The sequence below is a fragment of the Coregonus clupeaformis genome, chromosome 9 (assembly GCF_020615455.1).
Source record: "Coregonus clupeaformis isolate EN_2021a chromosome 9, ASM2061545v1, whole genome shotgun sequence".
Lineage (NCBI taxonomy): Eukaryota > Metazoa > Chordata > Actinopteri > Salmoniformes > Salmonidae > Coregonus > Coregonus clupeaformis.
This window is the reverse complement of record NC_059200.1, coordinates 4,491,914-4,564,002: the sequence shown is the minus strand read 5'-3', so window position 1 is coordinate 4,564,002 and position 72,089 is coordinate 4,491,914. Positions and strand designations below refer to the sequence as shown.

Genomic DNA, 72,089 nt, shown 5'->3' with positions numbered 1-72,089 from the left:
CAGTTCTTTTCACACTCAAACCGGTGCGCCTGGCACCTAGTACCAGACCCTGTTCAAAGGCACTTCAATATTTTGTCTTGCCCATTCACCCGCTGAAATGGCATACATACACAATCCATGTCTCAATTGTCTCAAGGCTTAAAAATCCTTATTTAGCCTGTCTCCTCCCCTTCATCTATGCTGATTGAAGTGGATTTAACAGGTGACATCAATAAGGGATCATAGTTTTCTCCTGGATTCACCTGGTCAGGAAAGAGCATGTTTCTAATGTTTTGTACACTCAGTGTTATTTTCTTGATTTTAGCTGCCTCTTGGGCCCGCAACGGGCCTAGGCCATCATGGGCTTCAGCCTCGGTAAAATCCTGCATTAATCTGGCCCTGATTAGGACTATGATCCTTGTAGGGAACCTATGGAAAAAATCTTTGACAATTGAGTTATTGAGTCATTATTGGAAGATGTCTTTTACAGTGTGCACTTTTATTTACCTATCCAACGTGTGGGCCTGATTCAATTAATCATACCGCCCGATCATACCGCCCGATGCTCATTGTGTCACTAGTTTCTAACGCCCTCTACTCTGAACCAGTGCAGTGCATCGGCTCCACCGCAGCTCCACCCATACTGTGTCGAACGGATTAAGGTTCTCTTCTGTTCTGCGAAGTGTGTAAAGCGCCGGTGAGTCACAGTCCTGTGAGTAATTTTCTTGGAATTTAAGGAAAAATTACTTCGGACATTGTCACTTGGAAATATAATTATCGGTGCGCTGCGACTGTAGTTTAGTTAAATTAATGTGATGTTGTGTCATTAGATGGTTTGCCAATATAACCAGAAACCAGAAACTGGCGAATTATTTGAAGTCGGACGAATCTGCATTAACTTCAAAGAGGGGACAATAATTGGTGTAGCCTAATATCACAGGAATATAGCTGTGACAGATAGGGACCTGTTTTATAACTTTTGCTTTGGAGAAGATACGGCGTCGTGGAGGGAAGGTGAGTGTTGACATTGTGCGCAGGTTAACGGATTAAGTTTCATGTAATCCGATCACTATCGCATAGTCTATTGACCTGTGTGGCTTGCCTTGTTTACCTGCTATCAATAAGACCATGACGACCAGAAAGGTGTATTTATGTTGGCTAACTGGGTAGATAAAATACACATCTGTATAGTTTATTTAAAACATGTTAATTGGCACAGGTAAGGTAGCCCACAGTGGCTGACCAGACCTGGACAGTTTAAAGATTATTTTTGTTCTCTATCACATCATCACCATCATCATACCTTACTGTATTATTTCTCACTGTAGCCTAAAACTCTTGGTCAACCCTTACAATAATTTGCACTAATACCTAGTTAAATAGAAATTGAATTCACTTGCATAATTACCAAATAACTACACAGTAACTGTACTAGTAACCAATGCAAAAATAACTGGATCAGTTGCTTCAATTCTAGTTTAATTAGTTGTTTTATGCACTGTGTCTGCAATTACAGTGTAGGCCTAGCTGAGTAATTACACAATGGTTACTATATAGTTACAGATTGCAGAAGGGCAACTTTATGCAAAGTGTTTCCCAACTCATATCTCCTATAACCAGAGTTAAATTCAAGGCCAAATTAAGAAATGGCTCATAGTTACATTTGGGTCCTCTGCCATATAGGATTGTGCCAGCGAAGACATCATGACATGAAACATCTCTGGGCTGCTATTATCTGTCTGTCTAGCTTGGTCCTGTCTGGAGATTATGATTTCTGAGAGAATATCAACATTTATGAATGCACCCACCAATCTATTTTAATACAATTCATATTGAGTCCTTTTTTGAAATGTTTACATTCTAATAAGTTATAGACTGCCTGAAATCTTTTCAGCAGGTGTTGGCCAACCAGGTTGTGATGTGGATCTCTTCCTATCTTTGTCCTGTACCAGATCCATCAGTTGGCTACTTTATTCAGGTTTAGAGAGAAGGTTGTGAATCGCTCTAGTAATCGCAGCAGCCAAACGCACCAGGGCAGTTGTAACATCTCAGCAATGGGCAACTCTAGGTTCTCCATTTTAATTAATTGGGTCAATTAAGTTGTCAGTCTTTTTGCCTTTGAGAATCTGGTCAAGAGACTATACACTCTTAGAAAAAAGGGTTCCAACAGGGTTCTTCGGTTGTCCCCATAGGAGAACCCTTTTTGGTTCCATGAAGAACCCTTTTTGGTTCCAGGTTGAAACCTTTTGGGTTCCATGTAAAACCCTCTGTGGAAAATGTTCTACATGGAACTCCAAAAGGTTCTAATTGGAACCAAAAGGGTTCTACCTGGAACCAAAAATAGTTATTCAAAGGGTTCTCCTATGGGGACAGCCAAAGCACCCTTTTAGGTTCTAGATAGCACTTTTTTTTTTTTTATGTAGAGACACTGCTTTTGTAACAACACTTTCCAGTCTGTATCTTACACTGCCTTTCCCAACCTACGTCATCATGAGGTTATTATCTGTCAGGTCTGAATCATCATTAATGAATTAATGATTAGGCCTCTACGTGGCAGACTGCGTGGATGATCAAATGCAGGCCAAGAGGTTAAACAGCGTTGCTACTAAGGGACATCTCAATATGCTATAAGTAACATCCTCCCACTACCTGATAAAGTCAGGTACATAACACAGCGTCAGCAAAGGCTATTTCTGGCACCAGCCACCTCAGCGATGATTGATTTCACATGTAGTATGAGTCATATCTGAACCCATGGTTTGAATGATGAGGACAGTGCTAGTAAATGTTCAATGTCTTCCCACCCCTTTGATGAGTAGCTATAATGAGAACATTGCTCTAATGAAAACCCTAATGTGGGGCGGTGAATACACTGAATGAGAGATCCAGGAATGAATAACTTATGTAATATATTTTTAATGAGGGAATTAATTAATGATGAGGGAGCCTGTAAATAAGTGACACTGAGCGATATAAAGGGCTAATTTGAAACATATCCATGGCAGAGACTCAGTGGATTATTCTATGAATAACCATGGGCTGATGATTCTAATGACACCGGCAACTTTGACATGTGCTGTCATCTGAGAGGCCAATTCTAGAACACTGCTATCGTCTGAGAGGATGGTCTGATTATCAAGCATTTCCTTTCTGTCAAGGCGTCAGTGTAATGCGGTAGGCGAAGTCAGGCGCAGGACACAGAGCTAATCAAAAGGCGTACTTTACTCGTAGGTAAAAGAATGAACAACAACCTCCACGCAGGGAGGGAACAAACCCGCACACTAACGACAACCAAAACATGAACAAACACGCACAACACACAGTGTGAGACAGAGGGTTAAATAGGGAAGACATAACTACATAATGGGAAAAAGGTGTGACCAATTAAGACAAAACAAGTCGAACATAGATACATGGATCGGTAGCAGCTAGTACTCCGGTGATGACGAACGCCGAAGCCTGCCCGAGCAAGGAGGAGGGGCAGTCCGTGACACTTTCTCTGTCTTAACCTTGTTATATGGATTAAGGTCACCAGTGATTTACTAACAATATGTCCCCCATTAGTCCCCCGAGAGAGGTGGAATATGGTACATGGCCTGGGATAGAGATAGCACTTCTAAAGAGGACATGATAGTATAGGGGATGCATGATGCTTGTACTCATCAACATCGAGCATATTATCATTTCTGTGCTTGTAATGACACATGGATCACTGCTTCCTGGTGAACCATAGCAAAGAAAGTAATTTAGCTACACCTTATATGATTGGCTACTCCTTAGGCTGGTATAATTGCCTTGGAAAGGAAAAGGTTTATATCAGTGGAGGTCGGTGACGTTTAAGATGAGGGAGGACAATAAAAATAAAAAAAACATTATGAGCATGGCCTTATTTCTATTACATCATATTGGATGAATGTCATTCATATTCCATTCACCCAGCTCAATGTATATCGATAGGTTTAGGCTACTACATGATACTCAAATTTTCCATTTACCCGTCATGAGGTTGCTACAACCTAGCCTATGAATGAAAGTTTACAACGTACTGTAGGTGCACAGGTTGAGAGAAAAATTGGAGTAATCAAGGTGACAGACAGTGACACATTCAATACCGCCTTGCACACTCTTCCCTGCATCTAGCTGATCTAGGGACCTATGGCAGTCTCTATGGGGGTGCCATTTCTCCGTGTATATCAATGATGTCGCTCTTGCTGCTGGTGACTCTCAGATCCACCTCTACGCAGACGACACCATTTTGTATACATCTGGCCCTTCATTGGACACTGTGTTAACAAACCTCCAAATGAGCTTCAATGCCATACAACACTACTTCAGTAGCCTCCAACTGCTCTTAAACACTAGTAAAACTAAATGCATGCTCTTCAATCGAACGCTGCTGGCACCCGCCCACGCAACTAGAATCACTACTCTCGACGGGTCTGACCTAGAGTATGTGGACAACTACAAATACCTAGCTGTCTGGTTAGACTGTAAACTCTCCTTCCAGACTCACATTAAGAATCTCCAATCCAAAGTTAAATCTAGAATTGGCTTCCTATTTCGCAACAAAGCCTCCTTCACTCATGCTGCCAAACATGCCCTCGTAAAACTGACTATCCTACCGATCCTTGACTTCGGCGATGTCATTTACAAAATAGCCTCCAACACTCTACTCAGCAAATTGGATGTAGTCTATCACAGTGCCATCCGTTTTGTCTCCAAAGCCCCATACACTACCCACCTCTGTGACCTGTACGCTCTTGTTGGCTGGTCCTCACTACATGTTCGTGCCGTCAAACCCACTGGCTCCAGGCCATCTATAAATCACTGCTAGGCAAATCCCCGCCTTATCTTAGCTCATTGGCCACCATAGCAGCACCCACCCGTAGTCTGCGCTCCAGCAGGTATATCTCACTGGTCATCCCCAAAGCCAACACCTCCTTTGGCCGCCATTCCTTCCAGTTCTCTGCTGCCAATGACTGGAACGAATTGCAAAAATCTCTGAAGCTGGAGACTCTTATCTCCCTCACTAACTTTAAGCATCAGTTGTCAGAGCACCTTACCGATCACTGCACCTGTACACAGCCCATCTGAAATTATCCCACCCAACTACCTCATCCCTATATTGTTATTTATTTTGCTCTTTTGCACCCCAGTATCTCTATTTGTACATAATCTCTTGCACATCTAGCATTCCAGTGTTAATACTAATTGTAATTATTTTGCACTATAGCCTATTTATTGCCTTACCTCCATAACTTGCTACATTTGCACACACTGTATATATATTTTCTGTTGTATTTTTTGACTTTATGTTTTTTTTACCACATATGTAACTCTGTGTTGTTGTTTTTATCGCACTGCTTTGCTTTATCTTGGCCAGGTCGCAGTTGTAAATGAGAACTTGTTCTCAACTGGCTTACTTGGTTAAATAAAGGTAAAAAAAAAAAAAAAAAAGGGTTGCAAACGAGAGTTTCTATTGGACAAATTCAGTGCATTCGAAAAGTATTCAGACCCCTTTACTTTTTCCACATTTTGTTACGTTACAGCGTTATTCTAAAATTGATTAAATTGTTACACACAATACCCCATAATGACAAAGCAAAAACTGTTTTTTAGAAATGTTTGCAAATGTATAAAAAATAAAAAATAAAAAAATTACATTTACATAAGTATTCAGACACTTTAATCAGTACTTTGTTGAAGCACCTTTGGCAGCGATTACAGCCTCAAGGCTTCTTGGGTATGACGCTACAAGCGTCGCACACCTGTATTTGGGGAGTTTCTCCCATTCTTCTCTGCAGATCCTCTCAAGCTATGTCAGGTTGGATGGGGAGCGTCGCTACACAGCTATTTTCAGGTCTCTCCAGAGATATTCCATTGGGTTCAAGTCTGGGTTCTGGCTGGGCCACTCAAGGACATTCAGAGACTTGTCCCGAAGCCACTCCTGCATTGTCTTGGCTGTGTGCTTAGGGTCGTTGTCCTGTTGGAAGGTGAACCTTCGCCCCAGTCTGAGGTCCTGAGTGCTCTGGAGCAGGTTTTCATCAAGGAACTCTCTGCACTTTGCTCCATTAATCTTTCCCTCGATCCTGACTAGTCTTCCAGTCCCTGCTGCTGAAAAACATCCCACAGCATGATGCTGCCACTACAATGCTTCACCGTAGAGATGGTGCAAGGTTTCCTCCAGACGTAACGCTTGGCATTCAGGCCAAAGAGTTCAATCTTGGTTTCATCAGACCAGAGAATCTTGTTTCTCATGGTCTGAGAGTCCTTTAGGTACCTTTTGGCAAACTTCAAGCTGGCTGTCACGTGCCTTTTACTGAGGAGTGGCTTCCGTCTGGCCACTCTACCATAAAGGCCTGATTTGGTGGAGTGCTGCAGAGATGGTTGTCCTTCTCCCATGTCCACAGAGGAACTCTGGAGCTCTGTCAGAGTGACCATCGGGTTCTTGGTCACCTCTCTGACCAAGGCCCTTCTCCCCCGATTGCTCAGATTGGCCAGGCGGCCAGCTCTAGGAAGAGTCTTGTTGGTTCCAAACTTCTTTAATTTAAGAATGATGGAGACCACTGTGTTCCTGGAGATATTCAATGTTGCAGAATTTTCATGTTACCCTTCCCCAGATCTGTGCTACGACACCATCCTGTCTTGGAGCTCTACGGACAATTCCTTCAACCTCATGGCTTGGTTTTTGCTCTGACATGCACTGTTAACTGTGGGACCTTATATAGACAGGTGTGTGCCTTTCCAAATAATGTCAAATTAATTGAATTTACCACAGGTGGACTCCAATCAAGTTGTAGAAACATCTCAAAGATGATCAATGGAAACAGGATGCACCTGAGCTCAATTTTGAGTCTCATAGCAAAGGGTATGAATACTTATGTAAATAAGGTATTTCTGTATTTTATTTTTAATGAATGTGCAAAAATGTAAAAAAAACTGTTTTCACTTTGTCATTATGGGGTATTGTGTGTAGATCAGTGGTGGAAAAAGTGACAATTGTCATACTTGAGTAAAAGTATAATAATTTCAAATTCTCTATATTAAGCAAAACAGACAGCGCCATTTTCTTGTTTTTTTATTTACGGATAGCCAGGGGCACACTCCAACACTCAGACATAATTTACAAACGAAGCGTTTGTGTTTATTGAGTCCGCCAGATCAGAGGCAATAGGGATGACCAGGGATGTTCTCTTGACAAGTGAGTGAATTTAACAATTTTCCTGTCCTGCTAGCCATTCAAAATATAACGAGTACTTTTGGGTGTCAGGTTATAATGTATGGAGTACATTATTTTCATTAGGAATGTAGTGAAATAAAAGTAAAAGTTGTCAAAAATATAAATAGTAAAGTAAAGTAAAGTAAAGTACAGATACCCCCAAAAACTACTTAAGTAGTACTTTAGAGTATTTTTACACCACTGGTGTAGATTGATGAGGATTTAAAAAAATGTAATCCATTTTAGAATAAGTCTGTAACATAACAAAAAGTGAAGGGGTCTGAATACTTTCCGAATGCACTGTATATACAAAAGTATGTGGACACCCCTTCAAATTAGTGGATTCGGCTATTTCAGCGACAGCCATTGCTGACAGGTGAATAAGAGGAGAATGCTACCTGCCCAAATGCATAGTGCCAACTGTAAAGATGGTGGAAGAGGAAGAAAGGTCTGGTGCTGTTTTTCATGGTTCGGGCTAGGCCCCTTAGTTTCAGTAAAGGGAAATCTTAACGTTACAGCATACAATGACATTATAGACGATTCTGTGCTTCCAATTTTGTAGCAACAGTTTGTGGAAGAACCTTTCCTGTTTCAGCATGACATTGCCCTAATGCACAAAGCGAGGTCCATACAGAAATAGTTTGTTGAGATCGGTGTGGAAGAACTTGACTGGCCTGCACAGAGCCCTGACTTTAACCCCATCGAACACCATTGGGATTAATTTTAATGCCAACTGTGAGCCAGGCCTAATCGCCCAACATCATTGACCAACCTCACTAATGCTCTTGTGGCTGAACGGAAGCAAGTCCCCGCAGCAATGTTCCAACATCTAGTGGAAAGCCTTCCCAGAAGAGTGGAGGCCGTTATAGCAGCAAAGGGGGGGACCAACTCCATATTAATGCCCATGATTTTGGAATGAGATGTTCGACGAGAAGGTGTCCACATACCTTTGGTCATGTACAGTTGAAGTCGGAAGTTTACATACACCTTAGCCAAATACATTTAAACATTTTTCACAATTCCTGACATTTAATCCTAGTAAACATTCCCTGTTTTAGGTCAGTTAGGATCACCACTTTATTTTAAGAATGTGAAATGTCAGAATAATAGTAGAGTGATTTATTTCAGCTTTTATTTCTTTCATCACATTCCCAGTGGGTCAGAAGTTTACATACACTCAATTAGTATTTGGTAGCATTGCCTTTAAATTGTTTAACTTGGGTCAAACGTTTTGGGTAGCCTTCTACAAGCTTCCCACAGTAAGTTGGGTGAATTTTGGCCCATTCCTCCTCACAGAGTTGGTGTAACTGAGTCAGGTTTGTAGGCCTCCTTGCTCGCACACGCTTTTTCAGTTCTGCCCATAGATTTTCTATAGGATTGAGGTCAGGGCTTTGTGATGGCGACTCCAATACCTTGACTTTGTTGTCCTTAAGACACTTTGCCACAACTTTGGAAGTATGCTTGGGGTCATTGTCCATTTGGAAGACCCGTTTGCGACCAAGCTTTAACTTCCTGACTGATGTCTTGAGATGTTGCTTCAATATATCCACATAAGTTTCCTTCCTCATGATGCCATCTATTTTGTGTAGTGCACCAGTCCCTCCTGCAGCAAAGCACCCCCACAGCATGATGCTGCCACCCCCGTGCTTCACGGTTGGGATGGTGTTCTTCGGCTTGCAAGCACCCCCTTTTTCCTCCAAACATAATGATTGCCATTATGGCCAAACAGTTCTATTTTTGTTTCATCAGACCAGAGGAAATTTCTCCAAAAAGTACGATCTTTGTCCCCATGTGCAGTTGCAAACCGTGGTCTGGCTTTTTTATGGCGGTTTTGGAGCAGTGGCTTCTTCCTTGCTGAGCGGCCTTTCAGGTTATGTCGATATAGGACTCGTTTTACTGTGGATATAGATACTTTTGTACCTGTTTCCTCCAGCATTGGTCCTTTGCTGTTGTTCTGGGATTGATTTGCACTTTTTGCACCAAAGTACGTTCATCTCTAGGAGACAGAACGCGTCTCTTTCCTGAGCGGTATGACGGCTGCATGGTCCCATGGTGTTTATACTTGCGTACTATTGTTTGTACAGATGAATGTGGTACCTTCAGGCATTTGGAAATTGTTCCCCAGGATGAACCAGACTTGTGGAGGTATACCATTTTTTTTCTGAGTTCTTGGCTGATTTATTTTGATTTTCCCATGATGTCAAGCAAAGAGGCACTGAGTTTGAAGGTAGGCCTTGAAATACATCCACAGGTACACCTCCAATTGACTCAAATGATGTCAATTAGCCTATCAGAAGCTTCTAAAGCCATGACATCATTTTCTGGAATTTTCCAAGCTGTTTAAAGGCACAGTCAACTTAGTGTATGTAAACTTCTGACCCACTGGAATTGTGATACAGTGAATTATAAGTGAAATAATCTGTCTGTAAACAATTGTTGGAAAAATTACTTGTATCATGCACAAAGTAGATGTCCTAACCGACTTGCCAAAACTATAGTTTGTTAACAAGAAATGTGTGGAGTGGTTGAAAAACGAGTTTAATGACTCCAACCTAAGTGTATGTAAACTTCTGACTTCAACTGTATACTGTACAAAAATATAAACGCAACATGTGAAGTGTTGGTCCCATGTTTCGTTTGCTGAAATAAAATACCCCAGAAATGTTCCATACGCAAAAAAAGCTTATTTCTCTCAAATGTTGTGCACAAATTTGTTTACTTACCTGTTAGTGAGCATTTCTCCTTTGCCAAGATAATCAATCCACCTGACAGGTGTGGCATATCAAGAAGCTGATTAAACATCATGATAATTACACAGGTGCACCTTGTGCTGGGGACAATAAAAGGCCACTCTAAAATATGCATTTTTGTCACACAACACAATGTCACAGATGTCTCAAGTTTTGTGGGAGCATGCAATTGGCATGATGACTGCAAGAATGTCCACCAGAGCTGTTGGCAGATAATTGATTGTTAATTTTTCTAACATAAGCCGCCTCCAACATCGTTTTAGAGAATTTCGCAGTACGTCCAACTGGCCTCACAACCTCAGACCATGTGTATGGCATCGTGTGGGCAAGCGGTTTGCTGTTGTCAACATTGTGAACAGAGTGCCCCATGGTTGCGGTGGGGTTATGGTATGGGCAGGCATAAGCTTCGGACAACGAACACAATTGCATTTTATCGATTGCCAATGAATGGACAAAAATCTTGAGGCCCATTGTGAGGCCCATTTTTTTAAAGGTACAGTGGGGAGAACAAGTATTTTATACACTGCCGATTTTGCAGGTTTTCCTACTTACAAAGCATGTAGAGGTCTGTAATTTTTATCATAGGTACACTTCAACTGTGAGAGACGGAATCGAAAACAAAAATCCAGAAAATCACATTGTATGATTTTAAAGTAATTAATTTGCATTTTATTGCATGACATAAGTATTTGATACATCAGAAAAGCAGAACTTAATATTTGGTACAGAAACCTTTGTTTGCAATTACAGAGATCATACGTTTCCTGTAGGTCTTGACCATGTTTGCACACACTGCAGCAGGGATTTTGGCCCACTCCTCCATACAGACCTTCTCCAGATCCTTCAGGTTTCGGGGCTGTCGCTGGGCAATACGGACTTTCAGCTCCCTCCAAAGATTTTCTATTGGGTTCAGGTCTGGAGACTGGCTAGGCCACTCCAGGACCTTGATATGCTTCTTACGGAGCCACTCCTTAGTTGCCCTGGCTGTGTGTTTCGGGTCATTGTCATGCTGGAAGACCCAGCCACGACCCATCTTCAATGCTCTTACTGAGGGAAGGAAGTTGTTGGCCAAGATCTCGCGATACATGGCCCCATCCATCCTCCCCTCAATACGGTGCAGTCGTCCTGTCCCCTTTGCAGAAAAGCATCCCCAAAGAATGATGTTTCCACCTCCATGCTTCATGGTTGGGATGGTGCTCTTGGGGTGGTACTCATCCTTCTTCTTCCTCCAAACACGGCGAGTGGAGTTTAGACCAAAAAGCTCTATTTTTGTCTCATCAGACCACATTACTTTCTCCCATTCCTCCTCTGGATCATCCAGAAGGTCATTGGCAAACTTCAGATGGGCCTGGACATGCGCTGGCTTGAGCAGGGGGACCTTGCGTGCGCTGCAGGATTTTAATCCATGACGGCGTAGTGTGTTACTAATGGTTTTCTTTGAGACTGTGGTCCCAGCTCTCTTCAGGTCATTGACCAGGTCCTGCCGTGTAGTTCTGGGCTGATCCCTCACCTTCTTCATGATCATTGATGCCCCACGAGGTGAGATCTTACATGGAGCCCCAGACCGAGGGTGATTGACCGTCATCTTGAACTTCTTCCATTTTCTAATAATTGCGCCAACAGTTGTTGCCTTCTCACCAAGCTGCTTGCCTATTGTCCTGTAGCCCATCCCAGCCTTGTGCAGGTCTACAATTTTATCCCTGATGTCCTTACACAGCTCTCTGGTCTTGGCCATTGTGGAGAGGTTGGAGTCTGTTTGATTGAGTGTGTGGACAGCTGTCTTTTATACAGGTAACGAGTTCAAACAGGTGCAGTTAATACAGGTAATGAGTGGAGAACAGGAGGGGTTCTTAAAGAAAAACTAACAGGTCTGTGAGAGCCGGAATTCTTACTGGTTGGTAGGTGATCAAATACTTATGTCATGCAATAAAATGCAAATTAATTACTTAAAAATCATACAATGTGATTTTTTTTTCTTTCTGTAATTACAGACCTCTACATGCTTTGTAAGTAGGAACACCTGCAAAATCGGCAGTGTATCAAATACTTGTTCTCCCCACTGTATCTGTAACCAACAGATGCATATCTGTATTCCCAGTGATGTGCAATCCATAGATTAGGGCCCAATGCATTCATTTCAATTCACTGATTTCCTCATATAAACTGTAACTCAGTAAAATCTTTGAAATTGTTGCATGTTGCGTTTATATTTTTGTTCAGTATTTTGTATGTTTATCCCCGTTTTGTTCCGTTTTCTCCCGTTTAAGAAATGTTTTTCAACAAAATCGGCGGAATGAATACACCCCTGATCATACGCAAACACAGTTCACTTTCATAGCAGCCACATACAAACCGCATCATCATTTTGCTCATTGTATAATTCCTTCTCATATCTACGCACTCTCCTCCTCTTACCTTTTCCCTTCGCTTTTGGACTTCAGTGTACAACACTTCAGCTGTCTGTGACCAGGCGAAAAAACCTTTCCAAGCCAAACCTTCATATCATAACCACTAACCGCTACACACAGCCTACATTGTTTTCTCCATATTAGCTAAATCATAGTCAACATAGCTAGCTATTAGAACTAACGCGTTAGTAAACCCGCTACAATCATGCAGTACAGTTTACAGTCAGCAAGCAGTTTAGCTGTTACACCGTGGGGCCCTGGTGGCAATACATTAATAAAACCAAAAGCTTACCTTGACTTTGAAAATTCCAGTGTTGGATAGCCATAGCCAGCTAGCTAACATAGCATCACTCTCTGCCGGGTGTTTGAGTAGGCTAAACTAGCTAGCTGCATTCGCTAGCTAAGTGAAATTGAAAAGAATACGTCTCTCTCTCTCTCTTGCTTCTCCTTCATTTTTAAATAGATACTTTTGTTCAAAACTGTTCAACTATTGTCTTTCTCTCTCTTTGAGTTAACTACTCACCATGTTTTATGCACTGCAGTGCTAGCTACCTGTAGTTTATGCTTTCAGTACTAGATTCATTCTCTGATCCTATGATTGGATGGACAACATGTCAGTTCATGTTGCAAGAGCTCTGATAGGTTGGAGGACGTCCTCCGGAAGTTGTCATAATTACTGTGTAATCTATGGAAGGGGGTGAGAACCATGAGCCTCCTAGGTTTTGTACTGAAGTCATTGTACCCCGAGAAGGACGGAAACTAGCTGTCCTCCGGCTAAACCATGGTGCTACCCTACAGAGTGTTGTTGAGGCTACTGTAGACCATTACAAAACAGTGTGTTTTAGTCAATTATTAGGTGACGTGAATATATTTAGTATAGTTTTATATAAAAATGAAAACTTTTTTTAATGTTTCACTATTTAAAAAAATATATAATTCACTGAGGATGCTCCTCCCCTTCCTCCTCTGAAGAGCTTCCACTGGTTTATATGGTCATTACTTAATGAAGCATCAATCTTATTGTTTGAGATGAATCAGCCCTATTCCTGGACCAGGCTAGATCTGTGAAAGGTTGATAGGGAGCTCGTTCCAGCGTCATGGAAACAGTGGACCTGGTACAGTAGCTTTACACAAACACAGCTGAGCTGAGGAGACCAGATAATACAGTTGTAGCTGCCAGCCACTCACGTTTTCAGTCTCACTCTTTCTCTATCTCTCTGTTCTGAGAATCAGTCTGTCTGTTAGGAGATAAGGAACAGGGGGAAATTCACTGCTCTCTTTGTCTGGGAAGATTACCCAGGAAATGGGCTCCTGTCACTGTTCTATGTCCTCATCTGACAGCCATTCACTAAGAGAACACTGATGCTCACCCGGTCTGCTCACCCGGTCCGCAGGTGTGATTAAAAATACCAATCAATATTTCCGTGCTTATCTCGTTTAGGTTGCCATGGTAGCATTGATTTGATAAATCAACAGAGTGGAGGAGATAGTGGAAAAGTAGCTGTTGGCAATGATTGATACCGTATGTTCTCATGTAGGCTTGATTTTCAGCTTGAGGTCGGGAAAAACGAAGGGGATGTGGCTGACGTGCAAACTGATATATAATTTCCAAATTGGTTTGCATTAAGGTTAGGTTAGAATTAGGCTTAAGGTAAGAGTCAGTTGGTAAGGGTCAGCTGTCAGTAGGATGCTGGTCAGAAAGATCCCTCTACTCTCTCTCCTTGTGGTCGCTGGGTGATCTGTGCATTTCCTGTGCCTTAACATTTTAGTTTCTCTGTAGTTTTTTAAATATTGAATGATGTTACAACTCAACATTGGAGCTACTCTGCCTTTATTACTAATAAGTTGTGTGATTGATATCACTGTTGAAGCGTTAGTAATTTATTATTAGGATTCCCAGACAACCAGATGGTCACACATAAGTTGTAGCTGTATTAGACAGCCACATATAATCTCCAGCTGTGAGATCTGTTATATTTCACCACATAGATGAGATAATGGAACAAAATTGCAATCATGTTCTGTTTTACATGTAATTATTACTTTTATTGCGTTTTGGAAAGTGCATCACATGTGGTTAGGCGTAGTCTCTCATGACAGCCTCAGCTGATTTGGTTCTGTGTGCCGAGGTTAGGTTTGGCATGATATGTGTTGAATTGAAAGGACGTTGATTTGTCATTTTGTCCATTAAAACATGGTGTTAGTCCTCAGTATCAAGAGAGTTGCCAGAGGATGGATGACGTAGTTCAGTCCTACGGATATATAGTATGATTTCATTTCCCAGTCACACAACATTAAGAATTTATTGTAATAAGAATTTATCACAATAATTGAGGAGATGGCTGCAACTTGATTGTTCACTCTTTTATTATGGAACTAGGCTGCTTTATCCAGCTTTATGTTAATAATTTATGTGAGTATGTTTTACCTACCATCTCTGCTATTTCAGGGCACCTCTCCAGTTTCTTGTTTGTTTATAGCTCATAAATATTTCAGTGGCGTTTGTTTGTGTACTGTAACTACTATCTTCTGGAGGTGTGCTCTGGTTACAGGTTAATACTTCTGGTCTATGGTTTCTAGGCTATTTTGGCTGTGCGTCCAAATGCAGTTAGAAAGAGAACTGAAGGTCAATGGTTCACAAAATGGACTCTTGTTTTGCAACTCTAGACAATTGACCCTTTGGTTGTGTCTGATTCGTACTAAAGTAGTTGCATTGAGCCACTTTCAAAGGTATTGTTTACAGTAATGTTGTATACTGCTGTTTAAATGACTGTCAAGATGAAAATGTTGAACCAGAGAGTAATAAAACAAATTATGGACAATGACTCCAGAAATTTTAGGAAATGTTTACATGTTCTCCAGAGGGGCATGAACAAACTATCTTTGCCAAGAGGACATTTTTAAACACAACCAAGACAACCAATATTTTAAGAAGCATGAGGCGAATGGGAGCTGAACATACTGGGCCTCTTTCTCGAGCAGGCTATTCTTTTAACAGGCCATTCTGAAATGTGCTGATGTGTGCTTGGTTGCCAGGAACTCATTAATCATAGGATGGTTGGAGGCTTCGGGTCGTAGAGTAACCATGATTAGTAAAGAGAGAGAAACCAATCCACTGATCCACAATCCGACTACCCCAGTTACATGACTTAGGCACAGAATATTTATGCATGTTTTAAGGTTTTATAGGGTTCCTGTTGTTCCTCACAACGATCACCATGGAGTTCAGTTACTGGAAAGACAGTCACCATATTGAGTAACTGGAGAATATAATAAATGGTATTTTGCACAAACACTCTGACAACTTATTTTAGGCCTATCTTCCTTTAAGTTACTTTATCCTCTCCATATGATCTCTCCAGTTTTGAATTATCTTCAAGCTGTTTCTGTCTTCTTCCCCTGCAGGCTTCCCTGTTCAGTGTGGGATGCTAGCGGACCGGTGGCGAGCCGAGGCTGAAGGAGCATGGTGAAGCACCAACCCTTGCAGCAGGTCTATGAGAAGCAGCTGTGTTTGTCCTTCCTCACAGGGATCTATGGCTGCCGCTGGAAACGCTACCAGCGTTCCCATGACGACAGCTCCAAGGTGAGAGACAAGACTTCTGCAATTGTCACAAGATGTTCTGTTGTGGACAAATGATGGGTGTATTTGTATATTCTCTTGTCATACCAATCAGTGGAATGTCTTAGCGCTAGATTGTCCTGACCTTTAAATGCACCTGCTGGCAACATGCCTGGACTTGTTAAGGAAGACCACTCTAGTCCTCAATCAGTCAAATTACATTATTAAAGGGCTCACTATTTAAAAAGAAGATGGAGAACAAGCTATAGGATGTAAAATACCAGAGTTTTGGGCGCAGGTACAGCCGACTAGCACTAGCTAACGCTACCTACAGTAGCAAAACATTTTTAATATATAATATCGTCCAAAAATAATATTGTGATATGTAACTGTATCGATTTTTTCCCCCATCACTAATAACCAGTAGATGCACTGAATGACCGTTAGCCATAATATCCATTTACCCTCATGGATTGAGGCCCAAACAGAGAATCTGTGCTAATGCTGTTTAACTATGCTTTGAGCTCAATAGAAAACACTTTGGATCTCCTCATCTGACATTTACTGAGCAGCATGAGACCGCAAAACATCAATGGTAATGATGAATTACCAAAATAGGGATTGATAGACCTTCATAAGCATACATTTTATGTATGTGTGTGTGCGTGTGTGCGTGCGTGCATGCGTGTGTGTGTGGTGTGTCTGTGTGTTTGTGCGTGTGTGTACAGCATGTAGGAAAAAAGTGGGCTAGCCTGTTTATTAGGCTGTCATTAACATTATTGCAGCATACCTGATTTAGCTCAATGTACCTAAGTGGAATCAACATGTTTAAACCAGAATGATCTTCCACAAACTGGTTACCGTCTGACGTTAGAATGTTTATGGACTGGCTGCTTTGCGTCAATCTAATTAACATAATAACAAAATCGGCATAAAAATCTGTCTGTTTAAGCTAGAGATATCTATTTTTTGCATGGGCTGCGTCTCAATGCACTGCATCCGCCTATGTTAGCCTTCCGCATCTACGGTGGAAAGTGGCAGAGCTACAGTGCTGTTTGACCGACCAGAAGAAATCCCGAAAATCGTCTTCTCACAAAAACGTCTGTAGCGTCCAAACGGGTTTGGCCTACAAACTAATATGACCACTCTATGGAAAGATGAGACTCTCACGAACAAGATGGTGTTCTCCAAGTACCAGGAAGTTTGGAAGTAGTTTTGTGCCCCAAATAAAGGGGTTAAATATGTGTAAAAAATACATATATTTATATATACTGAACAATAATATAAACGCAACATGCAACAATTTCTAAGATTTTACTGAGCTACAGTTCATATAAGAAATCAGTCAATTGAAATAAATTCATTAGAACCTAATCTATGGATACTCATCTGTTGGTCACAGATACCTTTAAAAATAAGGTAGGGGCGTGGATCATAAAACCAGTCAGTATCTGGTGTGACCACTATTTGCCTCATGCATCTCCTTCGCATAGAGTTGATCAGGCTGTTGATTGTGGCCTGTGGAATGTGGTCCCACTCCTTTTCAATGGCTGTGCGAAGTTGCTGGATATTGGCAGGAACTGGAATACACTGTCGTACACGTCGATCCAGAGCATCCCAAACATGCTCAATGGGTGACATGTCTGGTGAGTATGCAGGCCATGGAAGAACTGGGACATTTTTAGCTTCCAGGAATTGTGTACAGATCCTTGCGACATGGGGCCATGCATTATCATGCTGAAACATGAGGTGATGGCAGCGGATGAATGGCACGACAATGGGCCTCAGGATCTTATCATGGTATCTCTCTGCATTCAAATTGCCATTGATAAAATGCAATTGTGTTCGTTGTCCATAGCTTATGCCTACCCATAACATAACCCCACCGCCACCATGGGGCATTCTGTTCACAACGTTGACATCAGCAAACCGCTAGCCCACACAATGCCATACACGTTGTCGTATTGTTGTGAGGCCAGTTGGACTTACTGCCAAATTCTCTAAAACGAAGTTGGAGGCGGCTTATGGCAGAGAAATTAACATTCAGTTCTCTGGCAACAGCTCTGGTGGACATTCCAATTGCATGCGCTCTCAAAACTTGAGACATCTGTGGCATTGTGTTGTGTGACAAAACTGCACATTTTAGAGTGGCCTTTTATTGTCCCCAGCACAAGGTGCACCTGTGCAATGATCATGCTGTTTAATCAGCTTCTTGATATGCCAAACCTGTCAGGTGGATGGATTATCTTGGTGAAATGCTCACTAACAGGGATGTAAACAAATGTGTGCACAATCATTTTTTTGAAATAAGATTCTTATGCATACGGAACATTTCTGGGATCTTTTATTTCAGCTCATCAAACATGGGACCAACACTTTACATGTTGCATTTATATTTTAGTTCAGTGTATATTCCTGAGCTTTCTTATATCTCCTAGATATAGGACAGACTCGTCAAAACCTTATTCCTTATGACTTATATTTTGACTGTATATTTTGCTATTTAGGAATGTGTTATTCAATGCATTCATGGTCTATAGCAGTAAAGGCCAAATTCTATATTTTATCAAATCATTATATATATATATATATATATATATATATATATATATTTTATACCTACCTTGGTCCTACAATTCTAAATCAAATAGCTAAATGATCCATGGTATGTCCATGTTAAAACAATTCCATATGTTAGTTTAGTCTGAAGTCTGCTTATTGAAGAACTGCCTTATTCAGACCACAGGTGGGTGTGAGTGATGGATGATTTTCCAACACATTTGTTAGTGAGATTATGGCAGCGGCAGCGGCTTGTTTGTAAGCAAAACAAAGCCAGGAGACATACAGGACCACCTGCATGGAAAGAACAGTGACAAAGGAAACTTGACTGAGATACTGTAACCTGACACTTGTGAGATGGAGCACAACAGTATCAGTCAGCCTGCAAGGCAAGAGCCTGCCTGTATGACCTCTACCTTAGGCTTCATAGAGACAAATAACATACAGTATTATAAGCTTTATAATAAGACATTATAGTTCATACATGCTTATAACAACTAATATTGTGTTATACCTGTCATCTCTCTGTAAAATGTTACAGAGAGGGGGGCAAAGTGTAGAGTGAGTAGTGTGCATTGGTCTAGAGGTCAGTGTGTATATGTGGTCCTCTGTAGCTCAGCTGGTAGAGCACGGTGCTTGTAACGCCAGGGTAGTGGGTTCAATCCCCGGGACCACCCATACACAAAAATGTATGCACGCATGACTGTAAGTCGCTTTGGATAAAAGCGTCTGCTAAATGGCATATTATTATTACTATAACGCTCAACTCCTTTTAAATGGCTAGCAGTTCTGCCCATCCTGCATTGAAACCTGATCACACCTCAGGAATAATTGAAAAATTTTCCATACATACATAGAGACAGACAGACAGACAGACATTATTCAGTTGATTCAAAATAATACTTTCCAAGATAAAGTTATTGTCTTGTTATGAAATGCAACTCAAATTCTAAGTTCTGTAAGTTGTGGTCTGTATCAGTGAGGAGTAATTAAACTTTGCTGCTCATTGTAAAGTATTAGCTTTATGGCAGACATTGGCAGTCATAAGCTTAGTGTAGAAGTCAATGGGGTGTTTTAATGTAATGCTTTGACCCAGACTCCCAGCTGTGTGTGACGCAGACTGGAGTATTAGAGCCACTCCTGCTGTACTTGACTTGTCATTGGACTACAAAGACCCAGTAGGTTGTCCATAAATTAGGCCAGTTAGGGAATGTGTGAGCGGGGCATTAATGAAGTGCTGACCAAGAGGAAAAATATGAACACACAGCTGCGCGCCTGCTTAACCTCTCTCCATTTACAAAGCAGAATGCAGTCACTCACACACACATACACACCAAGGTTATTATAGTTTTGTGTTTTTCTATTAGTTTATATTTCTATTAGTTTTAAGATTTTTATTTGAAGTTTAGTTTCAGTTAGTTTTCAAATCTGATTTACTCGTTTTTAGTTAGTTTAAGTTTTATAAAAAAAATTCTATTAAGTTTTTATATTATTTGATTTCAGTTTTAGTGTCAGGGACAGAAAGTAGCCTATGCGTGGGAGGCTAGGAGACATTTATGTGTTGTATAGTTTTGGTGTTTTTTGAGATATCACTTCTTGCCACTATGGGGCAGTAATGCACAAGGTGATGGGTCAGGTCCATTGAGCTATAGTCCAAGATAGACACCCGTTGTTTTAAACGTAATCTACTCACGTTCGCATACCCCGTTTCGTGGTGATTGCCATCTGCTTTATAGAGCCGATAACTAGCACTCAGTGCGTACTGGAGCAAGCACGAGCAGTGACGACGTCATCACATCACTCCAGAAGCATGGCAGACATTTAACAAAAATATAAACGCAACATGCAACAATCTCAATGATTTTACAGAGTTACAGTTCATATAAGGAAATCAGTCAATTGAAATAAATAAATTAGGCCCTAATCTATGGAATTCACATGACTAGGCAGGAGAACAGCCATGGGATGGGCCTGGGAGGGCATAAGCCCACCCACTTGGGAGCCAGGCCCACCCACTGGGGAGCCAGGCCCAGCCAATCAGAATGAGTTTTTCCCCACAAAAGGGCTTTATTACAGACATAAATACTCCTCAGTTTCATCAGCTGTCCGGGTGGCTGGTCTCAGATGATCCCGCAGGTGAAGAAGCCGGATGTGGAGGTCCTGGGCTGGCGTGGTTACATGTGGTCTGCGGTTGTGAGGCTTGTTGGACGTACTGCCAAATTATCTGAAGCGACATTGGAGGCAGCTTATGGTATAGAAATTAACATTACATTCTCTGGCAACAGCTTTGGTTGACATTCCTGCAGTCAGCATGCCAGTTGCACGCTCCCTCAAAACTTTAGACATCTGTGGCATTGTGTTGTGTGACAAAACTGCACATTTTAGAGTGGCCTTTTATATTCCCCAGCACAAGGTGCATCTGTGTAATGATCATGCTGTTTAATCATCTTCTTGATATGCCACACCTGTCAGGTCTTGGTAAAGGAGAAATGTTCACTAACAGGGATGTAAACAAATTTGTGCACATAATTTGAGAGAAATACGCTTTTTGTGCCTATAGAAAAATTCTGGGATAATTTATTTCAGCTCATGAAACATGAGACCAACACTTTGCATGTTGCGTTTATAATTTTGTTCAGTATAAATGTTAATATCTTTGGCGGTATCTAAGACAATTACTTGAATAATTTAAGGTGATGACTAAAGTGTCTTATTTGCAATTTTCAGTGTTGACTACTCTATGGCAATACCGAAAAAGTCCTCTGGGTACAGTGGAAAGCGTGCTTCTAGACCGGAACTCTGAGGCCTTGGTCAGGTTCATAGGTTAGTTTAGGTTTAAAGGTACACTCAGTGAGATGTTGTAGATTCATGAAGTAAACAGTAGTAGTGTGTCAATTTCCACCACAACCAGGAGCGTTGTAGGGCGAAGCTAAACTTCTCAGCGGTTTTGGTCCCGTAGCTACCCGGTTGTAACAGCGTGAAGCGCACCCGTGCACATGCGCAGATACTCTGTGTGACTGTGTGAGAGTCTTGCATAATGTTAATCTCATTCGGTGTGTTCGAGTAGTAAGGCTAACAAAGCCAACTGTACGGAAGTCGATGAGTGTAGTCGGGGGAGATGAATCTGTTACAGCCAAAAGTCGGAAACTGTAGTGGTTTTCCAACAGCAAGGCTCAGATCAACATGGCAGTGTCAACATAGCCGCTATTGTTTATTAAGTTTTTCTTTATAAATGTTTAAATAAACTTTTCTTAACCCCCATATCACACACTTACAAACTGAAAACAATTAATTGGTTAGAGAGAGGTCTCAAATGTCACTTTCATTTGTATCCCCCGTTCTGTCTGAAGCTTTAGAATCGCTGTAAAGTTGGTTAATGTTTCAGTCACATCTTTGGTCACGTTCGCGAAAGTCAACCAAAAACACCCTAATGATTGGACAGACAAATAGTGCCTTCCACTGACCAGAAATTGGCTGCATGGTGCAGTTGGTGAGGACCCAGCTAACAACAAATGTTCCCAAAACTTTAGAGAACGTTCCCTTAAGAGTCTAATTAGGTCTGTCGTGGAAATTCACCACCATGTCGTGGAAATTACCACCACGGACACTCAAAGTCAATCTTAAATGAATCATCCTTTATTATCAGCGCGCTGGAGAGGTTCACATGTCAATCAGGAGCTCTGTTGAGACGGTCCCAGCTGTTGTCTTATATACGGCTATACACAGACAAGTTATATTTGCATGATTTAGCATAAATAATTCATCATTACCTTTTTGTTCCATTCATGTGACTGTTATAATGGTTCATAACATGTGACAGACCAATACATTTACATTACATTTTAGTCATTTAGCAGACGCTCTTATCCAGAGCGACTTAATACCTCACAAGGCTTCTTCTCTCTAAGCTGAGACCTTGAAACTGAGATATATTTCGTTCTCAAAACAAAGGTCTGGGTGTACTGCCAAATTGCAGCTACTGATAGTGAGGATTCGTTCAGTCAGTCACTTGCATGAACACAGAAATTGGTTTATAGAAAAGCACAAACATAGAACATAGAAATGTATAGAATAGAATAGCACCTACATTAAAATGTCCATCACATTCCATCCTCTTATCACTTGTGTGATAATAATCATTACATTTTAATGTAAGCATTTAGATTTTAGCTTCTATATCAAAATATTCTATACTCCTATTAAAATAAGGGAAATCAACACCCTGTTGTTTAACAATTCTGATAAGACCTTCAAAAGGTTGGTGCTGGCTCATCAGCTCAGTGTTCCACATAATGTAAACAGGTTAAGGGTTTAGATGACCTTACCCTCAACTTGTTAAACAAAAACAACCTTCAATCACTACTCATCGTCCGTATCTACAGGGTGAAATGGGAGCTCATCCAGAGTTGGCAGCTCATTAGTTTCACCATCCTCTGGAGGAGCAGAAAACATTATAGCTGCTGAAATCTTATCAGCCAGAGAGGCACAGATCACCTTACAACATGTTAATAACATTTTACAGGGAAGAGAAAGAGAACACATGTTATAACAGTTTCACACCAACCTTGATAAGAATGAGATTGGGGCATGGTTAGCCCAAGATACAAATCTAGTGGCTCTCCTCACATTTTAGGGCACAGCTCTGTCTCTAGAAGCCTTTCCAAATCATAATTATAACTATTGATAAATTATCCAACCCAAATTTAGAATGACAGTCCTTAGTGCTTCACGTTGGTTCTATCACTTTAATTTAAGACCCTCAACTTAGCACACACCGATACTGGCAGAATGTACATTTACATTGACATACAGTATATTCATCACTTGTGGAAATGACAGATTGGTATCTCAATGCATTCTTAGTCTAATTTACTATAAATTTAGCAGTGTGCCGACCTCCACAATCAACTTGATACCCCAAATAAACAATTTTGGATAAGCCTAAATCAATTCCGGGCATGGTTGACCACCCCCCTCTGTCCCGGCACTGATCCTTCTGGCGTTTCTTCATGTTCTTCCTCAGATAGTGTTTCAGTTCATCTTTTTAATGCCACATGTTCAAAATGGATGGCCCTTGATAATGTCTCTCACCTGAGCCGCCACTGTCCTTTACAGTCCATTATGTCCTGTCCATTTTCCTACCAGTACACCAGCAGCATGAGAGAAGTTTGGATGGGATCTATCTCCATGCTCACTCCATGTGGACTCATGTCACACTCCTGAGAGAAAAGGCATGAGAGAATTGGCAGTTGATAGCTTCGACTGGATGCTGTGTACAGGTTGCTGGCTCGGACTCTGGTCTCACAGTAGAAGTGGTGAAGGACCATCCTGAACGCCATTTTCGCCATTATTTCAGCCGGTTAGAGGGGGTGAGGTTCACACTGTCCTCGGCCAAATTATCTTCCATGCATCTAGACACCATCTGTGGTCACCTTCGCCATAACGTCGAGAGAGGACAGACCAGAACAACAGTTTAGTTTAGGGCATTTCTGATTCAGGAAATCCAGACAAATTATTTACTGTATGACAAATTATTACTACCACCAATATTCTAAAACAAATGTCAAAGACAATAACAACACACAGTTGAAACCATTTTTTTTGTGCCCCAAATTGGCTTATACTCCCCTATCATCTTGGCGATCTCACTGCAGAGTTACAGGTCAGGGAGTTAGAGGGCTAATACTTAGGGAGAAATCCCGACCATCCAGCAGACCCAATCTGGTGAGATTTGTAATTGAAGCGAGACAAAAACAAGGAAAAGAAAAGAAAACAACAACAGCAATACACATATCACTTGATGTGGGGAAAGCTTCAATCCATTAGGAGTAACTGTCAACCATAACCAACATATATTTTCCTTTTGCAGGCAGAACATTTATTTGCATATTTACCAAAGGGCCCCATGGGATTTGCGTCCAAAAACAACAACAACACTGCCTGTTAAATCAAAAATAAACAAATTAGAATAACACATCAAATTTGAATTACAACTCTTGATAACTCCATAAGGAAAGTATTGTATCCCATAAGGTAATGATAAAATATACTAGAGACAGGTGTCCCTCCAGGGGCAGCACTCGCTGTCCTTCTCGTGGTCCGAATCACACATAGGACTATTGATAAATTATAAACTTCTTCTAATTATTAGTGTTTACATAGCCCATTTAAATGTCACCCAATGTCTCCAGTCTTCCTACATTTTACATTTTAGTCATTTAGCAGACGCTCTTATCCAGAGCGACTTACAGTTAGTGAGTGCATACATTTACATTTCCTAGTGAGGGTGATCAGACCTAACCAGGAAGTCAGAACAGAGGTCAGAGGTCAGTCAGCCCTATTAAGTAAGTGTTTGTTTTCCTGTACCTCAGACAATATTTAAAGATATTTCAAACATTTCAAACATTTTGTGTATCAGGTTTACATTGGCTTTTTCAGTACATTTCTTCTAATCAAGAGAATTTACATGTGTGCACCCAAAACTCTGACAATAGAAACTTCAAGTGAGAAACCCACTAAAACAAAAATAAAAAGACCCCACACTTCTAAATCAAACAGAGTATTATTCACTTACAAATATTCATTAACAGGTGGGTTGTGTGTGGGTGCTGGCGTGTGTGTGGCAAAAATCATAGGGTAAACACAAACAAAATGGCCATTGCCTTGCTTAATTTGGGAGGTCCCTTAACAGCTGGATCCAGGTACTTTTAACTGCTCTCCGAAGGCACCTGCCTCAGGAAGCCTTTCTGTCACGTTCGTTGATTGACGGGTCAGACCAAGGCACAGCGTGATATGCATACATGTTTATTAAATATTAAACACAACGACAAAACAACAAACAAAACGAAACGTGAAGTCCAAGGCAGCACAACACAACATACCTTAACTGGAACAAGATCCCACAACCCACTAGTGCCAATAGGCTACCTAAGTATGGACCCCAATCAGAGACAACGAGCGACAGCTGCCTCTGATTGGGAACCACACCGGCCAACATAGATCTAGACGATCTAGATCTAAACCTAGAAAATACAACATAGAACATACCACACAGAAAATACACACCCTGACTCAACAAATACGAGTCCCCAGAGTCAGGGCGTGACAGTACCCCCCCCCCCAAAGGTGCGGACTCCGACCGCACAACATAAACATAACAGGGTAGGGGCCGGGTGGGCATTCCGCCTCGGAGGCGGATCCGCCTAGGGCGTGACGATCACTTACTCTCCGCCTCCCTGTTGCGCCCCTGGTCTGGTCTGGACCTCGGCGCGCTGCTTCCCCTCTCCTTCCTCCCATAGGTACACGTCAACTATGACAGACAAAATGAGAAAAAAAAAATCATAAAATCACATTGTAGGATTTTTTATGAATTTATTTGCAAATTATGGTGGAAAATAAGTATTTGGTCAATAGCAGTTCATGCTTGAAAACCCACACGTCACTGAGTTAAAGCAGTTCTGCATGGAAGAGTTGGCCAAAATTCCTCCACAGCGACGTGAGAGACTGACAACAACTACAGGAAGCATTTGGTTGGAGTCATTGCAGCTAAAGGTGGCACAACCAGTTATTGAGTGTAAGGGGGCAATTACTTTTTCACACAGGGGAATTGTGTGTTGCATAACTTGGTTTATGAAATAAATGAAGTAAATATGTAATTGTTGTGTTATTTGTTCACTTATGTTCCCTTTATCTAATATTAGGTTTTGGTTGAAGATCTGATAACATTCAGTATCACAAATATGCAAAAGTAGAGAAAATTAGAAAGGGGGCAAATACTTTTTCACAGCACTGTAACTATACCTAGGTATTCACACCCACACCAATCCATGTGCATATATGTACCATATGTATCTTCAACAGTTCTAGCCTCCCAGAGACAGTGGTCCCAGACCACATAGACAATTCAGAAATTCCTATAGACCGCTACCTATACATATAAAACAACACTGTGTTCAATAACACCACATGCTATTATTAGTAGTCCCAGACTACAATGGGTGGTGGTGGACGGAACGCCTAGATAACTGTCACGCCCTGGCTCTGGGGACTCTTAAATGTTGAGCCAGGGTGTGTAGTTTCTGTGTTGTGTTTATTTCTATGTTGATTGTCTATGTTAGTTTCTAGATCGTTTAGATCTATGTTGGCCAGGGTGGTTCCCATTCAGAGGCAGCTGTAGCTCGTTGTCTCTGATTGGGGACCATACTTAGGTAGCCTGTTGGCACTAGTGGGGTGTGGGATCTTGTTCCGTGTAAGGTATGTTTGTGTGTTACCTTGGACTTCACGTTTCGTTTGTTGTTTTGTCGTGTGTTTAGTCGTCAATAAATATGAATGCATATCACGCTGCGCCTTGGTCCTTCTCGTCCGTAAACGATCGTGACAGAAGATCCCACCAATCCTGGATCAAGCAGCGTGACGAGGAGAGAGGATGGACTTGGGAGGAGATGAGAGAGAGTCTGGCAAGAGGGATGGAGGCCATGATCACGGGGGAGAGACAAGCCCAAAACATTTTTAGGGGGGGGGGCTCACGCCGTGGACGACGAGGCAGCAGGAGGCCGCGATAGAGCGGTTCAGCCGTTTAGCAGAGGAGGCCGCCAGATTAAGGGGGTCATTGGTTCAGAGGGAGCAGAAGGAAAGTGTAGAGGCACGGCGAGAGGAGCTGGTTAGGCAGCAGAAGGAGCGGGGGTTAATGAAGGAACCCAGTCCCGCTCCTCGCACCAATCGAGTGGTGCGTGTCGCCAGTCTGGTCCGGCCCGTTCCTGATTCCTGCATTAAGCCAGTGGTGGGTGTTCCCAGTATGGTTCGGCCCGTTCCTGCTTCTCGCATCAAGCCAGTGGTGCGCATCGCCAGCCCGGTCCGGCCTGTTCCTGCCCTCGCACCAAGTCAGTGGTGCGCGTCGCCAGCCTGGCCTGTTCCTGCCCCGTGCACCAAGCCAGTGGTGTGCGTCGCCAGCCCGATCCGACCTGTTCCTGTCCCTCGCACCAAGCCAGTGGTGCGCATCGCCAGCCCGGCCCGGCCTGTTCCTGCTCCCCGCACCAGGCCAGTGGTGCGCGTCGCCAGTCCGGTACGGCCCGTTCCTGCTCCCCGCACAAAGCCAGTGGTGCGCGTTGTCAGCCCAGTCCGGCCCGTTCCTGCTCCCCGCACCAGGCCAGTGGTGCGCGTCGCCAGCCCGGTCCGGCCTGTTCCTGCCCTCGCACCAAGTCAGTGGTGCGCGTCGCCAGCCTGGCCTGTTCCTGCCCCGTGCACCAAGCCAGTGGTGTGCGTCGCCAGCCCAATCCGACCTGTTCCTGTCCCTCGCACCAAGCCAGTGGTGCGCATCGCCAGCCCGGCCCGGCCTGTTCCTGCTCCCCGCACCAGGCCAGTGGTGCACGTCGCCAGTCCGGTACGGCCCGTTCCTGCTCCCCGCACCAAGCCAGTGGTGCGCGTTGTCAGCCCAGTCCGGCCCGTTCCTGCTCCCCGCACCAGGCCAGTGGTGCGCGTCGCCAGTCCGGTACGGCCCGTTCCTGCTCCCCGCACCAAGGCGGTGGTGCGCGTCGTCAGCCCAGTCTGGCCCATTCCTGCTCCCCGCACCAAGCCAGGGGTGCGCGTTGTCAGCCCAGTCCGGCCCGTTCCTGCTCCCCGCACCAAGCCAGTGGTGCGTGTCCAGTCCGGCACGGCCCGTGCCTGTTCCACCGGTGCCTGGTCCGGCACCGGTCAGCTGCTCCACTCCGGAGCCAGAGCAATCCGCTCCACCGGGTCCAGTCCAGCTCCGGTCAGCGGCTCCACTCCGGAGCCAGAGCAGTCCGCTCCACCGGTGCCTGATCCAGTTCCGGTCAGCGGCTCCACCCCGGAGCCAGAGCAGTTCGATCCACCGTCGTCGGGTCCAGCTCCAGTCAGCGGTTCCAGTCCAGACCCAGACGTCAGCCCCTCTCCAGGTTCGGGGTCTCCCACACCAGGGTCCAGACAGGGCGTGGTACTTCGTGGGAGGAAGGAGAGAGGAGGCAGCGCGCCAAGGTCCAGACCAGACCAGGGGCGCAACGGGGAGGTGGAGAGTAAGTGGTGGTCACACCCGGAGCCGGATCCGCCTCCGAGGCGGAATGCCCACCCGGCCCCTACCCTGTTATGTTTAGGTTGCGCGGTCGGAGTCCGCACCTTTGGGGTGGGGTACTGTCACGCCCTGGCTCTGGGGACTCTTAAATGTTGAGCCAGGGTGTGTAGTTTCTGTGTTGTGTTTATTTCTATTTTGATTGTCTATGTTAGTTTCTAGATCGTTTAGATCTATGTTGGCCAGGGTGGTTCCCAATCAGAGGCAGCTGTAGCTCGTTGTCTCTGATTGGGGACCATACTTAGGTAGCCTGTTGGCACTAGTGGGGTGTGGGATCTTGTTCCGTGTAAGGTATGTTTGTGTGTTACCTTGGACTTCATGTTTCGTTTGTTGTTTTGTCGTGTGTTTAGTCGTCAATAAATATGAATGCATATCACGCTGCGCCTTGGTCCTTCTCGTCCGTAAACGATCGTGACAATAACGTTATAGATGGAAAAAGTCTCTCACAGAGAACTGGAGCTAGTCTCCTGACAGCTCTCATTCACTCAGTACATTATAACTGAATTTCAATCTCTTATTATCCAATTTTCAATCAGCTTATTATCCATATTTCAATCATCTTAATATACAAATTTAAATCAATCTTATTATCCAAATTTCAATCTTAATAGTAATAATTTCAATCAATTTATTATCAAGATTTCAATCAGCTTAAAATGACATATCTTTGTATCCATATTTCAATGTTGTTATCCACATTTCAATCAGTTTAATATCCAAATTTCAATCCAAATGTCAATCAGCTTAACACATCCTTTCCATACTCACACAACCATACACAACTTTCACATCCACATTCTTTCAGTACTATTCCCAGACACACTGTAATCTCCCTTATTATCCCATGTCCTTCTTCAATGATTCTCTGTCGTTACTTCCTATGCACCATATGTATCTTCACTATACATATAGAATAGCACGTAGTGCACTTTATGCTATTCTCTACCTGTGGCTGCAGACCACATAGACGTTTCTCTTATAAATGCCTACAGATAGCCTTCAGCAGGGCATGGTACCGTTACTTGACCTCGCTCTAGTCTTCTCTCTAAGACTAGCTCTAGCCTTCTTCCACGTCATATGTATCTTCAACGGTTTCTCTATAGTCTCTACAGCCGCCATAGTCTCTACAGTATCCATGGTCCCTGAGCATCTGTAGTCCCTGAGCATCCATAGTCCCAATAGCATCCATAGTCCCTATAGTTATAGCATCTATGGTCCCTACAGCATCTATAGTCCCTCAGCATCTACAGTCCCTCAGCATCCATAGTATCAATAGTTTGTATAGTCATAAATGCTATGGTCTCAATAGGCTCTATAGTCTTGCCGCTTCCCATACATATAGAATAGCACCTCTTTCACTCTTATTACCCTAATATCCAAATTTTAACCCTACCAAATTTCAATCTTATGCTTAATATATCATATCTCACAATCACACAACTTTCACATTCACCTTGTGCTATTACTTCCTTCTACATCTTTATGTTTAGTTTTATTGTTTTTATATATTTTTTATTTTTATACAAATTCATTTAAATTGACTTACTGAAATCAGTTGCCATCCCTCAATTGTTCGCAGATGGTGTGGCTCCACCTGGGCAGCTCACAGTAAGGGTCTGGGCGGGTCCTCGTCCTCTTTTGGTCAGACGGGAATTTCCCTCACGCTTGATAAAATGTGCCACTGGTTTTCCTCACAGACCCTCACTGGAAAGCTCCGCAGGCAGAATAAATAGTCATTTTCGTGACGCCAAATTGTCGTGGAAATTCAGACACCATGTTGTGGAAATTACCACCAGGGACACTCAAAGTCAATCTTAAATGAATCATCCTTTATTATCAGCACGCTGGAGAGGTTCCAACCTTAATGCGCCATAGTACACATGTCAATCAGGAGCTCTGCTGGGGCCATCCCAGCAGTTGTCTTATATACGACTATACACAGACAAGTTATTTTAGCATGATTTAGCATAATTCATCAATCGTTACCGTTTTGTTCTATTCATGTGACTGACCAATAATGGTTCATCACATGTGACATGTCGACCAATACCTCACGAGGCTTCTTCTCTCTAAGCTGAGACCTTGAAACTGAGATATCTTTCGTTCTCAAAACAAAGGTCTGGGCGTACTGCCAAATTGCAGCTACTGATAGTGAGGATTCGTTCTGTCAGTCACTTGCATGAACACAGAAATTGGTTTATAGAAAAGCATCCAACATTTTTATTTCCATCACAGGTCATTAACTAACGTTTTCATAGGAATGTTCCCGTTATGTACAAGGAATATTTCCAAGAGACCGTTCCCTTATTGTCAAATAGAACTTACTCAGAACGTGGTTACCATGTTCTCAGAATTTAAGATATTAATGTTCTAGACATGTTTCATGGTAACGTTGCAAAAACATTCATGTGTCCAGTTTTCTGTGGGTTAGGAGAATATTCCATCAATGTCCCACCAAACATACACAGAACATGGTTGCCATGTTCTCAGAATATAAGATATGAATGTTCTAGACACGTTTCATGTGTCCAGTTTTCTGAGGGTTAGGAGAATATTCCATCAATGTCCCACCAAACATACACAGAACATGGTTGCCATGTTCTCAGAACATAACATATTAATGTTCTAGACATGTTTCATGGGAACGTTGCAAGAACATTCATGTGTCCAGTTTTCTGTGGGTTAGGAGAATATTCCAACAACGTCCCACCAAACATACACAGAACAGGGTTGCCATGTTCTCAGAATATAAGATATTTATGTTCTAGACATATTTCAATAACATTTCTGTGTATCAGTTGTCAGGACGTCGCCTAATGTTCCCAAAGAAACATTGTTACTTTTGCCAAGCCAATCATGGCCCTGATTAGTGAACCACTGATCCATTCATAGGTATTTGTCTGTTAGCAAGGTTAGGGATACTCTCACACCAACACAGCACTTTTAACATGCACTGTTTCCAACTTACATATTTGACTTCATTGTGCATGTTCATTTATATAGTAATTATTATTCAACGTCTTCACCTGGGATTTGAACTCAAAACCTCTTGGTTCATGGTACTCCGATCTTTCCACTACGCCACGTTGTCTGTGTTAGGTGTTGGTTAATCTGACTAGTCTCATCATTGATTTGACTTACTTATTTCAGGAATTTTAAATGCTTTTTGTATAGTCTAATGTTGGTGGGGCATGTTAACCTGTTTTAATTATACTCCTGAATCACTATGATCAATAAAATCGTTTTTCTTGAGTGTACTTTTCACAGAGCTGAGATTTACTTCAAAGTTGCATTCACCCTATCTATTCCATACACCTATCAAGTTGTTTCATGTACATAAGTTCCTAGGTAGGAGGGGTTAGGGTTTATTCTGGACAGAGCCTAACTATACGGGCCCAATAAGCACATGCCCATCAGATATCCCTTATTGGTACAATGGTTAGGGTGTTTGACAATGTTGCTGGTGGCCTTGATTTGAGGTTAGGGGAGTCACCCTACTCTTACATTTTTAGCAATATATTACTTGGCAACAGTCAAAACACACCTATCTGATTAAAATGAGGGTGTCCAGAAGAAACCCTATACCCCTCCTCCCTAGGCACTTGTTCTGGACTATTCAGCAGGAGTGTGGGGTGCTAAGAGGTATCTCAAAAACAAACGTCCATAACAGAGCACTACGTTACGTTTTAGGTGTTCACAAGTTTGCACCTACAGTATACTTGCAATAACTGGGGACATGGGCTGGGAACCATGTGAGGTGAGATGGAAGGCGTGTATGGTGAGACTTGGAATAGACTGTTGGATATGCCAACTGCCAGAATAGCTAGTAAAGTTTTTCAATGGGATCTAGTCATAGGGGGAGCCTGGCCAACTGAAATGTCTGACCTTTTCCAACAGTCTGACTGTGAACATCTGTACGAAAACCTAATTAAGGGAGACATAGATATTATTAAAAAACAACCGTTAATGCAATTTGAAAAACAAAATGGGTGGAGGAGATGAATCATAAACCCAAATTGAGAACCTTTTGTTTGATTAAGGTCGGTATTGTGGTGAAATGGAAGAGGAAAGACTATGTAACTATTGTGACCTCGAAGAAATAGAGAATTTAACTCATTTTATCCTCTATTGCCCTTTCTACCACGATATATGCTTGCTCTTATTCCAGAAAGCACACCAGATATACCCTGGTATTATGGGGCTGAAATGGTTTTTGGTCCATTGTGTATTTCCGTTTGCTGAATATTTAGATAAAGCCTGGAATAAAAGAAAAAGGGCTACCTATAATTAAATATTTAGCTTCTATGTGGTAAATGGCACGTGTGTATATAGATTGTGTATAGGCTTGTCTCCCACATGAATCTTCTCTTTGTGCCAGACTGGGTTCAAATGCCTTCTGTTTTCGTTTTTCTGTATTTATTTATCTGTATGTAATACCCTTGCTAAAACCAAGTATAGAGTTTATTTGTTTTAATTAATTGGTATTAGATTTAAAAGGTGATCGAATTGCTCCTGATTTGTAATGTCGTTAATGCATTTCTTTTGAAGCAATGTTTCAAAAATGTACAAGTGAATAGGTTGGTTTACTTTTAAGTTTAAGTTTCCCACGTATCTTGTTAAAGTTTTGACCAATGAGGTAGCTTGTTAAGTAGTGGCCAATGGGAGAGTGGACTGGTTGCTGGGAAAGAAAAAAGAGGGAAAGGTTGAAAGAAGAGAGGAGAGACTTTAGTGGGGTTGGTGAAGGAAAACGACTAAAGGAAACAATAAAGAGAGAACAAAACCATACCTACAGAGTTTTTAAAGGAAATCCTGATTTTATTTCTATAAGAGAGTGTTATTATTTCGTTAAGAAAGACCTAATGGAGACAGAAGCTGCCTTCGCATTGTGGAGACATTCGACATCCTAGAGGTTAGCGTAGCATCGTGCGAGACTTGGAGAGAATTGCTTGTGACGATCAACGAGTTTGGGTTTCCACGGGATGTCTGTTGCTGCTACGGAGTACTGGCTGCATTGATAGCTGTGTTTTTTATTTTATTTTATTTCACCTTTATTTAACCAGGTAAGCCAGTTGAGAACAAGTTCTCATTTACAACTGCGACCTGACCAAGATAAAGCAAAGCAGTGCAATAAAAACAACAACACAGAGTTACATATGGGGTAAAAAAACATAAAGTCAAAAAAAAAAAAATACAACAGAATAAATATATACAGTGTGTGCAAATGTAGCAAGTTATGGAGGTAAGGCAATAAATAGGCTATAGTGCAAAATAATTACAATTAGTATTAACACTGGAATGCTAGATGTGCAAGAGATTATGTGCAAATAGAGATACTGGGGTGCAAAAGAGCAAAATAAATAACAATATAGGGATGAGGTAGTTGGGTGGGCTAATTTCAGATGGGCTGTGTACAGGTGCAGTGATCGGTAAGGTGCTCTGACAACTGATGCTTAAAGTTAGTGAGGGAGATAAGAGTCTCCAGCTTCAGAGATTTTTGCAATTCGTTCCAGTCATTGGCAGCAGAGAACTGGAAGGAATGGCGGCCAAAGGAGGTGTTGGCTTTGGGAATGACTGTCACGGTTTCGGCCGAGACTGCTCCTCCTCCTGGTTCGGGCAGGCTTCGGCGTTCGCCGTCCCCGGAGTACTAGCTGCCACCGTTGTATGTTTCGTGGTGTGATTGCTTTAGTCTGTCTTGTACACCTGTGTCTGTTTGTGTTCTGATTACGTGTCCTATAAGTTCCCTGTTTTGTATTAGTTAGATTGTGTGTTGTTGTTTGCCTGTTGCCTGTTAGTTTTGTTTATTGTTTTACGCATGTTGCATAATTCCCTCGCCTCCGTTTGTTTTCGAGGTCGTCTATTGTTTTGTTGCACGTTGGACTAGTAAAGTATTTTTGGACGAATCCTCTGTGTCCTGCGCCTGACTCCTCCACCACATCCACATCGGTTCTTTTGACAATGACCAGTGAGATATACCTGCTGGAGCGCAGACTACGGGTGGGTGCTGCTATGGTGACCAATGAGCTAAGATAAGGCAGGGATTTGCCTAGCAGTGATTTATAGATGGCGTGGAGCCAGTGGGTTTGACGACAAACATGTAGTGAGGACCAGCCAACAAGAGCGTACAGGTCACAGTGGTGGGTAGTGTATGGGGCTTTGGAGACAAAACGGATGGCACTGTGATAGACTACATCCAATTTGCTGAGTAGAGTGTTGGAGGCTATTTTGTAAATGACATCGCCGAAGTCAAGGATCGGTAGGATAGTCAGTTTTACGAGCATGAGTGAAGGAGGCTTTGTTGCGAAATAGGAAGCCGATTCTAGATTTAACTTTGGATTGGAGATTCTTAATGTGAGTCTGGAAGGAGAGTTTACAGTCTAACCAGACACCTAGGTATTTGTAGTTGTCCACATACTCTAGGTCAGACCCGTCGAGAGTGGTGATTCTAGTCGGGTGGGCGGGTGCCAGCAGCGTTCGATTGAAGAGCATGCATTTAGTTTTACTAGTGTTTAAGAGCAGTTGGAGGCTACTGAAGGAGTGTTGTATGGCATTGAAACTCGTTTGGAGGTTTGTTAACACAGTGTCCAATGAAGGGCCAGATGTATACAAAATGGTGTCGTCTGCGTAGAGGTGGATCTGAGAGTCACCAGCAGCAAGAGCGACATCATTGATATACACAGAGAAAGGAGTCGGCCCAAGAATTGAACCCTGTGGCACCCCCATAGAGACTGCCATAGGTCCAGACAACAGGCCCTCCGATTTGACACATTGAACTCTATCTGAGAAGTAGTTGGTGAACCAGGCGAGGCAGTCATTTGAGAAACCAATGCTATTTAGTCTGCCAATAAGAATGCGGTGGTTGACAGAGTCGAAAGCCTTGGCCAGGTCGATGAAGACGGCTGCACAGTACTGTCGATTATCGATCGCGGTTATAATATCGTTTAGGACCTTGAGCGTTGCTGAAGTGCACCCATGACCAGCTCGGAAACCGGATTGCATAGCGGAGAAGGTACGGTGGGATTCGAAATGGTCGGTGATCTGTTTGTTAACTTGGCTTTCAAATACTTTCGAAAGGCAGGGCAGGATGGATATAGGTCTGTAACAGTTTGGATCAAGCTTGTCACCCCCTTTGAAGAGGGGGATGACCGCGGCAGCTTTCCAATCTCTGGGGATCTCAGACGTTACGAAATAGAGGTTGAACAGGCTAGTAATAGGGGTTGCGACAATTCCGGCGGCTAGTTTTAGAAAGAAAGGGTCCAGATTGTCTAGCCCAGCTGATTTGTAGGGGTCCAGGTTTTGCAGCACTTTCAGAACATCAGCTGTCTGAATTTGTGTGAAGGAGAAGCGGGGGGGGGGGCATGGGCAAGTTGCAGCGGAGGGTGCAGAGTTGGTGGCCGGGGTAGTGGTAGCCAGGTGGAAAGCATGGCCAGCCGTAGCAAAATGCTTGTTGAAATTCTCGATTATTGTAGATTTATCGGTGGTGATAGTGTTTCCTAGCCTCAGTGCAGTGGGCAGCTGGGAGGAAGTGCTCTTATTCTCCATGGACTTTACAGTGTCCCAAAACTTTTTGGAGTTAGTGCTACAGGATGCAAATTTCTGTTTGAAAAAGTTAGCCTTTGCTTTCCTGACTGCTTGTGTATATTTTTGCTGTGGATCTTGTGAGGAAACCTTCACAGAACTGCTATACTTTGCTGAGGCATTATCTACGAGTAGTGAGTAACTACAAATGTGGGGTGGACTTCGGGACTTTATGTATGTCGTCTTTTTTTTTTTTTAGCTCCAACGCGCGCCCAGGGTTTAAGCAAGCTTGCAAGTAATTTGGACATGGGGTTGTGGAAAAATCATTGGGGTTTCTTTTTTTTCTTTTTTTTGATGTGGTACATTGAAAATGTGATAATATAGATCTTGAACCTTATGTCTGTTGTATTGGTGGAGTCATTTACTGTTTCAGTTTCATTTAATGCATGGGAAAGCATATCCTTATAATAATAACCAAGTCTATAATCATTTTATCTGAAGTTAATACCATATTTGTCATTCACCCTAGTGAGTTTACAATAGGGATTCTTATTGGAGATGTCCTCCTCACATAATATCCCATGCTGTTCAGATATTCTAGGTAAGGTAATATCGTGAGAGTCAAATTCGAGCCTGGTGAGAAGGTTACATGTATATGTATGTATGTATGTATGCATGTATGTATGTATGTATTTTTTTAATGCTCTAGGGATATAATTATTGTTCGGATAACCTTATTTACTATTATGTATTGATTTTTATCTTAAATTGTTTCACTCTTTATGCGATGCGCACTGCAGAGAATACCGGAAGAAGAATTATCACAGTGAATTATTGTAATGTTTGTTTATGTGTCAATTAATCCCATAAGGGATGGGTTGCCAACTGGTGATTTGACACAAAAATAAAATGTCATTAATTCATTCATTTGTATAGATCTGAAACAACTTGATACACTATATATACAAAAGTATATGGACACCCCTTCAAATTAGTGGATTTGGCTATTTCAGCCACACCCGTTGCTGACAGGTGTATAAAATAGAGCACACAGCCACGCAATCTCCATAGACAAACATTGACATTAGAATGGCCTTACTGAAGAGCTCAGTGACTTTCAACGTTGCACAGTCATAGGATGCCACCTTTCCAACAAGTCAGTTCGTCAAATTTCTGCCCTGCTAGAGCTGCCCCGATGAACTGTAAGTGCTGTTATTGTGAAGTGGAAACGTGTAGGAGTAACAACGGCTCAGCCGCTAAGTGGTAGGCCACACAAGCTCACAGAACGGGACCGCCGAGTGCTGAAGCGCATAAAAATCGTGTGTCTTTGGTTGCAACACTCACTACCGAGTTCCAAACTGCCTCTGGAAGCATCGTTGGGAGCTTCATGAAATGGGTTTCCATGACCGAGGAGCCGAACACAAGCCTAAGATCACCATGCGCAATGCCAAGCGTCGGCTGGAGTGGTGTAAAGCTTGCCGCCATTGGACTCTGGAACAGTAGAAACGCATTCTCTGGAGTGATGAATCACGCTTCACCATCTGGCAGTCCGACGGACGAATCTGGATTTGGCGAATGCCAGGAGAACGCTACCTGCCCCTGTGCCAACTGTAAAGTTTGGTGGAGGAGGAATAATGGTCTGGGGCTGTTTTTCATTGTTCAGGCAAGGCCCCTTAGTTCCAGTGAAGTAAAATCTTAACGCTACAGCATACAGTAACATTCTAGACAATTTTGTGCTTCCAACTTTGTGGCAACAGTTTAGGCCCTTTCCTGTTTCAGCATGACAATGCCCCCGTGCACAAATGGAGGTCCATACAGAAATGGTTTGTCGAGATCGGTGTGGAAGAACTTGACTGAATTGACAGAGACCTGACCTCAACCCTATCGAACACCTTTGGGATGAATTGGAACGCCGACTGCCAGCCAGGTCTAATCGCCCAACATCAGTGCCCGACCTCACTAATGCTCTTGTGGCTGAATGGAAGCAAGTCCCCGCAGCAATGTTCCAACATCTAGTGGAAAGCCTTCCCAGAAGAGTGGAAGCTGTTATAGCAGCAAAGGGTTGACCAACTCCATATTAATGCTCATGATTTTGGAATGAGATGTTCGACGAGCAGGTGTCCACATACTTTTGGTCATGTAGTGTATGTGAATGGTGTGTATAGACAGTATGGACAGTATGTGAATATAAAATGTGTGTATAACAGTAGTTATATAGGATGAGCCATGACTACAATACAGTATATACATATAAAGTGGGTAAAACAGTAGGTAAACATTATTGAAATAACCAGTGTTCTCTTAAGGTGCAGGGTAGAGTACCGGGTGGTAGCCGGCTAGTGACATTGTCTGAGGTTCAGGGCAGGGTACTGGGCGGAGGCCGGCTAGTAGTGACTGTCTGATGGCCTGGAGATAGAAGCTGTTTATCAGTCTCTCGGTACAAGCTTTGATGCACCTGTACTGTCTCCGCCTTCTAGATGGTAGCGGGGTGAACAGGCTGTGGCTCGGGTGGCTGAGGTCCTTGATGATCTTCTTGGTCTTCCTGTGATACCGGGTGCTGTAGATGTCCTGGAGGGCAGGCAGCGTGCCCCCGGTGATGCGTTGGGCTGACCACACTACTCTCTGAGGAGCCCTGCGGTTGCGAACGGTGCAATTGTCCCATAGAGGTGCTGAGCTTGCACTCCTGTGAGGCCTCCGTGTTGAGGATCAGCGTGGCAGAGGTGTTGCTGCCTACTTTCACCACTTGGGGTCAGCCCGTCAGGAAGTCCAGGACCCAGTTGCACAGGGAGGGGTTCAGACCAAGGGCCCTGAGCTTTGTGATGAGCTGTTGGGGCAGTATGCAAACTGTTGTGAGTCTACGGTGTCAGGTAAGATTGAGATGATATGGTCCTTAACTAGCCTCTCAAAGCACTTCATGATTACACAAGTGAGTGCAACGGGGTAATAGTCATTTAGTTCAGTTACCTTCGCTCTCTTGGGTACAGGAACGATGGTGGACATCTTGAAGCAAGTGGGGACAACAGACTCGGGTAGTATACTCATACTATATGCAACTTTCTAAAAATACCTATTTCTTTCACTCTTATTAATAGAGTTCATTCTGATATTGACTTGGCCATTGAGATAGTACTGCTGTGATTCCCAGTCCTGAGTTCACCGTCCTGTGTTTGTATATCATTGCTTGCTGGTAGTTAGTGGTAGGCTAGTATTTCTCAGAAACAGATTACCTCTGTCCTGCTCTTCCAGCCAATAGAGAACTTTTTTGTGAATTAAATATAAATATTTTTGCTCAACACTAGCACACCATAAAGCAGCACATGCTGAACAGGGGTGAGGATGGAATTCCAGCTGGAGGTCAATTTATGATCCATAGCTCAATCATACGTTGTAAGTTATCATTGAGGCATAAAGAATCAATATTCACATTGTAATATTGCACCTTATTTTTATGTATTTTTTATGATATGGCAAAATCCATAGGATAACTTGTGTGTGTACTTTATAATACAGAAGTGAGATGTGAACTGTCTGTCTGAGAAGGTTTGCCGGTAATGGCAGCCAGTCATACTGGTTGTCTGATTAAGCGCATTCATTGTGATTAATCAGTGTTCTTCCCAGTAGATGTAACAGTGTGGTAGAGCAGCACTGTCTATCAGGGTTATAATTAGCAGACTGTGAAGACGTTAGAAAGGGAAGGAGAAGGAAGGCCAGGCACAGTCTGGGTGTCCAAATGCTACTGTGCTCTGGAGGAGGAAGTAATGGGATTGGAAGGACGTCAGGATTAGACATCATCAGCTTGGTGACAATGAATGAGTCATCCACTGACAGTCTGACTCCACCGGGTCTGCACTGTGCTAAAGACTGACTTCCTGTATCCTCGATGACAGTCCTGTAGTGTGGTTGGTTATGGTTGTGTCTGAAATGGCCCCATTATAGAGTGACTTCCTCTGTGACTGTTCTCTTGCTGTGTGTGCTGGGCTGGGTGATGTATCTGACCTATTTGTATAGGCAAAAAAAGACTACACCTGGAGCCGAAAATGCCTGCGAAATAATATATATGCCATTTAGCAGACGCTTTTATCCAAAGCAACTTACAGTCATGTGTGCATAAATTTTTACGTATGGGTGGTCCCAGGGATCAAACTCACTACCCTGGCGTTACAAGCGCCATGCTCTACCAATTGAGCTACAGAGGACCAGAGGAATGATACATTCCAAGGTCTATATAGAGATGCTTCCTCTTTGCCCAGTATGGCCGGGTGTACCTAAGGACCAGAGCTAAGAAACAGTGAAGTGTGCTAATGTGCGTTTAGTGTTGTTTGCCCAGCCGGAGAGTGTTTGCAGAACTCTGAGCCCCATCATCCCTCTTTTTATAAACCAGTAACCACAGATGATCTATGGTTATAGGGGAGAAGAACCAGGCTTGTTCTTCATAAACTACTGTGTGAATATTTCTACCCCCTTGGGTTTTAAGGGTGTGGGACAGGTATGATCACCCACTGTAATTTATTGTCTGCAAAATGTGTACAAAATATCCTTCTCCTTGGTTCTCTCCTAACACTAGCTAACTTCCTGAATTAACGGAATCGGAAATTAAATTTACTCCAACCCTGCTTTAAAGAGATTCCTCCGACTGTTCTTGAGTGAATTTCAGATTCACCATGTGACTGTGGCTGTAGTCCTACACCTATGCACTTTCACCTCACCGTAAATCAACCTTAAACAAACTAAATACAACCTGACATTATCAGACACACACACACACACACATATATATATATATATATATATATATATATATATATATATATATATATATATATATATATATATATATGCTGATTTTGTACGTTTGCCCACTGACAAAGACATGATCAGTCTATAATTTTAATGGTAGGTTTATTTGAACAGTGAGAGACAGAATAACAACAACAAAATCCAGAAAAATGCATGTCAAAAATGTTATAAATTGATTTGCATTTTAATGAGGGAAATAAGTATTTGACCCCTCTGCAAAATATGACTTAGGACTTGGTGGCAAAACCCTTGTTGGCAATCACAGAGGTCAGATGTTTCTTGTAGTTGGCCACCAGGTTTGCACACATCTCACGAGGGATTTTGTCCCACTCCTCTTTGTAGATCTTCTCCAAGTCATTAAGGTTTTGAGGCTGACGTTTGGCAACTCGAACCTTCAGCTCCCTCCACAGATTTTCTATGGGATGAAGGTCTAGAGACTGGCTAGGCCACTCCAGGACCTTAATGTGCTTCTTCTTGAGCCACTCCTTTATTGCCTTGGCCGTGTGTTTTGGGTCATTGTCATGCTGGAATACCCATCCACGACCCATTTTCAATGCCCTGGCTGAGGGAAGGAGGTTCTCACCCAAGATTTGACGGTACATGGCCCCGTCCATCGTCCCTTTGATGCAGTGAAGTTGTCCTGTCCCCTTAGCAGAAAAACAACCCCAAAGCATAATGTTTCCACCTCCATGTTTGACGGTGGGGATGGTGTTCTTGGGGTCATAGGCAGCATTCCTCCTCCTCCAAACACGGCGAGTTGAGTTGATGCCAAAGAGCTCGATTTTCGTCTCATCTGACCACAACACTTTCACCCAGTTCTCCTCTGAATCATTCAGATGTTCATTGGCAAACTTCAGACAGGCCTGTATATGTGCTTTCTTGAGCAGGGGGACCTTGCGGGCGCTGCAGGATTTCAGTCCTTCACGGCGTAGTGTGTTACCAATTGTTTTCTTGGTGACTATGGTCACAGCTGCCTTGAGATCATTGACAAGATCCTCCCGTGTAGTTCTGGGATGATTCCTCACCGTTCTCATGATCATTGCAACTCCACGAGGTGAGATCTTGCATGGAGCCCCAGGCCGAGGGAGATTGACAGTTCTTTAGTGTTTCTTCCATTTGCGAATAATCGCAGCAACTGTTGTCACCTTCTCACCAAGCTGCTTGGCGATGGTCTTGTAGCCCATTCCAGCCTTGTGTAGGTCTACAATCTTGTCCCTGACATCCTTGGAGAGCTCTTTGGTCTTGGCCATGGTGGAGAGTTTGGAATCTGATTGATTGATTGCTTCTGTGGACAGGTGTCTTTTATACAGGTAACAAACTTAGATTAGGAGCACTCTCTTTAAGAGTGTGCTCCTAATCTCAGCTCGTTACCTGTATAAAAGACACCTGGGAGCCAGAAATCTTTCTGATTGAGAGGGGGTCAAATACTTATTTCCCTCATTTAAAATGCAAATCAATTTATAACATTTTTGACATGCGTTTTTCTGGATTTTTGTTGTTGTTATTCTGTCTCTCACTGTTCAAATAAACCTACCATTAAAATTATAGACGGATCGTTTCTTTGTCAGTGGGAAAACGTACAAAATCAGCAGGGGATCAAATACTTTTTTCCCTCACTGTGTGTGTGTGTATATATATATATATATATATATATATACACACACACACAGTCAAGTCAAGGCTGTGAAAGATTTTGCAGGACATGGTAATTGAATGTCTCAACAGAAGTCGTGTGGTGGTTACCTCAGAAACCAGACTACATTAAAACATCAGTCCTCTACTCTCCCATTCTCCCCTGTGGATTAACTCTAACCAGCAGGAGGTGAGACCTCTCTGATGAGGTTGCTCATCTTTCCTCTGAGTGAAGTGTTAATTTGGTATTCCACTCTAACCACACGTCTACATGTCTCTGATAACAGAATGTAGGAGATGTGGAGGAGATGCAACACTAGTTTGGCCAGCATGAGGTGTAAAAACGATCACTGGTCAACTCCACCTGGCTGTGGTCTGACCTGGGCCACGTTCAGTAGGCAAACGTTGTAGAACTTTGCAGAAAGAGATGTCATGAATAGCGCTGAAATTTAGGGCATCAATGTTGTTGAGAAAAGTAGCTAAACTTTTCTAGTTCTCGATGGCTAACGTTATATATTTCAATAAACGGCGCAGTAGAAAGGATTATCAACACATACTGAGCGGCTCACTTTATAAACAGAAGCATGCTACATGGCAGACCAATCCAAACTCATCTCCCGGCATGTCTAGCCCATCCCATTATCTCAACCAATCATGGCTAGTGGGAAGGTTCCTGTCTTTTTCCATGGCTAAACCAACTAGGCTCGTAATTTAACAATTGTATTAGTATTTACGGATGGAATACAAGTTTGTTATTAAGGCACATGAAAGTTCACCTGTTCCAGAAGGCATTTCTGCCTAAAAATGCATTTTGATAAAACATTTATGTTTACGTTCAAATGCCTCTCCTGTGAAGTAGTGACGTGTGACATATGCCTAGTTTCCTGAAACGAGTCACAAATGTCTTCTTCTTGTCTGTTGTGTGTTCACCAGTGGGAGTGTGCATGGTTCATCATCTTGTGCAGCACCTTCTCCCTGCTCCTCTTCTGGGCTTACTTCTGGTTGGAGGCCCACAATGACTACAACCAATTCAACTGGTGAGTGGGACAGTTAGTCCTTACCAGAGAGACTGTGAGCTGAGTTTGCAACATTGTTTCTGTCCCTCATAAGCACTCTCTCTTTTGAGCAGCTATCAATGAGTAATTGAATGTGTGCATATTTCAATATCTCCTAGAAGGGCTGGTCTGTTTCATCCTCTTCTTATCAAGGCATTGGTTCACCTTCCCCACCCTCTGTCGCTCATCCTCAGGTTACTATACAACCGTTCTGGGGAATGGAAGGACGGGACTGTCCCCATTCTAGCAACCACCGCAGTTGGCTTTAGTTACATTACATTTTTAATGGTGAGTGAGTTACCCATCTTTGGTTGTATGCCTATACACACAGTAAAGCACATGTTGCTGCAGCAGCTTCAGTAAGATCTAACTTGATTGTGGCTCTGTTCGTTTCCAGATTTTAGCACTTTGTCATATTTTACTGGGACAGCAGCTGAACCTCTACTGGATCCACAAGGTAGGCCTCCAAATGAACTCTGACCTACGGAAATTACTGTTAGCCCTGCATAGGAATGTGTAGAACAAATCAAACTGTTGATATGTTTTTTACCCCAGGTTGCTGTGTTGGCTGCCTTGATCATCACTGTCAGTGGCGTGGTCTCCATCGATGACGTGTGGGGGAATGAATGGGACATCATCTTCATATCTCTACAGGTCTACATCTCTATTTGTCTGCGTTTCTCTATTGGTATTTTTGGTAGATGTTGATGTTTGTGTGTAAACAAGGTTATAAAACTCCTGTCTTCCTGTGTTGTAATTCAGTCCACAGGGCCTTTCCTGCACATAGGAGCTCTGGCTGCCGTCACAGCGCTGGGCTGGCTAGTTGCTGAACATGTGGTCCGTGCAGAAAGAACCAGTAAGTGTTGTATTGGCTTTTGATTGGCTTTCACTGTAACTCTGATCACTGTAACCAATATTATACATATTACATTACATCATAATTATTATAATTGTTAACCATTATAACCATCAAGATGTTTGATAACTAACAATAACTGCAGCAGCAGTCAGAAATCTGTGAGACCTAATGTCCTCACTCTGTGGTCTTCATCCTTCCCAGAGTTCCATATGATAGTGCTGCTGGTTTACCTGAGTGTCCTGCTGGCCCTCTACATGGCTCCCCTCGCCATCTCCTCACCCTGCATCATGGACAAGAACAGCCTCAAATCTCGACCTCACGTCATTGGACGACGGGGAGCGCCAATGGTAAGTCAATAGCCCCCTACAGAAACATCCCTGTGGCTCTACCCTCTAGCCACATCATGTAGATCATAAATAATTAAATAGGTATAAGTGATAATGGTGGCTGGAGTTCATAATCACATTCAATTTGAGAGCTGTTCTGCTTCAGGGTATTGAATGTACTGAATGTCTTGGAGACCCAATAAAGAGCCACATTAGCGAACACGATTTACTTGTTGGACAATGAAACAGTTAATTGGATAGGTAGCGTTCACACTCAGGTTAAAACAGGTCTGCTTTGTGACATGCACTGACTGTAATGCCCTGACCTGGTAATGAGTACAGGCTATGTAGGGCCAGACAAACAGCATTGGTCCAGTCAGTGTATAACCTAGAGTCTATTGACGCATACAAATAAATAATCCCCATCAAAATCCGTCAGTTTAAGATAAATATATATTTTTGCATGGGCTGGGTCTCAATCGACCGCATCCACCTATGTCACCCTTTCGTATCTGTGGTGGAAAGTGGCAGAGCTACAACGCTGTTTGTCAGACAAGGAGCCATCCCGAAAATTGGTCTTCTCACGAAAACCACTCTATAGAAAGGGGAGACTCTTTCGAACACAATGGTTTTCTCAGTTTTGACCCCCACAAGTGTCACGGGACTCGTCTAAAGGTAACCCATACAAATGAATGGAGGTAGTTTTGTGCCAACAAAAATAAGGGGCAAAATATGTGTAAAAAAAATACAAAAATATTTCCTGAGATATAGATATAGGACAGACACTTCAAAACCTTAATCCTTGTGATTAATTTTTTGACTGTCTTTTTTGCCATTTATGAATGTGTTATTCAATGTGTTTCTATGGGCTTATAGTATTGTATTAAAGGCCAAATTCAATGTTTTATAAAAAATGTGTATATATATTTTTTTATACCTAAAGGGGTCCTAAAATTGTAGATCAAATATTTAAATGATCCATGGTATGACCTTCTTAAAACAATTCCATATTTCGTCCCCCCCCCCCTAGGATTGTAGATGGTTTATAATAATTATAATAATATGCCATTTAGCAGACGCTTTTATCCAAAGCGACTTACAGTCATGTGTGCATACATTTTTTTGTGTATGGGTGGTCCCGGGGATCGAACCCACTACCTTGGCGTTACAAGCGCCGTACTGTTGGTAGGGAACACAATAAATTGTCCTGTCCTGGTGCAGTTGGGTAAGTAAATATTGTTCCAGATCACTTGCTTTAAACAAATACACACTCACACTGTAGCCCAGACACACACTCTGCCTGCCTGCCTGTCTGCCTGCCTTCAAATCACAAACACACACTTCACCTAGCCTTTTACAGCCTGTCAGGGCTTGCCTCTATTGATTCCTGCTGTGGGTGATATGGTAGCTGTCTGTGGAAGGAGACAGGAGACCAGTGCCTGAAAGCTGCTTCCCAAAGGACAAGACAGATCCATGATTCTATCTTTCTATGAGCTTTATTCTACAAACTCAGACAAGGACCTCTTCCCTCAGGAGAAATCAAAGGATCAATATATTCAGAAGTGGATTAGTTTGTCTAACATTGTAAGGCTATAGTAGGTTTGAGTTGTGGTGTAGATACCTATCTTTGTCACAGAGAGCGAGGTTCAGTTTCATTGAAACGATGATGTCAGAGGTGTACTGCTGTAAACTCCTCTCTGTTTAAGTAAACGTGCCTCTCTGACATCCACTTGCTAGAAAGATCAATGGCTTTTTTAGAGGTCTCACCAACCTCACCATTTGTACAATGTTTAAAAAGCTCATAATAAAAGATAACTCCCGCACATACAATTGCCTCTTTTGCTGACCTTTTACCTATTTATTAAAAGACTGAAATAATAATGCCATCCCACCACTAGATCAAATGACCACTGTCAGATTCTAACAACCCATAATAACCCATTATACCTCTCTCTGTCTGTCCCTCTGTTTGTGTCCTGTGCTGTAGCTGGCTCCAGAGAACACCCTGATGTCCTTCAACAAGGCCCTGCAGCAGGGGGTCAGCTCCCTGGAGGCCGACGTCACCGTCAGGTAACCAACCATGCTCTACCAGCCAATAACCTAACCCCACCCCACCCTACCACCTCAATGTTAGGAGCAATGAGTTCTCTACAGTAGACTGGTAACGACAGGTGGGCCTTTCTGTACTGAATCTATAGCAACACTCTCAGGGTTTTAAAGGTTAGGGAGCAAATCTAAAGAGCCCCATTCTGTCCCTGCCTTTGACATAGTCAACATGTTTTAAGACCATTTTAATCTCACATCCATTCCTTTTCAATGCATTAATAGGCCATTTATTACAGGCCCTTTGTTTTTACTTCAATTGCCATAGAAACATATTCTTTATTTATGAAAGCAGTGACATAAGTGTGAATGACATAAGTGTTACTGGTTCAGTGATGTAAGTCTTTGGTCCCACCTCTCCCCTCCAGTCTGGACGGGGTGCCCTTCCTGATGCGAGACCGCACCTTGAAAAGGACCACTGACATTGCCAAGGTCTTTCCAGACAGGCAGCACGAGGACGCGTCTCTCTTCAACTGGACAGAGATTCGCTCTCTAAATGCGGGGCAGTGGTTTTTGGAGGTACCTTTCTCTCTTTTTCTCTCTCTCTCTTTCTCTCTCGCTCAGTATCTATGACTATCTCTTTCTCCTTGTATTGCTCTTTCTCTTTGTCGCTCCCCTTCTCTAGTCTACCCCTCCCTCTCCCCACACCGAGACGATTTTAGAATGGATCTTTTTTTGCATCACCTCATCAAATAAAATACCTCTATCCCCTCTCTGTCTCTCCAGAGCGACCCCTACTGGACTGTTGGGTCTCTGACAGGGAGGGACCGGAACCGGATAGGGAACCTGACAGTGTGTAGCCTGGTAGAGATGTTGCGTCTGGCCGCCAGGGCCAACCGCTCAGCCCTGTTGTACCTCCGCAGACCTCCCCCAGAACACCCACACTACAAAACCTGGATCATGGACACCCTGTGGGCCGTCCAGAGGTCTGGGATATCACAGAAGAGAGTGAGGAGGACTCTGTTTATGTATCTCACTGAATCCTTATTAGTAACATTGGTAGATAAGTGTGAATCAAAAAGTAGGTCCAGTCTCTAACCCTGTGTCTTGTGCCCTATGGTTCTTTAGGTGACGTGGACCCCGGACACAGACAGGGGCCGTGTCAGGGGGCTGCAGCAGACCTCCTTGGAGAAGCTGTCAGTGGAGGAGCTCAGACACAGAGGCATCAGCAGCCTCACCCTGCGCTACTCACAGGCCAGCAACAAGGACATTCAGTAAGACATACCTACTCTTACTCTCAAACATCCACAATCTTAACTGGACATGCCCCAATAATCTTATCTGGGAGGTCCACAAATGTTATCTAAATCTCTAACCTCACCCTGCATTACTCACAGAACAGCATGTCCTATAACTATTTGTCTTTGTAGGGAATTCTTGGCGAACAACATGAGTGTGACGGTGTACCCGGTGAATGAGCCATGGCTCTACTCAGTGCTGTGGTGCAGCGGGGTGTCTGCTGTCTCATCTGACACCGCTCAGGTCCTCCGCAAGGTGCCTTACCCCATCTGGCTTATGGTAAGCAGCTCCGCCTTCACCACTTCTATGTGAAGTTTGACTATATATATGTATACAGTACCAGTCAAAAGTTTGGACACACCTACTCATTCAAAGGTTTTTCTTTATTTGTGCTATTTTCTACATTGTAGAATAATAGTGAAGACATCAAAACTATGAAATAACACTCTTGGCATTCTCTGAACCAGCTTCATGAGAAATGCTTTTCCACCGGTCTTGAAGGAGTTCCCACATATGCTGAGCACTTGTTGGCTGCTTTTCCTTCACTCTGCGGTCTAACTCATCCCAAACAATCTCAAATTGGGTTGAGGTCTGGTGATTGTGGAGGTCAGGTCATCTGATGCAGCACCATCACTCTCCTTCTTGGTCAAATAGCCTTTACACAGCCTGGAGGTGTGTTTTGGGTCGTTGTCCTGTTGAAAAACAAATGATAGTCCCACTAAGAGCAAACCAGATGAGATGGTGTATCGCTGCAGAATGCTGTGGTAGTCATGCTGTTTAAGTGTGCCTTGAATTCTAAATAAATCACAGACAGTGTCACCAGTAAAGCACCATCACACCTCCTCCTCCATGCTCCACGGTGGGAACCACACATGCGGAGATCATCCGTTCCCCTACTCTGCGTCTCACAAAGACACGGCGTTTGGAACCAAAAATCTCAAATTTGGACTCATCAGACCAAAGGACAGATTTCTACCAGTCTAATGTCCATTGCTCGTGTTTCTTGGCCCAAGCAAGTCTCTTCTTCTTACTGGTGTCCTTTATTAGTGGTTTCTTTGCAGCAATTGGACCATGAAGGCCTGATTCATGCAGTCTCCTCTGAAAATGTCTGTTATTTGAACTCTGTGAATAATTTATTTGGGCTGCAATATAAGGTGCCGTTAACTAATGAACTTATCCTCTGCAGCAGAGGTAACTCTGGGACTTCCTTTCCTGTGACGGTCCTCATGAGAGCCAGTTTTATCATAGCGCTTGATGGTTTTTGCGACTGCACTTGAAGAAACTTTCAAAGTTCTTGACATTTTCCGAATTGACTGACCTTCATGTCTTAGTAATGGACTGTGGTTTCTCTTTGCTTATCTGAGCTGTTCTTGCCATAATATGGACTTGGTCTTTTACCAAATAGGGCTATCTTCTGTATACCACCCCTACCTTGTGTCATGACTCTCTCCTTGATGAGGATCAAAGGTGCCAGATCAGCTTGGCAAATGGCTGACAGATAGCCAGACCCCCCCTCTCTCCCACAGGAGAGGAGAAGAGGGAGTTGGGCCGGTTTTATGACTTAACAGCTGGTCATAAATAGTTTGCAGAAAAGGACTCCTTTTGGTCTCTAGTATGGGAAGAAATAAATATCTTTGTTACAGAGAGACTCTTGCCGCCTAAAATCTCTAACGTCAAAAGATTGGACATTGGAACATTATTCCTGACCTCCAAATGTTTGGCATGGTTGGTGGGGATCTATTGTTTATTATTTTGTGATGTCATTTAAGGATGGTGTCAATAAATAACTGTAACTCGGAAAGTGTATATATTCTATCTATCAAGTTTACATCTAAATGTTGTATAAAATATATGATTAAGTATGAGAGTATTTTGGTGAAGATAGGAATGTGATTTTAGTCTTCTAATGAGATAATAGTTTTTCACATATCCTTTGCACAGTAATTAGCCACGCCCCAAGTGCCATCAGAGATCGTGTCAGCAAGTAGGAACGCCCCTTTTACCCAGAGGCCATAAAAAGCCTTGAAAAACAAATCAACCTTTAGACCAGGAAGCGTGGAGCTATGGCTACATGGCTTAAAATGGTTGACACTCTACAGACAAGAAAACGTGAGATGGTAGTCCATACGTTTGAAATGGAGAAACTCTGAAACTCTCAATCTCTACACGAGAAGAAGACCACGCAATAGACCTTATCATATCAGTCTGCAGCTGTACAAGTATCTAGAACTTTCACTAAAGACACGAGTTGGGAAGGACAATCCCTCTCCGGCAACCGTTGGTACATCTGAAGTATCTATTCTAACGAACACTCCACTCGAAGACAAGCCGAGTCTCAACGAAGTGGGATAGGACACTCAAACCACTTTTTGAGAAAGTGGTTCAACAGAGAGATGACAATCAAGGACAGCTACGCGTAAATATGCATTGCATTACTTATCCAAATGAGCGGTGGTTTCCAAATGTAACAACTATAAGTTGAATCTCTGTCTCTCCCTTTCACTCTCTTTCTATTGATCCCTCCTTCCCCTAACCAAGCAGTCATACTATTGTTAGTCCAGTCCACTAGGGACCTGCTTTCATTGTATTAAGTTAGTAATCAATAACCTACAGTGGCTTGCGAAAGTATTCACTCCCCTTGGCATGTTTCCTATTTTGTTGCCTTACAACCTGGAATTAAAATATATTTTTTTGGGGTTTGTATCATTTGATTTACATAACATGCCTACCACTTTGAAGATGCAAAATATTTTTTTTGTGAAACAAACAAGAAATAACTATTCATGCATAGCTATTCACCCCCCAAAGTCAATACTTTGTAGAGCCACTTTTTGCAGCAATTACAGCTGCAAGTCTCTTGGGGTATGTCTCTCTAAACTTGGCACATCTAGCCACTGGGATTTTTGCCCATTCTTCAAGGCAAAACTGCTCCAGCTCCTGGAAGTTGGATGGGTTCCGCTGATGTACAGCAATCTTTAAGTCATACAACAGATTCTCAATTGGATTGAGATCTGGGCTTTGACTAGGCCATTCCAAGACATTTAAATGTTTCCCTGCCGATGAAAAACATCCCCACAGCATGATGCTGCCACCACCATGCTTCACTGTGGGGATGGTGTTCTCGGGGTGATGAGAGGTGTTGGGTTTGCGCCAGACATAGCGTTTTCCTTGATGGCCAAAAAGCTCAATTTTAGTCTCATCTGACCAGAGTACCTTCTTCCATATGTTTGGGGAGTCTCCCACATGCCTTTTGTCGAACACCAAACGTGTTTGCTTATTTTTTTCTTTAAGCAATGTTTTTTTTTCTGGCCACTCTTCCGTAAAGCCCAGCTCTGTGGAGTGTACGGCTTAAAGTGGTCCTATGGACAGATACTCCAATCTCCGCTGTGGAGCTTTGCAGCTCCTTCAGGGTTATCTTTGGTCTCTTTGTTGCCTCTCTGATTGATGCCCTCCTTGCCTGGTCCGTGAGTTGTAGTGGGCGGCCCTCTCTTGGCAGGTTTGTTGTGGTGCCATATTCTTTCAATTTTTTAATAATGGATTTAATGGTGCTCCGTGGGATGTTCAAAGTTTCTGATATTTTTTTACAACCCAACCCTGATCTGTACTTCTCCACAACTTTGTCCCTGACCTATTTGGAGAGCTCCTTGGTCTTCATGGTGCCGCTTGCTTGGTGGTGCCCCTTGCTTAGTGGTGTTGCAGACCTTTCAGAACAGGCGTATATATATACTGAGATCATGTGACAGATCATGTGACACTTAGATTGCACACAGGTGGACTTTATTTAACTATATGTATGAAAATGTATGCACTCACTAACTGTAAGTCGCTCTGGATAAGAGCGTCTGCTAAATGACAATTAGTTGTTTTATTTTTATGTGACTTCTGAAGGTAATTGGTTGCACCACTTTTCTGTTATCTATTTTGTTGAATTTTTTTCATTTCACTTCACCAAATTGGACTAGTTTGTGTATGTCCATTACATGAAATCCAAATAAAAATCCATTTAAATTACAGGTTGAAATGCAACAAAATAGGAAAAACGCCAAGGGGGATGAATACTTTTGCAAGGCACTGTATTCCGTGTGTGTGTGTGTGTGTGTGTTTATGTATTCTGTGTTATTATTTAGTTAGTTAGCAATACACAAATTGGCTTAATTATTTATTGACTAAGGTAAGGGTTCTTGCAGGTTCAAGGCTTATGTGACGTTCAGAATGAGACTGATGAGGTAATTATTTAATAAGTGACTGTTATCGATATATAACATATACAGTGGGGAAAAAAAGTATTTAGTCAGCCACCAATTGTGCAAGTTCTCCCACTTAAAAAGATGAGAGGCCTGTAATTTTCATCATAGGTACACGTCAACTATGACAGACAAATTGAGGAAAAAAATCCAGAAAATCAAATTGTAGGAATTTTTAATGAATTTATTTGCAAATTATGGTGGAAAATAAGTATTTGGTCACCTACAAACAAGCACGATTTCTGGCTCTCACAGACCTGTAACTTCTTCTTTAAGAGGCTCCTCTGTCCTCCACTCGTTACCTGTATTAATGGCACCTGTTTTAACTTGTTATCAGTATAAAAGACACCTGTCCACAACCTCAAACAGTCACACTCCAAACTCCACTATGGCCAAGACCAAAGAGCTGTCAAAGGACACCAGAAACAAAATTGTAGACCTGCACCAGGCTGGGAAGACTGAATCAGCAATAGGTAAGCAGCTTGGTTTGAATAAATCAACTGTGGGAGCAATTATTAGGAAATGGAAGACATACAAGACCACTGATAATCTCCCTCGATCTGGGGCTCCACGCAAGATCTCACCCCGTGGGGTCAAAATGATCACAAGAATGGTGAGCAAAAATCCCAGAACCACACGGGGGGGACCTAGTGAATGACCTGCAGAGAGCTGGGACCAAAGTAACAAAGCCTACCATCAGTAACACACTACGCCACCAGGGACTCAAATCCTGCAGTGCCAGACGTGTCCCCCTGCTTAAGCCAGTACATGTCCAGGCCCGTCTGAAGTTTGCTAGAGTGCATTTGGATGATCCAGAAGAGGATTGGGAGAATGTCATATGGTCAGATGAAACCAAAATAGAACTTTTTGGTAAAAACTCAACTCGTCGTGTTTGGAGGACAAAGAATGCTGAGTTGCATCCAAAGAACACCATACCTACTGTGAAGCATGGGGGTGGAAACATCATGCTTTGGGGCTGTTTTTCTGCAAAGGGACCAGGACGACTGATCCGTGTAAAGGAAAGAATGAATGGGGCCATGTATCGTGAGATTTTGAGTGAAAACCTCCTTCCATCAGCAAGGGCATTGAAGATGAAACGTGGCTGGGTCTTTCAGCATGACAATGATCCCAAACCCACCGCCCGGGCAACGAAGGAGTGGCTTCGTAAGAAGCATTTCAAGGTCCTGGAGTGGCCTAGCCAGTCTCCAGATCTCAACCCCATAGAAAATATTTGGAGGAGTTGAAAGTCTGTGTTGCCCAGCGACAGCCCCAAAACATCACTGCTCTAGAGGAGATCTGCATGGAGGAATGGGCCAAAATACCAGCAACAGTGTGTGAAAACCTTGTGAAGACTTACAGAAAACGTTTGACCTGTGTCATTGCCAACAAAGGGTATATAACAAAGTATTGAGAAACTTTTGTTATTGACCAAATACTTATTTTCCACCATAATTTGCAAATAAATTCATTAAAAATCCTACAATGTGATTTTCTGGAGAAAACAAATCTCATTTTGTCTGTCATAGTTTACGTGTACCTATAATGAAAATTACAGGCCTCTCTCATCTTTTTAAGTGGGAGAACTTGCACAATTGGTGGCTGACTAAATACTTTTTTTCCCCACTGTATATCTTCTAAGAATTTAATTTGGGAGATGGTAACTCGTTAAACAACTTCTTCCGTGGGGCCCCAAATTGCTAATGAGATAATTGTTACATGATTAATTTAATCGAGTGACAATTAAACATAGTTAGTTGATTCGATAAATCAGTCATCACATTAATGCAAGTCACCTCACAACACAACTGATTGGCTCAAACGCATTAAGATGGAAAGAAATTTCACAAATTAACTTTTAACAAGGCACAGCTGTTAATTGAAAGGCATTCCAGGTGACTACCTCATGATGCTGGTTGAGAGAATGCCAAGAGTGTGCAAAGCTGTCATCAAGGCAAAGGTTGGCTACTTTGAAGAATCTCAAATATAAAATATATTTTGATTTGTTTAACACTTTTTTTTGGGTTACTACATGATTCCATATGTTTTATTTCATAGTTTTGATGTCTTCACTATTATTCTACAATGTAGAAAATATTAAAAATAAAGAAAAACCTTTGAATGAGTAGGTGTGTCCAAACTTTTGACTGGTACTGAATATATACAGTGCCTTCGGAAAGTATTCAGACCCCTTGACCTTTTCCACATTTTGTTACGTTACAGGCTTATTCTAAAAATTATTCAATTAATTTTTTCCCTCATCAATCTACACACAATACCCCATAATGACAAAGCGAAAACAGGTTTTTAGAAATGTTTGCAAATGTATTACAAATAAAAAATAGATACCTTATGTACATACAGTGAGAGAAAAAGTATTTGATCCCCTGCTGATTTTGTACGTTTGCCCACTGACAAAGAAATGATCAGTCTATAATTTTAATGGTACAGTGAGGGGAAAAAAGTATTTGATCCTCTGCTGATTTTGTACCTTTGCCCACTGACAAAGACATGATCAGTCTATAATTTTAATGGTAGGTTTATTTGAACAGTGAGAGACAGAATAACAACAACAAAATCCAGAAAAATGCATGTCAAAAATGTTATAAATTGATTTGCATTTTAATTAGGAAAATAAGTATTTGACCCCTCTGCAAAACATGACTTAGTACTTGGTGGCAAAAACCTTGTTGGCAATCACAGAGGTCAGATGTTTCTTGTAGTTGGCCACCAGGTTTGCACACATCTCAGGAGGGATTTTGTCCCTCTCCTCTTTGCAGATCTTCTCCAAGTCATTAAGGTTTCGAGGCTGACGTTTGGCAACTCGAACCTTCAGCTCCCTCCACAGATTTTCTATGGGATTAAGGTCTGGAGAGTGGCTAGGCCACTCCAGGACCTTAATGTGCTTCTTCTTGAGCCACTCCTTTGTTGACTTGGCCGTGTGTTTTGGGTCATTGTCATGCTGGAATACCCATTTTCAATGCCCTGGCTGAGGTTCTCACCAAAGATTTGACGGTCCATCGTCCCTTTGATGCGGTGAAGTTGTCCTGTCCCCTTAGCAGAAAAACACCCCCAAAGCATAATGTTTCCACCTCCATGTTTGATGGTGGGGATGGTGTTCTTGGGGTCATAGGCATTATTCCTCCTCCTCCAAACACGGCGAGTTGAGTTGATGCCAAAGAGCTCGATTTTGGTCTCATCTGACCACAACACTTTCACCCAGTTCTCCTCTGAATCATTCAGATGTGCATTGGCAAACTTCAGACGGGCCTGTATATGTGCTTTCTTGAGCAGGGGGACCTTGCAGGCGCTGCAGGATTTCAGACCTTCACTGCATAGTGTGTTACCAATTGTTTTCTTGGTGACTATGGTCCCAGCTGCCTTGAGATCATTGACAAGATCCTCCCGTGCAATTCTGGGCTGATTCCTCACCGTTCTCATGATCATTGCAACTCCACGAGGTGAGATCTTGCATGGAGCCCCAGGCCGAGGGAGATTGACAGTTCTTTTGTGTTTCTTCCATTTGGGAATAATCGCACCAACTGTTGTCACCTTCTCACCAAGCTGCTTGGCGATGGTCTTGTAGCCCATTCCAGCCTTGTGTAGGTCTATAATATTGTCCCTGCCATCCTTGGAGAGCTCTTTGGTCTTGGCCATGGTGGAGAGTTTGGAATCTGATTCATTGATTGCTTCTGTGGACAAGTGTCTTTTATACAGGTAACAAGCTGAGATTAGGAGCACGCCCTTTAAGAGTGTGCTCCTAATCTCAGCTCGCTACCTGTATAAAAGACACCTGGGAGCCAGAAATATTTCTGATTGAGAGGGGGTCAAATACTTATTTCCCTCATTAAAATGTAAATCAATTTGTAACATTTTTGACATACGTTTTTCAGGATTTTTTTGTTGTAATTTTGTGTCTCACTGTTCAAATAAACCTACCATTAAAATTATAGACTAATAATTTCTTTGTCAGTGGGCAAACGTACAAAATCAGCAGGGGATCAAATACTTTTTTCCCTCACTGTAGGTTTATTTGAACAGTGAGAGACAGAATAACAACAACAAAAATCAAGAAAAACGCATTTAAAAAATGTTATAAATTGATTTGCATTTTAATGAGGGAAATAAGTATTTGACCCCCACTCAATCAGAAAGATTTCTGGCTCCCAGGTGTCTTTTATACAGGTAACGAGCTGAGATTAGGAGCACACTCTTAAAGGGAGTGCTCATAATCTCAGTTTGTTACCTGTATAAAAGACACCTGTCCACAGAAGCAATCAATCAATAAGATTCCAAACTCTCCACCATGGCCAAGACCAAAGAGCTCTCCAAGGATGTCAGGGACAAGATTGTAGACCTACACAAGGCTGGAATGGGCTACAAGACCATCACCAAGCAGCTTGGTGAGAAGGTGACAACAGTTGGTGCGATTATTCGCAAATGGAAGAAACACAAAATAACTGTCAATCTCCCTCGGCCTGGGGCTCCATGCAAGATCTCACCTTGTGGAGTTGCAATGATCATGAGAACGGTGAGGAATCAGCCCAGAACTACACGGGAGGATCTTGTCAATGATCTCAAGGCAGCTGGGACCATAGTCACCAAGAAAACAATTGGTAACACACTACGCCGTAAAGGACTGAAATCCTGCAGGTCCCCCTGCTCAAGAAAGCACAATAACAGGCCTGTCTGAAGTTTGCCAATGAACATCTGAATGATTCAGAGGAGAACTGGGTGATTGTGGTCAGATGAGACCAAAATCGAGCTCTTTGGTATCATCTCAACTCGCCGTGTTTGGAGGAGGAGGAATGCTGCCTATGACCCCAAGAACACCATCCCCACCGTCAAACATGGAGGTGGAAACATTATGCTTTGGGGGTGTTTTTCTGCTAAGGGGACAGGACAACTTCACCACATCAAAGGGATGATGGACGGCGCCATGTACCGTCAAATCTTGGGTGAGAACCTCCTTCCCTCAGCCAGGGCATTGAAAATGGGTCGTGGATTGGTATTCCAGCATGACAATGACCCAAAACACACGGCCAAGGCAACAAAGGAGTGGCTCAAGAAGAAGCACATTAAGGTCCTGGAGTGGCCTAGCCAGTCTCCAGACCTTAATCCCATAGAAAATCTGTGGAGGGAGCTGAAGGTTCGAGTTGCCAAACGTCAGCCTCGAAACCTTAATGACTTGGAGAAGATCTGCAAAGAGGAGTGGGACAAAATCCCTCCTGAGATGTGTGCAAACCTGGTGGCCAACTACAAGAAACGTCTGACCTCTGTGATTGCCAACAAGGGTTTTGCCACCAAGTACTAAGTCATGTTTTGCAGACGGGTCAAATTCTTATTTCCGTCATTAAAATGCAAATCAATTTATAACATTTTTGACATGCATTTTTCTGGATTTTGTTGTTGTTATTCTGTCTCTCACTGTTCAAATAAACCTACCATTAAAATTATAGACTGATCATGTCTTTGTCAGTGGGCAAACGTACAAAATCAGCAGGGGATCAAATACTTTTTTCCCTCACTGTAAGTATTCAGCTCCTTTGCCATGAGACTCGAAATTGAGCTCAGGTGCATCCTGTTTCCACTGATCATCCTTGAGATGTTTCTACAACTTGATTGGAGTCCACCTGTGATAAATTCAATTGATTGGACATGATTTGGAAAGGCACACACCTGTCTATATAAGGTCCCACAGTTGACAGTGCATGTCAGAGAAAAACCAAGCCATGAGGACGAAGGAATTGTCCGTAGAGCTCCGAGACAGGATTGTGTCAAGGCACAGATCTAAGGAAGGGTACCAAAACATTTCTGCAGCATTGAAGGTCCCCAGGAACACAGTGGCCTCCATCATTCTTAAATGAAAGATGTTAGGAACCACCAAGACTCTTCCTAGCGCTTGCTGCCCAGCCAAACTGAGCAATTGTGGGAGAAAGGCCTTGATCAGGGAGGTGACCAAGAACCTAATGGTCACTCTGACAGAGCTCTAGAGTACCTCTGTGGAGATGGGAGAACCTTCCAGAAGGATAACCATCCCTGCAGCAATCCATCACCAATCAGGCCTTTATGGTAGAGTGGCCAGCGGAAGCCACTCCTCAGTAAAAGGTGCATGACAGCCTGCTTGAAGTTTGCCAAAAGGCACCTAAAGATTCTCAGACCATGAGAAAAAAGATTCTCTGGTCTGATGAAACCAAGATTGAACTCTTTGGCCTCAATGCTAAGCGTCACGTCTGGAGGAAACCTGGCACCATCCCTACGGTGAAGCATGGTGGTGGCAGCATCATGCTGTGGGGATGTTTTTCAGTGGCAGGGACTGGGAGACTAGTCAGGATCAAGGGAAAGATGAACGGAGCAAAGTACAGAGAGATCCTTGATGAAAACCTGCTCCAGAGCACTCAGAACCTCAGACTGGGGCGAAGGTTCACCTTCCAACAGGACAATGACCCTAAGCACACAGCCAAGACAACGCAGGAGTGGCTTCGGGACAAGTCTCTGAATGTCCTTGAGTGGTCCAGCCAGAGCCTTGAACCCGATGGAACATCTCTGGAGAGACCTGAAAATAGCTGTGCTGCGACGCTCCCCATCCAACCTGACAGAGCTTGAGAGGGTCTGCAGGGAAGAATGGGAGAAACTCCCCATATACAGGTGTGCCAAGCAGGTAGCGTCATACCCAAGAAGTCTCGAGGCTGTAATCACTACCAAAGGTGCTTCAACAAAGTATTGAGTAAAGGGTGAATACTTATGTAAACGTGATATTTAAGTTTTTAGTTAAAAAAAATTATGTGTACAAATTTCTAAAAACCTGTTTTTGCTTTGTCATTATGGGGTATTGTGTGTAGATTGATGAGGAAAAAAACAATTTAATCAATTTTAGAATAAGGCTATAACTTAGCAAAATGTGGAAAAAGTCAAGGGGTCTGAATACTTTCCTAATGCACTGTATATCCCTCGATACTGACTTTGTTTATTGGTTGTGTGGTGCATTGGCACAGCAACCTGTTGGTGGAAAAGTTGTTGCATATATTTTATATAATAATAAACATGGCATCAAAATTAGGAAAATCTGATTTCCCCCTAGCTGATCGTTGTCTGCAGACGACTCTGATCGTAGTGTAATGAAACAGGCAGTGAGAGTGAGGTCGTCTATGGTGGTCGGCGAACCCTCAACCTTCTGGCCCGTAGCCCTGCGTGGCATCGACTGCACCACAAAAGCATGCTGAAGTGGCAAAGTTGATATCCACGTTTATAAACACACGGTCGCTACAGTTATTGTTATTTGTGGTCGTAAACATTATTTTGAGTGAATTCTTTGAAGGGGAAGTGTGTTCAATTTGTTTTACTGTACAAGGGCAGGGGTGTAATTATTTTATGACAGCTTGAGTTGGACCAGCCCCTCCCCCCAGTAAATTTAGATCTGTCCCTTATTAATGCACTATTTTCCTAATTGGGTAATTGAAACACGTCAACCACTACATTTTTATTCGATACTGTTGGTTTTTGGTATGACATCATTACGTCCAGCTGTTTTTATCAACAGAAGATAATTACATGGAAACACAGCCTAGCAGGCAATTGTCACATCTATTTTCTATGCAAACTTTCTAAATGTAAAAAAAAAATCACTGGACAAGTTAATGGAAACATACAGTGGGGAAAAAAGTATTTAGTCAGCCACCAATTGTGCAAGTTCTCCCACTTAAAAAGATGAGAGAGGCCTGTAATTTTCATCATAGGTACACGTCAACTATGACAGACAAAATGAGGAAAAACAATCCAGAAAATCACATTGTAGGATTTTTTATGAATTTATTTGCAAATTATGGTGGAAAATAAGTATTTGGTCAATAACAAAAGTTTCTCAATACTTTGTTATATACCCTTTGTTGGCAATGACACAGGTCAAACGTTTTCTGTAAGTCTTCACAAGGTTTTCACACACTGTTGCTGGTATTTTGGCCCATTCCTCCATGCAGATCTCCTCTAGAGCAGTGATGTTTTGGGGCTGTCGCTGGGCAACACGGACTATCAACTCCGTCCAAAGATTTTCTATGGGGTTGAGATCTGGAGACTGGCTAGGCCACTCCAGGACCTTGAAATGCTTCTTACGAAGCCACTCCTTTGTTGCCCGGGCGGTGTGTTTGGGATCATTGTCATGCTGAAAGACCCAGCCACGTTTCATCTTCAATGCCCTTGCTGATGGAAGGAGGTTTTCACTCAATATCTCACGATACATGGCCCCATTCATTCTTTCCTTTACACGGATCAGTCGTCCTGGTCCCTTTGCAGAAAAACAGCCCCAAAGCATGATGTTTCCACCCCCATGCTTCACAGTAGGTATGGTGTTCTTTGGATGCAACTCAGCATTCTTTGTCCTCCAAACACGACGAGTTGTATGTCTTCCATTTCCTAATAATTGCTCCCACAGTTGATTTCTTCAAACCAAGCTGCTTACCTATTGCAGATTCAGTCTTTCCAGCCTGGTGCAGGTCTACAATTTTGTTTCTGGTGTCCTTTGACGGCTCTTTGGTCTTGGCCATAGTGGAGTTTGGAGTGTGACTGTTTGAGGTTGTGGACAGGTGTCTTTTATACTGATAACAAGTTCAAACAGGTGCCATTAATACAGGTAACGAGTGGAGGACAGAGGAGCCTCTTAAAGAAGAAGTTACAGGTCTGTGAGAGCCAGAAATCTTGCTTGTTTGTAGGTGACCAAATACTTATTTTCCACCATAATCTGCAAATAAATTCATAAAAAATCCTACAATGTGATTTTCAGGATTTTTTTCCCTCAATTTGTCTGTCATAGTTGACGTGTACCTATGATGAAAATTACAGGCCTCTCTCATATTTTTAAGTGGGAGAACTTGCACAATTGGTGGCTGACTAAATACTTTTTTCCCCCACTGTAGGTAGTGAGTGTAGCCTACCGAATCGCATCGGTGAGAGAGCTGTTCATTTGGCTTCCTAATTTGCATAGGCTACTGGTAGGCCTAGACTTTTTACAGATTGTCTGCAGATAAATTATGAAAAAATTCGATGAAGATGGTGAATCATCACTGCAGGAACAATAGGTAGTGGAGAGCATAATTCTAGTCCAAATATGATAATTTGGGCCTTCAGGCATTAAAACAGAATTGAACAATGTTCAAAAATGTATTGACCTTAGTAGGGAATCAACTAAATCTATTGAAAAGGTATTCATTTGCCCAAGTTTATCATAAGACATGAACAGAATGCATCAGTGATTTTAATTTCCTGCAACTTTCTGACGAAGCAAGGAGAATGCCCGTCTGTGTGTGTGCAGTGCGCACATCTACCACTTTGTGTAGCCGTTAGCGATGATGCTAATGAAAACAGTCTTCTGCTAGATGGAAAGGCTTTCCCAAAAACCTGATCAATTAAATGTTAAATACAAAGTAGCCTATGCTTACCTGGCAGAATGATATCATGATTATATTAATCAATCCAGTGGGTATTTGTTTTAGTTTTTTTTCGATTTTTCCCAGACCTCAAAATGTGGTTTAAGCATTGTTGTGGACTTAGAACATCCAATTGTGTGGGTTTTCTATTAAAAAAAGTGGGAATAACGGAAACTTGGAAAAACAAAATCTGAAATTTATTTTTCAAGATAATTGTGGGCTATTTACTTCATTTTTCTGTTTTAATAAAATACATAATTTGAAGAACAAACATAATTGTGGCAATTCATATCTTGCAGTAAAACTGTAAATAAGACTTATCTCAAGAGAAGACAGGTTAAATGTTAAAAAGGTTTAATGTTCTCTTCCTTAGAAAATAGACCTGATCATATAGGCCTAGATAATATCAAAAACAACTAACAATACACTGAATTCATACATTTTCAGTAATTTAAATTGTAAAGCCATGTCTTTCTAAACAATACTACAACTGATTTTTTTTAATCTGGGAGGTATCTCGATAAAGTATTCAATAATTTTGCTGTGTATTTCAGATGGAATCGAGGCATTAGAATGTACCAGACGCCACCAAAATAAAGCTTCTTCTGCAAAAAATGTATGAGCGATACTGCAAGACGTATGTTTGTGTGGTGATGCTCCCATCTAGTGGTGGAGGATGTTGGTTCTCAGTGGCTGTCTTGTTGTTCCAGAGCCCAGATGAATACTGCTTGGTCTGGATCACCTCCGATCTAGTCTCCATCGCCATAGTTATAGGAATATTCATCTTTCAAAAGTAGGTACCCATTTTTTATTGAGATTCTATTATCAAACTTGATTTCCTTCTCATTTTGCTATCAGCAGTTGTATATTTGCAGCATACTTTATGTCTGCTCCACTGTAAACGTTTATCATAACTGTTGTGTAATGGTAGAGGTCTGACTCTACTTTGATCTCTGTGTGATGAGGTTTGTGCTGCATAGCATTCTGCATCTCAACTGACTCTTCTGCTCTTTCCCTTTCACTGCCCTGCCTTTCTGCTCTCTCGCTTTCTTTGTTTACTGTCTCTCATTCTTCTCCTCATCACTGTTTCCATTTCTCTCCTTCTCACTGTCTCTCATTTATTCCTTCCTCCTTCCTCTCTCTTTGCCTTGTTTGTCCTTTATTCTGCCTGATCTGCATGCTACGTTTCTCTGCTGCACTCTGGCATCTGTCAGCTATCACGTGATCAGGTAACCGAGGTGACTTCCCTGGCTCATGTTGCTTTCTTGTTTTCTGTCTTATCTGTCTTCTGTCCTTGTTCTTCTCTTGTGTCTCTAAAGCTCATGTACTCAGTGAACACTATAGGTTTCATTTTTCTTAATGTATTCATCATTTGTCAATGTTTATATCAATTCTAACCAGTAGAGGCTTCTGAGGGAAGGACAGCTCATAATAATGTCTGGAATGTAGTCAATGGAATGGTATTAAACACATCATAAACATGGTTTCCATGTGGTTAATACCACTCCGTTGACACCATTTCAGACATTATTATGAGCCGTCCTCTCCTCAGCAGCCTCCACTGATTCTAATGGTGTGTCTGACAGTGCTGTGCCTCTCTGTGCTGCACCAGGTGGAGGATGAGTGGCATGCAGAACTACAACCCAGAGCAGATCATGCTGAGTGCTGTGGCGCGCAGGCCCAGCCGGGATGTCAACATCATGAAGGAGAAGCTCATATTTTCAGGTACCAAAACGGTGTTGCCAGCGCCATGGTCGAACTAACCCACTTGACCTAATCAAGAATGGAAAAGAGTGAGGGTCAAAGTTGAACTCTTCTTTTCTCTCCTTTTTTAGAGGTAAGCAATGGAGTAACCAGTACAGATGAACATCTATATCCAGAGAATGGCTACGACATTGGGCAGTACAAGTGAGCTGTGTCTGTATACCTGGAGAATGGCCAGGACAATGGCCCGTTGATGAACTGTCTCTATACCCTGAGAATGGCTACGCCAATGTGCAGGAAGGATGAGTTTTCTCTGTACCTGTCTGAGCTGGTTGTGACAGCTACACTTATGACGGCATCACACGTTGACTGCAACAGACAGAATCACAATGGCTGCTATTGTAAACATGGATGTTTCTGCCAACATGTTGGAAATTTGAACTTTAAAGTTCTGAATGTTCAATATTTTGAAGACTGTTGACCTTCTTGCTGGAGTGACCTTTTTAGAAGTTGTATTTCTGGTTCTGACGGATCATGGGATGTTTTTTCTTCGCTAATTTGTTTATGTAGCAGAGGAGTTAAGTTTTTTTTTTTAGTTTAGTTTTTCTGTTATTTTATTTTCCCTCAGGGGATTTTCATGGTTTGGAGTTCTGAATTGTATGATATAAGACTGAAATCTCTAACATGCGTGTCCTCTCCTATCGATGTGTGAATTACATTTTGCATTATGGGAATGAACTTACACTGTTCTTGCATTGTGGTTATACAGGGATGCACATGAAGGGCATTCAATAGTCAAGATAGTCCATGTTGCAATCATATTTTCTCTGCCTCTTCTGTCATGCCATGATTGGTTTGCTTTAGGTTGAAGTTATATCTTTACAGTGGCTTGCGAAAGTATTCACCCCCCCTTGTCATTTTTCCTATTCTGTTGCCTTACAACCTGGAATTAAAATGGATTTTTGGGGGGTTTGTATCATTTGATTTACACAACATGCCTACCACTTTGAAGATGCAAAATATTTTTTCTTGTGAAACAAACAAGAAGACAAAAAAACAAGTCAATACTTTGTAGAGCCACCTTTTGCAGCAATTACAGCTGCAAGTCTCTTGGGGTATGTCTCTATAAGCTTGGCACATCTAGCCACTTAGATTTTTGCCCATTCTTCAAGGCAAAACTGCTGGTGTACAGCAATCTTTAAGTCATACCACAGATTATCAATTGGATTGAGGTCTGGGCTTTGACTAGGTCATTCCAAGACATTTTAAAGTTTCCCCTTAAACCACTCAAGTGTTGCTTTAGCAGTATGCTTAGGGTCATTGTCCTGCTGGAAGGTGAACCTCCGTCCCAGTCTCAAATCTCTGGAAAACTGAAACAGGTTTCCCTCAAGAATTTCCCTGTATTTAGCATCATCCATCATTCCTTCAATTCTGACCATTTTCCCAGTCCATGCTGATGAAAAACATCCCCACAGCATGATGCTGCCACCACCATGCTTCACTGTGGGGATGGTGTTCTCGGGGTGATGAGAGGTGTTGGGTTTGCGCCAGACATAGCGTTTTCCTTGATGGCCAAGAGTACCTTCTTCCATATGTTTGGGGAGTCTCCCACATGTCTTTTGGCAAACACCAAATGTGCTTATTTTTTTCTTTATGCAATGGCTTTTTTCTGGCCACTCTTCCGTAAAGCCCAGCTCTGGATTGTACGGCTTAAAGTGGTCCTATTGACAGATACTCCAATCTCTGCTGTGGAGCTTTGTAGCTCCTTCAGGGTTATCTTTGGTCTCTTTGTTGCCTCTCTGATTAATGCCCTCCTTGCCTGGTCCGTGGGTTTTGGTGGGCAGCCCTCTCTTGGCAGGTTTGTTGTGGTGCCATATTCTTTCCATTTTTTAACCCTCCCGTTGTCCTAGGGTCAAAATGACCCGCCACTGTGTTGAACCAACTTTATTTAATTTTTATATTTTTGGGATCATTTGTGAGAAGGAGGCAGTGAGACTTTAAAGAAAGTATCACTGCCTCCTTCTCACAAATGATCCAAAAAATATAATAATTAAATAAAGTTGGTTCAACACAGTGGCGGGTCATTTTGACCCTAGGACAACGGGAGGGTTAATAATGGATTTTATGGTGCTCCGTGGGATGTTCAAAGTTTCTGATATTTTTTTATAACCCAACCCTGATCTGTACTTCTCCACAACTTTGTCCCTGACCTGTTTGGAGAGCTCCTTGGTCTTCATGGTGCCGCTTGCTTGGTGGTGCCCCTTGCTTAGTGGTGTTGCGGACTCTGGGGCCTTTCAGAACATGTGTATATATACTGAGATCATGTGACAGATCATGTGACACTTAGATTACACACAGGTGGACTTTATTGAACTAGATCTTATTTAGGGGCTTCATAGCAAAGGGGGTGAATACATATGCACGCACCGTTATTTCTTTTATTATAATTTTTGGAAACAAGTTATTTTTTTAATTTCACTTCACCAATTTGGACTATTTTGTGTATATCCATTACATGAAATCCAAATAAAAATCCATTTAAATTACAGGTTGTAATGCAACAAAATAGGAAAAACGCCAAGGGGGATGAATACTTTTGCAAGGCACTGTATCTCTTCACGTGGCTGCCTTTTTGTAAAGTCGTTTCTGGTATGTTACAATAAGAGCCGGTCGCAGTAGCAGTGTTTTTCAATATTTATATTGTTACATGACACAAGTCCTATAAATAGTATTTCAGGTATGTAGATCATATGTGCAAACAAACCAATGGATGTGTCCCATTATCTTGGAGAAACACGACGGTGTAGCTGTACATCATTTATTGTGGATATTTCTTTTTTACCTCACTGTGCTAATTCTACTTATTGTAATATTTGTCACATTTTTTGTTGATATAAAAATCCATAATTGTGTGAAATGGCAAAACAAGCATATTTCTTAATTGTAGTGTTTCACTGATCTTGTCACGGTTCAGACAGACGACAAGAGGACCACAATTGCGTCACACCAGAAAGTTTATTTAAACTTAAGGGGAAAGGGATGTAGGGAGTGAGTGAAGGCTCCAGGGGTTATCCCGTCCGATGTGCTGGGTCTGTGCCTCCCCCCAGTGGCAGCGATGCGTCCGATGACGCCGGTGGTTGGTGGTCCAGAAGTCCTGGGGGGGGGGGAGGAAACACAGACACAACGGGGCGGATGAAAACAGGCAGAAGTACAGTTCAAGGGAAATCCAAATACGTTGTAGCAAGGCAGAAGGCTGGTCAGAGTTACCGGGGTCGAAGAGTAGTCAGGAGTCGTAATGGCAGGAAGCAGGTCTGGTTCTCCTGGGGCAGAAGAGTATCCAGGAATCAGGCAGGTCCGGGGTCACAAAACAAGGGTGAGCCAGAAGCGCGAGCACACAGGTTCGGGTGTGAGCTTTGCAGACGATCTGACAAAGGAGAGCTGAAAGACAGGGCTATAAATACTGGGAGAGGTTAGTGGGTAATGCAGCGCAGCTGGCAGAGTAATTAGAGCCGAGCAGAGCAGGGACAGGTGGAGCTAGTTAGGCTGAGTAGAGAGAGAGTGGTGAGCAGAGTGGAAACAACTTAAGGTGGTAACCCAGTGGAGTGAGAGGGCTCATGACAGAACCCCCCCAAGGGGACGGCCCCAGAAGTCCCAAGAGCAACACCACGCCGGGCGGGAGGAGGGGAGCCGGAGGAGGGCTAGAACTCCTCCGAACGGTCCGAGCGAACGTCCTCATCCTCGGAGGAAGCCGGAGGGCCGTGGTCGGGAGATGGGAGCAGGTCCCGAGACAGGATCAGGCACAGGACAGGAAGCCGAGCGGGCAGGACGGTTAGGGATCCCTCTGGGGCGGCCCCTACGGATTGCAGGTTGATCAGGATGCCGTTGGTGGAAAGCGGTGATGAGAGTCCTATCCACAATCCGACTAGCTGGCACCCAGGTCCTTTCCTCAGGTCCATAGCCCTCCCAGTCAATGAGGTACTGGAGACCCCTACCCTTCCGTCTGGACCGAAGCAGGCGGCGGACGGTGTAAACCAGACCACCATCGACGAGCCGTGGAGGAGGAGGACAAGGCGCAGCAGGGACCAGCGGACTCTCATGGACGGGCTTAATCTTAGACACATGGAAAGTGGGGTGCACCCTCAGGGAATTAGGCAGTTGGAGCCGGACAGCAGTAGGGCTAATCACTCTTATGATAGGGAATGGGCCAATGAACCGAGGTGCCAGCTTCTGCGACTCCACCCTGAGTGGCAGGTTCTTCGATGACAACCACACCCTTTGACCAACATGGTAGGTGGGAGCAGGAATTCTCCGACGGTTGGCCCCGGTAGTGTAGCTGGCAACGGATCTGAGGAGTGTGGCTCTAGCTTTGTTAAACACCTCTCTGAGACCATGGTAGCATTCTGGGACATTGGAGAGGTCAGGAGCGGAGTTAGTAGGTACTGGCCGAGGGGGTGAGTGCGGCAGCAAGCAGGCAGGTTCGGTGGCAGTCCTCTCCCCACTCCCTGATCACCCCGGTCACCCAGTCGAGCTGAGGGTTGTGCCGGCGGAGCCATGGGTAACCCAGGATGAGGGGTTGGCCTGGAGAGGGGGAGCAGGTGAAACTGGATAGTTTCTTGATGGTTTCCGGACAGACCCATCGAGACCGGGGCCGTGACATGAGTGACCGATCCGAGTAAGTGTCCGTCCAGTGCCCGGGCAGGAATAGGAGGTGTCAAACGGAGGTTCTCCAGTCCCAGTTGGCGTGCCAGCTTGATGTCCATTATGTTGGCTTCGGCGCCAGAATCCACCAGAGCAGCCAGGGTGTGAGTTGAGTCAGAGAGGCGGAGGTGAACTTGCAGCAGGGGTTTGCGGTCGGAGGACTGGATGGTCATTGAACTCAACCGGACTCCCCCTATGCCCGGTGAGCTTCGGCCCTTTAAAGGGCAGGTTACCACACGATGTCCGTCACCTCCACAATAGAGGCAGAGGCTTGAGGTGAAGCGTCGCTGGCGCTCTGCAGGAGTGAGAGAGGCTCGCCCAATCTCCATAGGCTCAGACTGATCAAGCTGACCTGGGTGAGTGGCAGTAGATGACAGGAACCCAGTCGGATCTCTCCGAATGCCGGTAGTAGGTGGACCTTGGCGCCCCCCTCTCACGGCGACGGGTCTGTATCCTTCTGTCGATCCTGACAGTCAGTGCGATGGCTTCATCAAGAGTGGAAGGCAGTTCCTGGGAGACCAACTCGTCCTTGATATAGTCAGCCAAACTATGGAAGAACGCGTCCACCAACGATGGTGTGTTCCAAGAACCTTCGTCTAGCCAGGGTTCGGAAGTCGATGGAATGGTCTGCGACTGTACGTCTGCCTTGTCGAATACTGAACAGTTCACGAGACGCCTCTGCGGTTGGTGAATCCAGGTCAAACACCTTCAGCATCTCCTCAGCAAACAGGTCGAAGGTTGCACATGCGGGGGTTTGACGTTCGAACTCTGCTGTTCCCCAGAGTCGAGCTCGGCCCGTCAGGTGAGTGATGGCATACCCAACCCTAGCCCCCTCCGTGGCGAAGGTCCTTGGCTGCAAGGAGAACTGAAGTCGGCAGCTAGTCAGGAATGGCCGGACCTGGGTAGAATCGCCGTTGAACCGCTCGGGGTTTCCAATCTTGGGTTCCGAGCAGCGGCTGCAATGACCGGGGCAGGTAACTCGGGGGCAGGGCTGGTGGGCAGACTGGCTGGGGTCAGGTTGGTGAGGAGTTGAATGATCATGGCGAGTTGTTGTTGCTGCTGCTGGGACTGCTGCTGGTGCTGCTGGAACTGCTGATGCTGTTGGTAGCCGGCCCGAAGCAGAGAGGTGATGTCGCCGCTCATGCGGCCTAGCTCTCTCTCAGTGTGTTCCAGGCGTAGCATGGCGGTGGGTTGCTCAGGTTCTTCGGTTTCCATGTCGGGGGAAGTGTGCGCTGAGTCCATAATGGTCAGATCGTACTGTCACGGTTCAGACAGACGACAAGAGGACCACAATTGCGTCACACCAGAAAGTTTATTTAAACTTAAGGGGAAAGGGATGTAGGGAGTGAGTGAAGGCTCCAGGGGTTATCCCGTCCGATGTGCTGGGTCTGTGCCTCCCCCAGTGGCAGCGATGCGTCCGATGACGCCGGTGGTTGGTGGTCCAGAAGTCCTGGGGGGAGGAAACACAGACACAACGGGCGGATGAAAACAGGCAGAAGTACAGTTCAAGGGAAATCCAAATACGTTGTAGCAAGGCAGAAGGCTGGTCAGAGTTACCGGGGTCGAAGAGTAGTCAGGAGTCGTAATGGCAGGAAGCAGGTCTGGTTCTCCTGGGGCAGAAGAGTATCCAGGAATCAGGCAGGTCCGGGGTCACAAAACAAGGGTGAGCCAGAAGCGCGAGCACACAGGTTCCGGGTGTGAGCTTTGCAGACGATCTGACAAAGGAGAGCTGAAAGACAGGGCTATAAATACTGGGAGAGGTTAGTGGGTAATGCAGCGCAGCTGGCAGAGTAATTAGAGCCGAGCAGAGCAGGGACAGGTGGAGCTAGTTAGGCTGAGTAGAGAGAGAGTGGTGAGCAGAGTGGAAACAACTTAAGGTGGTAACCCAGTGGAGTGAGAGGGCTCATGACAGATCTGTTTCTTGAGGATCCTGATTGTGCTATTATTCATCTATGAAACGTTTCTTCATTCATTACTAATGACACACCCATATCAACAGAATGGTCAAGTCCATTTAGTTCAGGATTATACATTTTGGAATGAGTAGGCCTGTGTTGGATAAGGCCCCATCCAGGATACATGGTGGTTGCTAAGGGACTTTGACAACACTGCCACCATGTGGACTCATGCTCTGAAGTAAGGACAGCGTGATGTACCTCTCAGATTTCCATCTCAAATCAATGACTTGCATTAATAAAGAATGTAAATGTATCCAAAGTGTGCTTATTTCATGCATATGCGAACTGTTAATAAGTTAATGCCGATTTATGCTTGATCCTGAAAATGCGGTCCAGAGGCTCCGTACGGATGTGGTGACGCAATTGCAGAGCCTCCGGAGGCATCGCCGGGCGCCTCCTACATTTTGTAACAATGCGGAGGGCTCCGTATAGCTCCGTATAGTCTGCATTGACATGTTTAAACACAAACTCACTTCCTTGACAACTTCCTTAACCAACAGCTCTGTTGGTATGAATGCTCTGACTTCTGCAGAGGCCGCATCGCAGTAAATGCTGTACGGCCAATGCAGACTCCGGAATGACCATAAATCGTCTTTTACTGTATTGTGAATAATTTTTACCAACCTCCTATAAATTGCCATACTTCTGCTGGTTGTTCTTCCCGTCGAAACTTCAGCAAAAAAATGTTTTGCCCTGTGTGCCATTCTCACCATAAATGATTTAACAGCTGCAGAAAATTATAATAATGTATTTTTGCAAAGAGATTTCATAGGTGTTTCAATAATACATTGGTGTAACAATTGCTAGAATGAAGGAGAGCATTCAAGAAACTGACAGTAAGCTACTAACTCTCAAATCACTTAAACAAAATGTTAAATAATACCATAAACCAATACTGTAAGATACAGTAGGAAAATCCTTTAAACCCTAATTTAATCAACAAGCTCTCACAGTCGCACATCAGAATTAGACGTTCATCCATGTTTCTCAAACATCAAACTTCAAAGTGTTTGGTTACTTCTCTGTATCGTTCCAAGGTTAAGTTTAGGTATTAACTCAGAATTCTTAAGGTTAGGCATTAACTCAGAATTCTTAAGGTTATGCATTAACGCCGAATGGTTAAGGTAAGGGTTAAGGTTAGGGATAGGCTTAAAACAAAAATATAAAAAAACAACTTTGTCGCTGGATTTAAACATGCAACCTTTGGAGCCACAGGCAGATGCTTACGCCCATCAGCCATCCCTGTCCACAACACCTACTTAAAGGTAACAGCACATACTGTTGCCCCTAGTGGCCAGTTTCCACATCCTCTCCCGACCTCCTCAGACATGGATGGACGTTGAATTCTGACTTGTTATTCGGGTGACCTGCCTGCATTTAATCTCTCCCACTTCCACAGGCACCTCTTGTACTGTACACCCACACACAGTAAAGTTGACATTGCACATTGTGCTAAAAACAAAGCCTAGCCTACTGCGATGATTTCACAGGTCCAATGACAGAGTGATTTGAACAGCTGTAAAGGCTTTGGTTACATCATCATTAACATTTACAAATCAGCCACCAAGCCAACTCACTAGAACAGGAAATTGTGTACAGTAGCTTCATACATAACAATTGCAGTGACAGCCACATAGGCTACAGATACTAAATGCAGTATGAAAGCAAAAAGGAGTGCTCTTGTCTTGAAGAAAAGGGCTTTCACATTAGACCATGATTCGGGTGAATTGCATCGATCCACAACAATAATTTTTCTGCTAGTGCGGCAGGCCCTTAGGAGTGTCTATCTGCAGGAGGTGGTTAGGTCTGATCCATGGGAGGATGATGGTGCAGTGCTGGCAGGTGGATGTCTGTCTCCTCCTTGCTGTTGTCTGAGCAGTCAGAAGGGATGTAGCAGCCAGAGTCTCTGGGGCAGTCGTTCAGGTCCGCTTTAACGCTCTCAGTCGGGGACTTGGCTTCCTGGTTCAACTCTCCCTCCTTCTGACCAT

The 72,089-nt window shown here is 43.2% G+C and overlaps 2 protein-coding genes across 2 annotated transcripts in view; one reads left to right on the top strand and one right to left on the bottom strand.

Moving 5' to 3' along the window:
- The first annotated feature begins 14,983 nt into the window (after positions 1-14,983).
- Positions 14,984-64,387, top strand: LOC121573591 (glycerophosphodiester phosphodiesterase domain-containing protein 5-like). The gene is made up of 17 exons (XM_041885687.2): positions 14,984-15,635; positions 15,762-15,939; positions 43,433-43,536; positions 43,749-43,842; positions 43,952-44,011; positions 44,110-44,208; positions 44,317-44,410; positions 44,615-44,760; positions 46,727-46,809; positions 47,211-47,361; positions 47,569-47,790; positions 47,911-48,056; positions 48,213-48,360; positions 62,452-62,534; positions 62,956-62,970; positions 63,354-63,466; positions 63,577-64,387. Exons 2-17 carry the CDS (start codon positions 15,820-15,822, stop codon positions 63,651-63,653), a joined length of 1,755 nt encoding a protein of 584 aa, XP_041741621.1. The 5' UTR covers positions 14,984-15,635; positions 15,762-15,819; the 3' UTR covers positions 63,654-64,387.
- Positions 64,388-71,279: 6,892 nt separating this feature from the next.
- Positions 71,280-72,089, bottom strand: part of LOC121573592 (SAM domain-containing protein SAMSN-1) — a 12,811-nt gene continuing 12,001 nt past the window's right edge. The window contains exon 8 of the mRNA XM_041885688.1: positions 71,280-72,089. This exon is cut by the window's right edge and continues 3 nt beyond it. Coding sequence (XP_041741622.1) covers positions 71,902-72,089 — 188 coding nt within the window. The 3' untranslated portion in view covers positions 71,280-71,901.

Excerpts from the sequence above, each read along its gene's own strand:
- LOC121573591 (XM_041885687.2), top strand. The coding sequence starts at position 15,820 with ATGGTGAAGCACCAACCCTTGCAGCAGGTCTATGAGAAGCAGCTGTGT. Across the intron at positions 46,810-47,210 it reads GAGGCCGACGTCACCGTCAG|TCTGGACGGGGTGCCCTTCC; the intron begins GTAACCAACCAT and ends TCTCCCCTCCAG. Across the intron at positions 47,791-47,910 it reads CTGGGATATCACAGAAGAGA|GTGACGTGGACCCCGGACAC; the intron begins GTGAGGAGGACT and ends ATGGTTCTTTAG.